The sequence below is a fragment of the Pseudopodoces humilis genome, chromosome 33, assembly GCF_049639895.1.
Source record: "Pseudopodoces humilis isolate 2021_Gansu_Grassland_sample_001 chromosome 33, ASM4963989v1, whole genome shotgun sequence".
Taxonomy (NCBI): domain Eukaryota; kingdom Metazoa; phylum Chordata; class Aves; order Passeriformes; family Paridae; genus Pseudopodoces; species Pseudopodoces humilis.
In genome coordinates, this window is record NC_142232.1 from 1,360,362 (window position 1) to 1,430,938 (window position 70,577).

Consider the following 70,577-nt stretch of genomic DNA (forward strand, 5'->3'; position numbering starts at 1 on the left):
ATGAAGGTTCACACTGTGAGAGCTCAGTCGAGGCAGCCCCAACTCCTGCCCTGCTTCAGTCCCTGTCAAGCCCACTGTGCTTTCCAGCTGCTTTGCTCCAGCTCCCCGCAGATCACCATGAATTCCACTGAACTGAAACAAATCCAAGTCCTCGTGGGTCGGGCCAAGGGCAGGGAGAGGTCACTCAGGGATCACCATCAGGGGCACAACACCCAGGCATGGGGAAATGAACTGAATTTAGGACTGAGCAAATCAGAACAGGAGAATGAGGATTAAAATCAATCTTGAGAAACTCCTCCTCCCGCTCCTGAACTTTTCTGTCCGGGCCGCTGCTCGCGGGGCACAGAGAGGGGCCCGGCCGTGTCCCTCCAAACTTCCCTGGGAATCAGCCCAGAGCTTTCAGCCTTCCTTGTGCCCATCCCCGGGGCCCCTTGTCCCTCCCAATGGCTCCCGTGGCTCTCCCAGTCCATCCCAGCCTCTCCGTCTGTTCATGTCGCTGCTCCGTGGATCTGCCGCGCCTGGGCCAATCAGAGCGCGTCTCTCTGATGACTCATCAGTTGCCGGGCTGATCCACAGAGCCGAGAGCCCCGCGCTGGACTCGGCCTCCCATTGCCGCGCACTTCATTCCCAGTCCCTCCCAGTGCCACCACAGTCCCTCCCAGTGCCACCACAGTCCCTCCAGTGCCACCACAGTCCTTCCAGATGACCCAGTGTCCCTCCCACTCCTTTTTAGGCATTCCCAGTCTATTCCGAGTTCATTCCCACTGCACTCCCAGAAGTCCACACTCCCTTCCAGTGTCCCAGTATCCACTCTCATCTCTCTCAGCGCCACCCCAGTCCCTGCCAGTCCATTCCCAGTCCCTCCCAATGCCACGCCACTCGTCTCCCATCTCTCCCAGTTCCCCTCCAGCTGATCCCAGTCTGTCCCCACCCTCTCCCAGTTCCCCCAGCGTGTCCATCTCGCTGGTGCCCTCGAGCTCCCAGCCCGGCCCCGGCCGCCTGCTCTGCTCCCTGATGGATTTCTCCCCTGCCCACATCCAGCTGAGCTGCTCCCAGGGCCAGCAGCAGCTCTCGGGCCACGTGCTGGCCACTGCCGTGCTTCCCAGCGGGGACTGGAGCCAGCAGCTCCTGGTGCTGCTGGAAACACCCCTGGCAATGCGGGCTCAGCTCCAGCTGCCAGGTGGAGCACGTCAGCCTGGAGCACCCCCTGAGCCGGCACTGGGGCACGGCCCGGCCCCCACAGCGCCGGGGGCAGCGGGGGAGGCACTGGGGGGGCCCAGAGGGGGATTGGGGTGTGCTGGGAGGAACTGGGAGGGAGATTGACATGGCATGGTTTAGACTGGGGAAGGGAATGAGGTGCTTAGGATGGCTGGGAAGGGATTTGAAGGATGTTGGGGAGGGTGGGATGGGGTTCTGGGGGTCCTGGTGGACACTGGGAGGGAGTTTGGGGGTGCTGGGTGTCACTGGGAGGGATTTGAGTGAGCCTGGAGGAGCTGGAAGGAGATTGGGCATTGGAAAGCAGGGATTGGGATGAGGTTGGTTGTGCTGGGAAGAGACTGGGAAAAGTCTTGATGAGTCCTGGTGGGGCTGGGAAGGGACTGGGAGAGGGTTTGGGGGTCCTGAGGCAGTGGGGAGAAATTGGGAGGGGGCTGTGGGATCCTGAGAGGAACAGGAGGGGCTCTGGTGGGTCCTGGGGAGGCTGGGAAGAGACTGGCAGTGATTTACCAAAATAGCAATATTGATCCAGTATCAATATCAATCTGTTAATGGACAAAAAACCTCTCCAACAGTTTAAAGTTACAAAGTGGATGTTTAATCCCAGCACTGGGCGAGTGCAGGAGTCATCCCTTAATACGCACTGCAAGTTGACAAAAGGTTCCAGTGTCTATTTATTTACAAAAGTCTTAAATTTCCAAAATACTAATACATATTAATACTAATGCATATTCATAATGCTAACACTGCCCATGCTCCACTTCAGATTAGAATTCATGGTAATGATTTTAATATGTCATTACGCCTGCATGGTGGGCTCTGTAATTTGAGGACGAGGTTGTTTTAGTGTGGAGGGTTCATCAAGGGATGAAGAAAAACTGCGCTTCCTCACTCTCACCTTTCTACCTTTACAATGGTTGACATTACAAATGACATTTGGTACAACTCCAGTTTTCTCCCTTGTGACTTTGAAATGGGTTTCCAGATGTAAGGTCTGTGATCTTCCTGAACCCGTTTATCAGTTTCTTTTTTTTATTATAAGCACAGCTGAACAAACATACAATGACAAGTAATTTTTTACCTCAGTCCGAGATTCATTATCTCAAATCCTGCTTCTCACTTAATCATTAACTCTAACTAGTTCCAGCAAGGCCTATCTCTGGCTAAGATCTCCAATTTTTCTAAGATACCTAATTTTTTAAAATTAGTGACTCCAAAGGAGGTTTCAGACGGTCCTGGATGGGCTGGGAGAGACTGGGAGGGTCCTTGGAGGGGCTTGGTGGGTCTGTGAGAAGTTTTGGGGGTCCTGACCCCTGCAGACCCCCAGGGATGCCATCAGACGCTGCCCACAGCAAGATGCTGAGGGGGATCGGAGTCTCCATGTTGGGCTTCATCTTCCTGGCACTGGGGCTCGGCTTCTGCCTGTGCAGGAAGGTGAGGGGGGGTCCTGGGAGTCGTGTCCTCCCCCCCCACAGAGTGTGTGAGCTCCCCTCGGGCCCCCAAGCCCGGTGTCACCCCCTTTTCTCTGCCCACAGAGCTCCTGAGGCAGCAGGAAAAGGTTCTCTAGGATTGAAAGTCAATGAATCCACTCTTCCCAAGGAATTCCCATTCTTGGTCTGTGTCCCAATGTTGTTCCTGCTCCGGTGTTCATCCAGGTGCCCACAGGGAGCCAGGAAGATGTGGAGCCTCCCAGCCAGGTGTCTTCCCAACACAGATCACCAGGACCACGGATCACCAGGTCTCTGCCCAACGGGGGTCACTGGGGATCATCCAACGCCGATCCTCCCATGGGGGATGGAGCTGGAGCAGCGCACGAAGCTCTTCCCGCACTCGGGGCACTCGCAGGGCTTCCCTTACTGGTGCCTCCGTTGGTGTTGGGTCAAGTGAGAGCTCTGTGAGAAGCTCTTCCCACACTGGGGACACTCGTAGGGCCTCTCCCCAGTGTGGATATGCTGGTGCTTTCTCAGGTAGGAGCTCCACCCAAAGCTCTTCCCACATTCCAAGCAGGTGTAGGGCCGTTCCCCGTATGGATCACCTGGTGATTCATGAGTTTAGACGTGCTGGTGAAGCTCCTCCCACATTTCCCACACTCATACGGCCGTTCCCCAGTGTGGATCATCTGGTGCTGGATCAGGCTAGACCTGTAGCTGAAGCCCTTCCCACATTCCAAACACTTGTACGACTTCTCCCCCAGCTCTGAGCTCCGGCTGGATCTCTGGCCGTGTTCCTGGCACTGGGGGGATCTTTCCTCCTCACAGCTCCCTGGGCTGGGTTTGCAGCCCCTCCTCGTGCGGGATCTCCGGGGCATTTACTCCTCCTCTTCCATCTGGACACAGTTTAATGAAAATTCCTGGTCACGGGGAAAAAAAGAGAGGAGAGCACCTTGGGCTGGGGGTTCCTCCTTGCCGAAGTTCACCTCAAAAAATCGTTGGGCATCTTGTGTCTGTAACAAACCAAAACAGCAAGATTCAACCCAAACATCCCAAAAACACCAAAAGAGATCAAAAACTAACAAAACTACAAGATTCAGCCAAAACCCCCTCCGGAATAGAAAGGTTCAGCCCCTGTAAGAAAGCAAAGCACCAACATTTAGCCCAATAAAGCTCAGAAACACCAAGATTCAGCTCCAAGAAAATCGTGGATCACTCTCCCCAGTCACCTGCTGCATGTTGGGAGGCAATGCACCTGTGACTGGGGGAGCTGCAGATACAGGGATGAACTTTGTGCTGCTTCCTCTTCCTGATCCTCTTCCTCCTCCTGTGTCCCTACTCGACCTCACACTCCTCTTCCTCTTTCGGCACAACCCCAGGTACATATTTTGACCGTTTTGTTCTTCAGCCCTGCTTCTCCTTCCCTTCTCCTCCTGCCCCCAGGCCCAGCACCCACTGCCGCCTCCCTCTTCCCCCCCAGTCCCACAGCATCCCACCGCAGGGGCACGGATGGAGCTGGGCCAGCTCGGCCTGGGGCAGCGCTGGGCTCTCGGCCGCTTCCGCCCGCACTCGCTCCCCACTGCAGCCGCTCCCACCACCACAGCGCGGGGGGGCCCGGCCTTGGCGCTCCCCCCTCCCACCTCCCCAAATTCCCCTCAAGGGGGGCGCCAAGGCCCGGGGGGGAGGGGCGCAGCTGGGCTCCAGCTGGGACCATTGAAGGGAGATAATGGAATGTCAGAAGGCCATCCAGGAAGAAGGGATGATGACCCCAAAATATCTCTGAAGGGTCCCTTGGGAGCATGTGGAGGTCATTTGCATATTCCCAGAGGGAATTAAGGACATGGACACCCACGGGGCAATAAGGGAAGTCCAGAAGGGATTTAGACAACAGGGGATGGATGGTGTTGGTGTGCTGGGAAGGGATTGGCTGAAGGGGAGGGTGCAGGAATGTGCTTAAGGCAAAAAGTAGCCGGAGGAATCCATGGGGTAAGAAAAACGATGATGGAAAAGAAGAGGAAGAGAAAAATACTGAGGATTGGGATGTTTTCCAGAAGGGTCTTATCCTCAGAATTTGCCAGCTGACTCAGATCCTTTGTATCCCAGTTTTCCAGGCCAGGAAAACAAGGAGGTCAGGATTTCAGGGGGTTTCTCTGAGCTGGGAGCGGCAGGAGCGGGCGCAGAGCTGCGGCACCGGGAGCACGGGCTGGGGGCCTGTGGGGAGCTGTGGGGCCGGGCCGGGGCTGTGGGGCAGCCGGGGCTCAGCGCCGGGCGCTGCCTGAGCCCAGCACCCCCCGGGCAGGGCCGGCAGTGGCCCCCGGCCCCCAGGAGGCTGCGGGACGCCCCGGCCGCTGCCCGGCCCCGTGGAGCTGCCGGCCCTGCCCGCCGGGGGGGCCGCCTTTGGACACTGCGGCAGGACAGGGACCGGCTCTGGGATACGGGCTGGGGAGGGGAGCCTCAGCACAGCAAGCACGAGGAAGGAACAGCTCAGAAATGGGGATTAGACCTGCAAGGATCCAGATGATCTTTCAAGGATTCTGTGGTGGGTCCCTGGAGAAAGGAAGGATTTTGCAGAAAGCTCAGCAGCTGCCACAGGATGAGCACCCCCAGGCACTGAGGGGGGCTGCAGCAGGGCCAGAAGAAGCCCCTGCAGCACTTGCTCACAAAGGCTCAGCAGCTGAATGCAGCAAGGGATGAGCAAAAGGCCAAGCTGAAGGCAAAGGCCATGGCACAGTTCCTACAGCCCCTGAGGGATCAAGCCCAGGGCCCAAGGGGGCCCCAGCACCCAGGGGACACCCTCGGCCACAAGCACCTGGCACAGGCATTGCCCTCCTGGCCAGGGGACAGCCCACCCAAACAGCCCCTGGCAAGGAATCAGCCTTCCAGCTGCAGGGCACAAGGACACTGCAAGCACAGACAGGAGCACCCTCAGCACGAGCAAGTCCAGCCCTTGATGGACACGGATTCTTAGCGGTGGCACAGCTCCCATTCCACCAGGGACCCACCACACTGCAGCCCTTGGGAACATTCAGGGTGGCTCTGGATCCAGAGGAGACCTTTCCTGATGGACACAGGGGCCTCTCCATCCACTCAGAATCTTACACCTAAGGGGGAAATATCGTTAAGAAATATTTTATTTATTAAGGCAATAACTGGAAAGATGGAGTGGGTGTGTTTTATTCAGCCACTATTAGCAGATGTGGGGGATGGGTTTGAAATGCATGAATTTTTATTTGCTCACAATTGTGATTGTAATTTATTGGGAAGGGATTTGATGGCTAAATTGGGAATGCAAATTAATGTTGCAAAAGGTCATACAGAGGCTGGTTCTGTTGTACTTCTGTGTCAAATGTCTGGCAGAGCCTAGGCTGAAGTGAACCCACAAGTGTGGGCAGCCCCAGGGAAACTGGCAAAATTAGATATGGAGCCTCTCCAAATTTCCCTGAAGCAACCAGGACAAGAGGTGTCGAAAAGCAATCCCCTGTTCCAAGGGAGGGAAGGAAGGGCTCACAGCCTGTCTGTGAGCCCTGCTCAAGGCACGGCTTTGGGAGCCAGGGATGTCTCCCTAGAATGCTCCTATCCTGCCAAACAAGAAATCCAATGGAATCCACAGAATGCTGCAGGACCCAAGAAGAAGAAATGAGATGATGAAACCGAGGCACCCCACAGGCTCAGATCCTTACACCATCCTGAACCAGGTGCCCTCCTCACACTGCTGCCAGTCAGAACTTGATGCAAAAGATGCTTTCTGGGGATCTGCCCACTTCCAGAGGATGCAAACACAATTCTGCCTTGGGCTGGCAACAAGAGGTAGAAGGGAAAATGCTCAAGACATGGACGGTCCTTCTGCAGGGATGCACGGAAGCACCGGCCTTATTGGGGCAAGCCTTGCAGGAAATATCAAAGGAATTGACCTCACCCCCAGGGACTGGCTTAATGCAGGATGTGGATGACTTGATCCAGTCAGGAGGACAAGGAGAAGAGGTAGAGGAAGCCTCTGTGAAATGGCTTCATTTTCAGGCAAAAAAGCAGCTTTGAGTAGCTGAAAAAAAAGGAAGAGCAAATGGTAGAGAAAATGGTTAAATATTTGGGACATTTTTTGACTGAGGGATTGTGGTGTATTGATTCAGAGAGGGTTCAGTGAATCTCAGAAATAATGTTACCCACGTTGTGAATTCATGTTGTAAATATTGGCTTTTCACAATTATTCTGATAAATATATATTATATGCTTTCACTATATTCTTTTCTCTATTAGCAAGTTATAGGCTTAGATAGGAATTCTGAATGGTAAGGATATGTTTCATCCGGAGAAGGCAAGATAACTCCAACAGGCACGACAATGGGAGGATCAAGCTGTGGAAAACAGGCTATTATCAGCAGCAGGAAATGGAGAGCAAACTGTTATCAAAAAGCCAGTACCAGGACGTTGGCGGGGGGGGGGGGGGGGGGAGATATGAAGCCCATCTGCTCTCAGAGGAAGGATGAGGGGCCCAAACTCTTATCAACAAGTGACCATCTGCAGAAAAAAAAAAAAGGGAAACCAAAAACTACAAAATAATGCTGACCAGCTAGAATAATGCTGAGCAGCAAAAATATATGCTGACCAGCAGAAAATAAAATTGTGAAGAGCATGATCCAAGAAGGCAGAACCAGGGAGGGGACATGCTTGAATCTGCATTAACCCCTCACAGCAAGGATGGGATAAAAGGGGTATTCCTGAGATACCAGGTGTGCTCTTGGCAGCGCGCCAAGGCACCCGGCCATAACTCTTTGCTTTACTTTATGTCTCTTATTGTCTTTATTAAACCTTTTTAAAATTTTACAGGAGTGAACTTCGTTTTTCACACCCAGGACTAAAATGGAGCTGGAACAATTCTTAGGATAATTAAGGAACTGCAGGAGCTGGACTAAGGATTCTTTGTTCCAGCCTGAGCATTGTATGACTTTCTAGCCACATATAGCCTCAATTTTACAGAGTGGACATAAGAAAGAGAACAAAACTCAACAAAATGAAAAAAATAAAACTACTGATGCCCCAGCCATGGCTCTTCCAGACTCAGAAATCTGAATTGGAAGGGAATATTAAACAGGCCACCCCTGAGCCTGCACTGAAGGCAACGCAGCAGCAGCCAGGGCTCCCCAGCGGGGGAAGCCCCTGGGCCTGCCCACAGATCCTCTGCTCAAATCCTCGGCCTGGGCACCCTCCTTTGCCATCTCCAGCCACTGCGGGACAATCCTTGCTCTCACTCTTGCAGCTTCAGGCCTTTCTGTGCCTGCCCTGGCCACAGCTGCTGGGGAAGGCACCGGGACAATTCCACTCTGCCTCTCAATTCCACTCACACTCTGCCCTGCCTGGGATTAGCTGCTGGCAAAATAGACCAACTTTAAAATGGCTTCAAATCTTATTTCTCTAAAGGAACTTGGTTTGCCTTTGCCTTGGGGAAAGGAATTTTAATGTTTCTTTTCCACCACCCAGCAGAGATGAAATTAACATCTCAACAGACTGGGAATAGCCCAAAATATTCCCTCCAAGATAACAACCATCAACAAAACATCCACACCCAGCAGCAAACATCAACCAACATCTACCCCAGACACTGCTCCAGGCACAGCTGGAGACACCTGGTCTGGAAAAGGCTGAGCAGGAAATCCAGGAGTGCCCACCTAATTCACATCACAGGCACAGAAATCCGGGTGCAACAGGAAACCAAATCCTAACAACTCCACACCTTGAAACCAATGAACATTAAACCAATGGATTTCTATGGGGTCAGACTGTATAAATTTAGAAAAATCTAGTCAAACTGATGTGTCATGGAATGATTTTCTCTGCACACCCAGCCCAAGTGTGCATGAAATTATTCCTGTTGCACATCCTGGCCAGAATCAAGTAACACCTTATTTCTCTAAAGATATCATTGGAGAGTTTTTGCTTTTCACCATTTCACTGAAAAGATTACACTGCTGGAATAATTTTTCATAATAATTTTACTCCTACATTGTCGGTTCTGTTTGGGCCAGTGGTGTGAGAACCAGTTTTTAGCCCTAGGAGAATAAAAAGAAAACACTTGATTGCTTTCTCATTTTTGTTTTATATTTGTACGTGACTCCTAGTGATGACAAAATGATGGTATGAGTTTTTCGACGTTCACCTTTAAGCTGCACTTTGAAAACTAGAAGAGCTTTAAAGTTGGCTCTTTAACACATAAACAGTTAATAAAATATTGTTTAAACAAAAAAAATAGCAGATTCTGTGGGGGCCACCTGTGAGTCACAGGATGTCTGCCCTGGAAGAGAAGCTTTGTTCCAGGCAGCCAGGAGAGGAGCTTTAGAAATGCAAATTAACACTGATGGCCCAAAGCCTGCACAATGGCCCAGGGGCTCCCTGCCTGCAGGAGGAACTGGGCTGATTCCCTCTGCCCCTCAGCCCAAGCTCTGCCTGCTTGCACAGATGGAATTTGCACAGATAAAGGCACAGCCCATTGTGAGGATATCTGACTCTGCAACACAAATTGGTTCAGCTGCACAGGAAAACAGAAAATGGAGAATGTTGTGAAAACTTCACTAAAACAAGTGGGGGGAATCATCCCTGTCCCCACTCCAACATGTGCTGTCACTGTCTATGTTATATAGGGTGTATCAGACCATTGGGGTTTATTTGCTACCACAAGTTCAGGGAAATCAGTTGGGAATCCAAGTATGTGATGATTTAATGAGAGAAAAGCTGACAATTGATGCAGCCCTGGCTGGAGTGAAACAGAAATTGAAAATTAGGAAACAAACATAAAGAAATGCTTGACTAAAAGGGGGGTTTGACAAAAACCATACCCTGACACTCTGATCCACAAGAACAAGAGTCAGACTGCAAGATAAGATAAGGAGCCAGAATACACAAACAAGACCCAAAGACAATGGCACCACAAGATAAAGGAGATTCTTCAGACCCTCAGCTGGAAAGAACAGATTTCAAGTTCCAAAAGGTGGCGAAAGGACTGAAAGGGTCATGGAGTTAATTGTAATATGAAGAGAGGACAAGGGCATTAAAAAAATGAATATGTATTAGGCGTATCTTGTAAACCAAGTCTGTAAAAGATAAAAAGAGAAAACCAAATCACAAAGGTGTCCATGCTTTTCAGAGGAGATATCCCACATGTACCTCAGCGCTGAATAAATTCATACTTACTCTTATAACTACTCTGTGAGTTATAGAGTTCTTTTTATTTCGCATACCAGGAGGGAGCACCCAAAAATGGGGAAAAGACGAACGACCACCAGAACAAATCCTGCAACACCATGGACCAGACCCTGGGAACCCTGATGAATTCATATCAGGTACCAGAGAATCAGTTTATCATTTCAATGTGATAATTAGATTACAGGATGTCATTGAAATAATAACCAACCAGACAGCTCCAGCTCCTGACATTCCCCCCAACCAATCCACACAGATGAGGAACACATTTCACCATGGGATGGGATCAGATTACCTTTTAGCAGAAAAAGGAGAGGTTTTGGGAAAGTTAAATGATTCAAACTGTGGATGGCAAACAGATCAGCAAGGAAAAGGTGCACAGACACATATAAAATGAAATAGCAAAGCAGCTCATGTACTTGTTCAAACGTGGAAAGGATGGGAATGGGACACAGTTTTGTGCTTCCCTCACAGACCATGGGTTAAACAAATGCTGTTTCTCCTCTCATGTGCTACAGCAACTCTCATCTTTTTACCATGCACCACACCTTGCTGAGTGCAGCTCATTCAGCAGCTGAGCAAGGGGATGCAGGTGGCAGCCAGGCCTCCTGAGCCACAAACGGCTACAAAAGGACAGAGAATGAGGGCACTGAGAGCAATCCCAAAAACAAAGAACACCCAGGAAGAAAAAACACAGGCAATGAGTGAATCTGCTTGGAGATAGAGCCAGGGAATTGTACATAAGGAAACAATGGGAGAAATTACCAGTTATAGAAAATGTTACTAATTGACAAGGACTGCTGCTCAGACCAAGTCCCGCTACATTCCTCAACTTCCAGAAGAACAAACACTTCACACAGCCAGGAATATCGGGTGTTAATACAAAAAGGACATGCAGCAGGCGGATCGGGAAGGCTGAACCTTCCAAGCACCTCCGCCAGTGTTGGGCAAAGGGACAGGGACATGCGGCCGGGAAAATCAGGACAAAAACGAGGCCGCGTCCTCCAACACCTGGAGAGAGCGCATGGCAAATGCCCCATGGCCTCTCCCTTTGGGCAGCAATAAAGTCACTCGCACACCACTCCTCTGCCTCCTTTGGCCACACAAACCTCTGGCGCCGGGAATTTTCCCGCCCAGCCCCGGGCACAGCGCAGCCACCTCCGGCCTCCCGACACGAAGCGGGACGAGCCAGCGCTGCTCCGCCACCGCCTCCTGCCGAGGCCCCAGCGGCAAGGAGACCGCGGGCAGCCGCTCCCGCAGCGCCCTCAGCCCAGGGCCAACACGGGCCGCCCACGGCACAAGCCACCCGCCACAGCCCCCTGCCGCCCCCTCCCGGGCCCGCAGCGAGCCCCGAGCCCCCGCAGAACCGAGCGCGGCTCCCACCTGCGATGGCCGGGGCCGCCTCCGAGCTCCGCCGCCGCCTCACCGGGCTCCGGCCGCTGCTGCCGCCGCTGCCGGGCCCGCACAGACGCTCCGGCAATGGCGGCTCTCCCAAGCCACGGCCGCCCTGGGGGCGCCAGCGGGGCCGGGCTTGTCCCCGCTCTGCCCAATCAGCGCGCGCCAGAACCACGACTGACGGCAGAAGCAGCCAATCGCAGCCAGCGGCGGGCTCTGCACACGGCACAGCCCCGCCCCGCGCTCTCAGGGCCCGCCCCGGGCTGCGTGAGGGGAAAGGCGGGGATGAGGAACAGCCCTGGAACGGGCCCGGCCTGAGCCGCCATTGAGCTCCCAACACAAACAAAGTTCTCCGCACCTCCCGGCCCGCCTTGCCCAGCCCTGGCTGCTCGGTGCCTCCGGCTCGGCGGGAAGCCCTGGAGCCTCATGCACGTCTAATTAGGAGCATCAGTGCATCGCTTTGATTTACCCCAAAAAGGGAAAACCGCCCCAAACCCTTGTGGATGAGTGTGGGAGGGGAGAGATTTCTTGCACAAAACTCCCAAAAATACCAAAACCAAAGCGAAGTGAGCCGGGACCCCCCAGCAGCGCCTCTCTGCCGTCCCAGCTGAAGCCCTCGCTGGCTGCTCCAGGCTGGATCGGCACACTGGGAGCACTGGGAAGGGGCCCCGGCTCGGGGCGCAGCCCCCGGGGCAGCCCCACGGCCCCCACGGCAGCTCCAAGGCTCCGCCAGCCGGGATGGAACGTGGGACGGGGAGCAGGGGAAGGGACGGGGCTACCGACACCGAGGGAACACGAGGGACACCGGGGGCACTTCACAAGCATTTAATGCAAAAGATAAAATCATAAGGGAGACAAAAGTAACAGCACCTGTAGCACCACAGCACAGGGCCACACAAGGACACGTCTCACTGCAGTGGGGTGATGCTGGCCCGAGTGCAGGCACCCAGCACAGCTGCTCTCTCACTGCCCTCCACAGCCACACAGGGAGAGAAAATTTAACCAAGGGTTCATGACTTAAGGACCCGAGACTGTTTCCTCATCAAACACAGTCATGGGCAAAACAGGAAATATGAATTGCATTTATTGCCATTAAGCTCAGAGCAGGAGAATAATAAGACCCTTAAAAGCACCTTCCTTCCACCCCTCCCTCCTTCCAGCTCTCCATCCTAACCTGGCAGTGCAGGGATACAGGGAATGGAGCCATGGTCAGTTCATCTCCCGTGGCTTTTCCTGCTGTTCAGGGACAGGAGTCATTCCCCTGCTGCACTCTGGGGTCTCTCCCACTGGAGACTTCTCCCAGAACTTCTCCAACCTGAGTCCATTCCATGGGGAGCTGCCCCCTCACAGTGCTGCAGCGTGGGTCATTCTGCCACGGGGTCAGTCCTTCCAGGACAGGCGGCTCCAGCGGGGGCCCCTCTGTCCACAGGTGTCCCCCGGGGTCACAGCCTCATCTCAGGCATTCCCCTGCTCAGGCATGGGCTTCTCCAGGGGCTGTGGGGGGATCTCTGCATTCTGGTGAATCTCCAGGGGCTGTCAATCTGCAATTCCCATTGTTGGTCTGAGTTCTGATGGATGTTCCTGCCCCAGTGTTCATCCAGGTGCCCACAGGGAGTCAGGAAGATCTGTTTGGTCAAGGTTGAGCTCTGTGAGAAGCTCTTCCCACACTGGGGACACTCATAGGGCCTCACCCCAGTGTGGATGTGCTGGTGCCTGATGAGGGTGCAGTTTTGTGAAGCCCTTCCCACAGTCAGGGCAGCGGAAGAGCCTCTCCTCTGTGTGAATCCACTGATGTTTGATGAGACCTGAGCTCCTTGGAAATCTCTTCCCACACTCAGGATGCACTGGTGTGCCCCGAGGTTGGAGCTCCAGCTCAAGACCTTTCCATACTCCCCACACGTGCAGGACTTTTCCCCTGTGTGGATCTTCTGGTGACAAATCAGATTGGACATCTCAATGAAGCTCTTCCCACGTTCCCCACACTCACTGGGGCATTCTCCTGTGTGGATGTTCTGGTGCCAGATCAGGTGGGAGCTGTGACTGAAGCTCTTCCCACATTCCAAGCATTTGTGGGGCTTCTCCCCACCATGAGCTCTCTCCCCCAGCTCTGAGCTCCGGCTGGATCTCCGGATGCCTTCCTGGCACAGGGGGGAATCTTTCTTCCTCACTGCTCCCTGGGCTGGGTTTGCAGCCCCTCCTCATGCAGGATCTCTGGGGCTTTTCCTCCTCCTCCATCCGGCCATGGCTTGGGAATGACAAATCCTGGTTTGGGGGAAACCAAAGTGGGAGTGCCTTGGAGTAGAGGCTCCTCCTGCCCAAGTCCATGTCTAGAGCTCAGCAAGAGTCTTGTGTCCATGAAAATCTCCAAAATATCAAGATTCAGCTTCAAAAATATCCCCCAGGAGTTCCCCGTCTCTTGTCTTTCCTATTTGGGCTTCCAGAGGTTTCACTTCCCTGGGATGATGGGGGTCCAAGGGCTCCAGGGCTTCCCCCTTCTCTGGGGTCCTCCTTAGCGATGATCCAGGGGCTTTTGGGGGTCCATGGGGTCCCTTCTCCCCTGATGCTCTGCTTTGAGATCCCAGGGATCCCAGGAGTCTCTCCTCTCCAGGCTCCCACCTCTCCAAGCTGCCAGGGTCCCCCAGCTCCGGGATCGCCCCTCTCTGCTCTCCCCACTCTGGGGGTCCCAGGGGTTCCTCTCCTCTGCTGTCCCGGGGTCCCCAGGACCAATGTCCTCCCCCAGCCAATACTGGGCAATGGCCATGTGGACCCCAAAGATCCCCCAAGGGGCTCAGCTTTGGGGTCTTGCAAGATCCAAACCTACACACCCAGAGAAAAAAAACCTCCCAGGGACGCCAGACAATATTTGGGGCTCAATTCCGCAATCTGCAAGTTCCAAACACACCCCAATAAAAAGGCCCTCTCAGGGTTCCCCTGGCAGATTTGGGACCAGCTCCCCCTCCCTGCTCACCTGCAGGATGAGGTGGGGGCGATGGGCCCGTGGCCGGGGGTGCTGCGGACACAGGGGACACTGGAACCTCCAACTTCTCCTTCTATTCCTGTTCCTGCTCCTCCTTTTCCTTTCTCCCTCCTCCTGCACCTCCTCCTTCCTAATCCCACCTTCTCCCCAGTTCCTGCCTTCTGTATATTTAGAGTGGAGAACCTTGCTTGTTTTTAGAACTAGAACAAAGATTCCAGATGAACAAGCCTTGCTGGTTTTATTCAGCAGTATCAGTGACTACAGGTCGTGTTTGCTTTGGTTTGGTCCTGTCCTCGTTCCTCCTCAGTGCTCAGGCTGGTCTATGGGGTGTCCTTGTTTGCTGCATTTTCAGAGTTCCTCTTGGATCCTTTGGGCAATAGGCTGTGCCCTGGGAGGATTCTTTGTGCTCCTTTGTGACACAGGAGAAGCTTCCAGGCGGTTTTTGCGTGAGCGGCTGCTGTGGTGTCACAGGAACGTTGCCACGTCCCCGTGGTGTTCCCGTTGCTGTGGGACACGGAGGCCTCAGTGTCCAGAGCGGCTCTGGGCGCCTGCTCGTTGCCAGAGGATCCTCCTGCCCGAGGCATTCTCAGCAGCCAGCCCAGCCCCTGACGGGTGTCCTTCTGTGCTTGCAGGGGTACAGTCTGCAGACGTGTGCAGCGCAGCCAAAATGATGCAGCAAGTGGTTGCTGCAGTTGGCACTCTGTTCTCTGTGGCTTATTCGGGGTATTTTTTAACCCACTTGGCACGTAAGTTGAGGTTTTCCCTCGGTGCAGCATCTGTGGCTTTGGGCTTGCCGTGTGCTTTCTGTTCTTCCCCTGGAACGGAGTTGACTCTGTAACCAAATTTTCCTGAGGACACGGTTGGTTTGGGAGAGCTCCTGCCAGCAGCTGCAGCTGAAAAAGGGGGTGTCTGCAGCCAGCGGGGCGTGCACAGCATTTGCAATGAGGCCTGGGGGGTTCTGTTCCCTCAAGCGGGGAGTCTGTGGCAGCGGAGCCTGGAACTCCCTCCGTTTGCTGCTCCAGCCAAGAGCTGACACAGCCCAGTGTTTTGTGCTGCTCTCTTGCTTGCTGTGTGAAGGGCCTGTGGCTCCTGGACGGATGCTGTGAAAGCAAAATGCTCTCTCGGGCTTGCCTTGCTCATTTCCCACCACAGGCAGTTTTTTCCTAACAACATCTGGTTCACGTTCCCTCTCCCATTGCAGGGCACCTCACGCGTGGATCCTGAGCAGCTCCTCCTTCGGTGAGTGGCAAAGGAAGCTTTGGTGTTCAGAATTGTGCAGCAAGTTGTGAGCTCGGCGTGTGGCAGCCGAGTGCCAGCCTGGGAGGCTGAAGGAAAGTTCCTGTCAGTGTCTTTGCCGCAGCAGCAGCAGCAGCAGCAGCAAAGAGATCCCTGGCAGTTTTCTCTGTTTCTGCTGAAGAGCTTTTGAAGAGCTGCAGGACTGGTTTTGCAGGCAGAAGATTGCTTGCTGGCTTTAGCCATGGTGGAATATGGAATTCCCAGTAATAAGTGGCAATGTTGACTTTAGCCCATTGTTAGTTTGAACAGCTCTGAACCCTATTTCTGCTTAGTGCAGCTGGATGTGTAGCTGAGGATAAAGAACGTGAAAACTGAGACAGAACTTCCCGTCCCTCACGCTCCCGTCTGTCCACAGGGCACCAAAGCAGCATCAGCACCTCCTCTGGCTCCCTCTGCTTGCAAAGAGGAGGCCAAAGAGGAGGAAGAGAGCAGTGAACTTCCCGCTGTTCTGGGAGACGAGGGCGAACACCCCGCGCTTTGGGAATACAACGGCGAGGCTCCCGCAGTGTGGGACAAGGACAGTGGACATCTCCCGGTGTGGGACGAGGACGGTGGACATCCTGTGGCTTGGGAAGAGGAGGGTGAACATCTTCCAGCATGGGAAGCAGACAGAGAATGTCCCATGGCTTGGGAAGATGATGATGAACCTGCAGAATTTTGGGAAGAGGACGAGGAACCTGCACTGCTTTGGGAAGAGGATGGGGAACCTCCCTCTGCTCCTGAAGAGGACACTGAAGCTCCCTGTGTTGCAGGATCCTGGGCTGAACATTCTGACAGCAGCACAGCCCTGCAGCCAGAGGGGAGAGGGGAGTGGAGCCTGATGCAGCTGAGTACGTCTGCTCTGTTCCCGTGTGCCAGAGCAGGGTGCTGTGTGTGTGTCTCAGCATCAGCTGCACCCAGGGTTGCTCTGCAGCTGAATGGCACAGGGTCATTTATTGTCCTTCCCCAGCTGAGAGCAAGGGGCTCCCGGCCCCAGGGAGTGGGGCTGCATTCTGGCTCTCATCTGAGAGGGAGCATCTTCCACGTGGTTTCTTTCAGGGAACACCGTGAGCGTGGGGGAGCCTGCCGAGAAATACCTGGAACTGGAGCAGATTGGCCAAGGGTAAGTGCAAGGCAGTTACTTCTGCACAAGCAGGGCCCAGGTATTTTGCTGGTGCAGGATCCAGTGGGAAGTCAGGAGAGCCCCAAACCCCTTCAGACACTGGGGTACGATGCTGCTGTCTCTCAGTGCTGATCAGAATTGATAACTGTGGTCAGAAGGCACCGTCAAAGGCCCCTGAGGCTGGCAGTGTCCTGTCTGCAGCAAGGAGCGGGACCTGGAAGATCTTCTGTCCCTGGAATTGGATTGCCTAAAAGAGCAACTCACCATGTGGTGACTGTGACTGTCAGAAAACAGTTCTCAAGGAGATTTCTTTCAAATATTTTGTTTCAAAAATTATCCATCAGTCAGGATTATCAACATAATGGTTTAGAAACAGAAACCAGAGATGAACTAATAAGAGCTCTTTTCAGCACAGGTAGCAGACCCCATACATTCAGTAACAGACACAGAGCTGCTGCACTCGAGGGGAAAATGCATCACCTGCCTGCTGGCAGGGCCCTTGGGGATCCTGCAGGTCTCAGGCAGGAAATATATAAAGGATGAAATACATTCTTTTCCAGTTCTTTAGACACCCACCCCCACCTCAGGTTTTGAACTGAAGGAATTCAGTGTGGACATTTGGGATTTCCTCCAGCCCTTTTCCTTCGTGTTGGGCCTCAGTTTTCTCTTGCACACCTTGCATGGCAGAAGGCTGGTGGCCGCTGTGCTGTTGTTTGAAGGGTGGATGCACTCGGGTGTTTTGTGAACGCTGCAGGCAGCAGAGATCTCCTGTCTGGGCTGGCTTTCACTGCCAGGGCCTAAAGCTCTGCTTCTTTCTTCTCTGCTGTTTTGTCTCCAGGGCTTTTGGAACCATTTCCAAAGGACTCGACAGGGCCACTGGAGGAGAGGTCAGTGTCAACACGCCCAGCACGTCTGGCAGCTCTCGAGGGCTTTCCCCTCTGCTGGGAGCTGTGGCTGGAGCTGTGGGGCCCAGCAGAGCTTTCCTGCACAGGCTGCTCCTCTGAAGGCAGAGCAGTGTCAGCCTGCAGAGCACAGCTGGGACAGACTTGGTCCTTCTCAGGTGCCCAAAGGAAGGCAAGGAGGGCAGCGGTGTCTGTCAGAGCAGGACACACTGGCTTGGTCTTCATGTCTAAAAGTGTGAATGCATCAGCTGGTGGAGACTGAGGCCCAATTTACCTTCATCCCAGCCTCGGACAGGAACACTATTTAGCAGTTTTATCATCCTGAGTTTCATCTTCAAAGGATACCTCAAGGCCTAATTAAGGAGAGATCCTGCTTGGGCTCAGTTTGGGGTTTTAGTCCTACTGCAGCTGTCCCCACAGAGACAGGGAGAGAAATGAGAAGATGGATGCGCAGAGCAAAGTTCTCTCCGAAACCCTGCAGCCGTGTTTGGGTCTGGTGTCAGTGACAGCTGTGACAGGGATTATCTGAGCAATGGATGTGCACGTTTGCTTTGTTGTGCTATCCCAAACAGAGCAGGGACATTTGAAATCATGGCCAAATGCCATAGAATTGCTAAAGGGTTCCCGGCTGTTTTGCTCTGTGTGCACAGAAACAGAATTACCTCCTGCTTGCAAAATCTGCTGGAATAATAATCCTAAGAGTGCTGAGGCCATTTGAGAAGACTGTAGGTGCAGAGAATCTTGTTAGAGCTTTGAGGCTGACAGCTGAGGCACCATTTCTGCAGAGCTTACAGAGCCAAATGTCTCTGGCCATGAGTCCTGTAACAGCCCCCAGCGAGCAGAGCAATGGGCTGTGGGAATGGCACTTGCTGAGCTCTGGTGTCCCATCCCAAGGCAGTTTGGCACAGCCCGGCTCGGTCGTTCCAAAAAGACTCGCTCCGTGTTTGCTGTGGCCTCCTGCCACAGACTCCTCCAGTGAAAGGTCTGCAATGTCCCTTCAGGTGGCCATCAAGAAAATGAGTCTCAGAGGACAGAACAGGGAACGAGCTGTGAATGAGGTCGTGGTCCTGAAGGACAAGAAGAACCCCAACATTGTCAACTCTTTGGACAGGTGAGTGCTTCAGGTCTTCTCCCGTGCACGGGCCCTGCGTTCATCTTTCCTGGTGTGATAAATATAACATTGGATAAAAATTCGTGAAAGAGAATAAAGAATTATATGTTATATTTGTAATACTGTAAAGATGCAAAATGTTAAATAATCCAGAGATACCTTCCCGAGTCGGGCAGTAATGACCGGCAGCAACGCTTATCAACACAAAATAAAAAGCAGGACACAAGCAATCAAACCAGACAATGAGAGTGGCTCCATCAAGATATCCATCTGCTCCCGCACCCAAACTGGCCACTCCATTCCCGGAAATGCAATCAGAGGACACTCAGAGCCTCTGGCATGTGAAAGGACTCTGTTCCACCGACCATTGACTCAGCTCAACGACCAGGGAAGTCTATTCAAACTCTTTTGTTGGACGGTGCTTCCTCCGGATTTTTTATTAACCCTATTTTGCCATTGCATTTATAACACAGGCATCCCTGGTCTGTAGCCTGTTCTGAAAATGCCTGACCCTGCCATATCTTCCCAGAACAACAGCCTGGCACTTCACTCCTTCCATGTGCTTTTGTTGCTTTGCTTTGGCTTTTTCTTCAAGTTGACCCCATTTGCTGTGTTTTACAGCAAGTGCTGATAAACCCTGGTAGAAATTATTTTCCTTGGCTGCTTCTACCCAGCCCTTTCCCATTGCTGCAGATGCCAGGAAGACCAGGTTCTTGTTTCCAGAAATGCCTCATTTGCCCATTTTACAATGGCCTTGCCTATTTCTGAAGGGACTTTGTGCAAGGTTTTCCAAGCATTTGACTGCTTTTGCCCCAAGTGCTGCACGGCCTCCTCCCCTGGATAACTCTGGAAGTTGTGTTGCCTTGTTCCAGAGGGAATGGTGGAACTGATGAGTTCAGATGCTGAAGCAGCTGGGGGCAAGTGTTGTGGTTCCACATTGAGCTGGGCTGTTGCTAAAGTGCATTTTTCACCTGCTTGCCATCTAAGGCCCCTCCTTTCTCCCGGGTGCCTCCTTCTCCTTTAGACTGTGCAGATTCCAAGGCCTGTGCAGCCTGGCAGGAATGTCTCTCCATCTGATTCTGTCCTCATTGTCAAGTGACCTGGGAACAAAACTCCACTCCGGGCTTTTCCCTGGGGGAATTGAGCAATGCACATTCATCTCTGTGCCATTGTTTTCCTCTTCCAGCTTCCTTGTTGATGGAGATCTCTGGCTGGTGATGGAATACATGGATGGAGGAACTTTGCAGGACGTTGTCAGACAGACACGCATGGCTGAAGGAGAGATGGCAGCTGTCAGTCAGGAGGTGAGGGATCCTGCTTGTGCTTCCCATGGCTGGGACACCATGGTCCTTCCAAAGAGGCTGTGAGAACAGAGTGGCTCCACGCTCCGGCCTTTGTTTCTGTGTTGTTTTTATGAGCTGGAGAGGAAAGAGCCTCTGAAGTGAACGGCCTGCAAATATCACTGCATTTCTACTCTGTTCTTGTCTCCTTTCCTGCTGTTGTGGTACTCTCTGTCTTTTCTGGATTTGATTTGCTGTTCTCAGCATTGCCTTGAACCTTTTGCCTGGAGCCTGTCTGCACTGCACTCCTGGGCTGTCAGAGCAAAGTTGCTGCTGGCAGAATTCTAAACTGTCCTTTCTTGTGTGATATATTCCGGCCACTGATTTTTTCCCTCGTGTTTCTTGTTGTCTCTCAGTGTCTGCAGGGCCTGGATTTCCTCCATTCCAACTGGGTGATCCACCGAGATCTGAAGAGCTCCAACATCCTTCTGGGAATGGACGGCTCTGTCAAGCTGGGTGGGTGTTCCTGGCCAGGCACGGCGCTCCCGGGGTGCGGCTGTGGGGCTGCTTCCCAGTGAGGGCCAGAGCCCCACAAGTGCTGCTGGTGGCACTGCCCGGCCCCTGCTGCCAGCTGAGAGCGGCTGCCCTGTGCAGAGAGCTCAGGAGAGGAGCAGGGTGTCAGGAGTGCCTTTGCTCTGGGTATGGCCTTCCCAGAGGGGCAGGAGTTGCAATCTAAAGCTTCAAAGGAAATCAGTAAAAGCCAAGCATGAAAGCTGAGGGCTTCTTTAAGGGTCCAGTTCCATCTTTCCTTGCCTACAGCCCTGAGGACTTTTCCAGCTGGATTCAGCACTGCATTCTCAGACTGAGAGTGGGGAATCTTTGTGCTTGGTTTCCTCATTGCAGCTGCCTTTGACAGTGCTTGTTTCTGTCCTCAGCTGATTTTGGCCTCTGCGCTCAGCTCAGCCCTGAGCAGGACCAGTGCAGCTCCATGGTGGGCACTGCTCACTGGATGGCCCCAGAAGTTGTGACCAGTTCTCCTTACGGCCCCAAGGTGGACATCTGGTCCTTTGGCATTGTGACCATCGAGATGGTGGAAGGAGAACCTCCTTACTTCCAGCAAACGGGGGCCATGGTAAGAGGCAAATTCTCCAGGCTTTGCAGAGGCCTGTGAGCACAGGGTGACCCTGCACTGGGAGGAGCAGCTGGAGGTTTCTGCACATCGCGAAGGGAATTCCCACAGCACCTGAGCCTGAACACAGACAAATATTCTGCAGTTTCCAGCAACAATTTGCTTTGGGATTTAAATTGTTGCAGCTCTTGTGAGGATGACTCAAATACATGAAGCAAGTGCATCAGCTCTAATGTTGTCTTGTAGAAAACCCCAAACCAACCCCAACACCCACACCCAAACCCAACAAGTTTTCTGAAGGAGTTTCTGAAAGAGGTTTTGTGAGATGAACTCCCCCCTGGCTCTTCTCACTGGGAAACTTGTCTACAACATGAAGATGATTGTTTAACATCCCCACAGTCTAACATATTTCTTTCCTAGTCCAAGCTACTTTCTCTGTGTCACCAAGCCTGAGCTTTCAGCCACACAAACCTGCTGTTCCTTGCCTGGCAGCTTCTGGCATGGGGCATCAGGAATGCATTTACTTGAGTGTCAGTGGCACTGCAGAGATGCATTTGATGTAAGAATCTCTTGAAATAACACAGGCAGACCACACTCACTCTTGAAAATGGCCTGTAAAGCTGGTGTCCGTATTTGGAGAAGCAAAATGGGCTATTTCTGATGGAGGTTCCTACTGACAAAGTCAGCCAGTGCAATCGGCTCTGAAGGCAAGATCATTTGGATGTTGCAATGGCTGTGGCTGCACCAGGGTTTGGGTTTTTTGGCTGGCCCAGAAGAATGAGCTGTGAGCAGCAGCATCTCTGCCAGGGAGGAAAGTGCCCGGGGAGCTGGGGCAGAGAAAGCAGGCTGGATGTGAGCACTTGTGGGTGTGGAGGAAGCTGTCAGAGCGCTGTGTTTGCTTTTCCTGCAGGCCCGCGCTCTGATCCGGCAGAACGGGACCCCGCAGCTGCAGGAGCCCAGGCGCCTGTCGGCTCTGCTGCGGGACTTCCTCGAGTGCAGCCTGGAGCCGGACGAGGAGCGGCGCTTCTCTGCCCAGGAGCTGCTGCAGGTGAATGCCAAGCGGCTGCGGGGGAAACGGCAGAGCCAGGGAGGGCTTTTCTTGTGGGGCCCCCCTCCCATCATCTCCAGTCCCGCTGCTTTTCACACGCAAAGCAAGCAGAATCCTCGCCTGCTTTGGCTTGGCAGGCTCCTGTCGAGCTCATCTGGACCTGGTGCCTCCCCACGAGCGGGGACATCTTCAAGCACATCAGGTGGCTCAGAGCCCTGCCTGACCTGAGCCTGGATGTTTCCAGGGAGGAGGCACCTCCCGCATCTCTGGGCTCCCTCTGTCAGTGTTTCCCCACTCTCCTGCTACAGCAATTCTTCTTTAGATCTAATCTGAGCCTGCTTCCCTCTCTTGACTTTCAAACCATTCCCCTTTGTCCTGTTGCAACAGAGCCTGTGAGGAACTTGAGTCTGGAAAGTAACAGTTCATTTCTTTCTTTTTTATCCCTTGGGCAGCACCCATTTTTGTCATCAGCCAAGCCTCTCTCCAGCCTGACCCCTCTGATCACTGCAGCAAAGCAACTGAGGGAGCAGCGGAGGAGATGAAACACTTCAGGACAGCCTTTTGTTACAGTAGTTAGGACAAGTAGTTAGTAATGTTAGTTAGCACTGTGAGTTAGTTAGGGTAGTTAGGACAGCCTGTTTGTTCTGGCAGTTATTTGAATAAAATCTCTGTTAAACCTCCAGTCCCTTGAGGTGTCCTGTCCTTCTCCCGCTGTGACTCAGCTGCCCGGAGCACTGCGAGGGGAGAGCGGGCCCAGCCTCGCCCAGAGCTGAGCCCCAGCAGAGCCTGGCAGAGCCCAGAGCAGCCTCGGCATCTGCAGAGTCAGCCTGGAAGGAGGCGCTTGGAGCCTTCTGGGCTGCAGCCGGCTCTTGCTTACAAACTGTGTGCGCTGGAAAATGCCTCTGGTTCTGCGGGAGGGCAGAAGGGGCCCGGGGAAGGCCCAAGTGCTCCATGCAAGGGAAAAACCTGCCCTGTGTTTGTGATAAATAACTATGTTGTTGTTGCCCTTTGCTATTATGTGCTGGCTTTTGCAAATTATTATAATCACAACGATTTTGATATAGCACAGTTTGTAATCACTTTTAGCTGCTTTTGATATAGTAGTGTTATAAATGACTTCCAAATTTCCAAACAATCAAATTTAATTAATTGATAACATAGTTTAATAAATTGGATACAAAATAATAAAAGACTACAATTTAGTAAAAGAATACAATTTAGTATAAAGAGATACATTTATTGGATATAATCAGATATATATTTATATATATTTATATATATGTGAATATAATTGGCCAGTGGTTACAAATGGTTAAGGCATAAGCAAAACCGACTGGGGTGTAGGGGGGGTCTTCTCACCTCACCTCACATAGGAAACAAAGCACTTCAAGCTAAACTTATAGACTGTATGCTTATACATATTCATTAATGTTTCCAGTAAGTTTTCTCCTATTTCTGATTTTGCTGACTTTATGTCACTTTTCTTCACGGCACATGCATCATTTGTTGTCAGGGGGTCTTCAGTCTTCTTTTGGGGGTCTTTTGGCAAAGGCTTCTCCTCTTCCTCATTGTCCTTTGGACAATCTTACAGGTTTGCATATGCGTACTAAGCATTGTGTTATGTTAGTCTACTAATTAGCCTTATATTTACTAATCTTTAGGCCCAATGCCTAGATTCATTATAATTTTGGTCCACCTCAAGGCTGTTTTGGTCCTGAGACACCATTTATCTTCTAAACTACATCCTGTATCTTAATTTTGACATGTAACATCTGTAAAGGGGTACATCTGCTTTGTAACACTGATTCTTGATGGTCTCTAACAATAAATTTAATAACAGTTACAATTTAGTTAGCACGAATCAATTCCATTTATTACACTGGAAATGGGAACCTCTGCACTTCCATTTCTGGGTGAATCCGCCTTCCTGGGCACAGAGACCCCCCTGACTGTTCATTTCAGGGCACTGTGATCCCTGAACCTCCATTTTCAAGCACCAGAACCGCTTGAACCCCAGAACATGGGAAGGGACCCCCCTGAACTCCCATTCCGCTGCAGCAGGACCCCCGTGCACCCCTGTATCCAGGACTGGAACCCTCCCAAACCCTCCATCCTCACACCCTGGGACCCCCCTGCAGCCGAGCCAGGGACCGGCCTGGCCCGGCAGGCCCCGCTGTACAAGGCTCAGCGAGCCCTCCCAGGGCTCTCCCACTGCAGAGGTAAATCAGGGAGAAGTGCCAGCTGACCAGCCCTGCTGGGGAGACGTGTATCCAAAATGAGAATGGATCCCCCAAAACCACAGCTCTTCCTTTTAAACAGAAAAGGGGGAGATGTTGTGGTGTGGTTTTCTTTAATTCAAAGTTTGAAGTTGTTGCAGTCAGCAACCTCAGGATCTCGTCCAGAGAAGCCGCAGGATTCTGGGGACCAGCATAGAACACCAGCCAGGACGGGCTGCCGGTTCATGAAACCATTTATTCATCGTAAATGGAACCATTTATGTATGGGAACCAACTCAGGTCCAGAAGAGAGAGCCCCGAACAGAGCCCGAGCAGGGGTTTTTGAGGGACAGAACTCTCAAGGGTTTCCACCTTTGAGGGTGGAGTTCAGGGTCAGGGACCAGTAGAAGCACACCAAGGGAGAAACCCCCAGGGACTCAAACCCAATCAGAACTCCTGGGCCGCCCTTCACAAGGGGTTTGGGGTGGGACCCAAATGTAACCCTTTGTCACCCCTGAGGCCGCTGACACATGAAGTTGCTTGTATAAGTGGTTTGTTCTGTTACCCCCCCTGCTTTGTTGGTTTAACCCAAAGTTATCTCCTCCCCTGCCCTGCCCATCATTGTATCCCAACCCCTTTTTCCAGCACCTTCCCTATCAATCTTGTCCACCCTGCCCCTTGTTCCCAAATGTTCCCTGTCAATCCTGCCTTATGCCAACCCCTGCTTGGACGTCCCCTTTGGAAATCCCCTAATCCACAGCACCCCATTGATCCATGTGTCCTATTCCCCTCCCCAGGATATCCCTCACTGGTTGAAGTTTTGTATCCACCCCTGGACCCTCCCCATATATAAATTGCTGTACGCTTGTATTCTGTGTCTTTTGCTCCTGGTGCTGCTGGAAACCGCCCCCGGCAATGCGGGCTCAGCTCCAGCTGCCAGGTGGAGCACGTCAGCCTGGAGCACCCCCTGAGCCGGCACTGGGGCACGGCCCGGCCCCCACAGCGCCGGGGGCAGCGGGGGAGGCACTGGGGGGGCTGGGAGGGGGATTGGGGTGTGCTGGGAGGAACTGGGAGGGAGTTTCAAATAAACTGGTTTAAACTGGGGAAGGGATTGATGTGTTTAGGATGGCTGGGAACAGGTTTGAAGGATTTTGGGGAGGGAGGGATGGGGTTCTGGGGCTGCTGGTGGACACTGGGAGGGATTTGAGTGAGCCTGGAAGAGCTGAAAAGAGATTGGAGATTGGAAAGCAGGGATTGGGATGAGGTTGGTTGTACTGGGAAGAGACTGGGAAGAGTCTTGATGAGTCCTGGTGGGGCTGGGAAGGGACTGGGAGAGGGTTTGGGGGTCCTGGGGCAGTGGGGGGAAATTGGGAGGGGGCTGTGGGATCCTGAGAGGAACAGGAGGGGCTCTGGTGGGTCCTGGGGAGGCTGGGAAGAGACTGCGAGTGGTTTAACAAAATAGCGATATTGATCCAGTATCAATATCAATCTGTTAATGGACAAAAAACCTCTCCAACAGTTTAAAGTTACAAAGTGGATGTTTAATCCCAGCACTGGGCGAGTGCAGGAGTCACCCCTTAATACGCACTGCAAGTTGACAAAAGGTTCCAGTGTCTATTTATTTACAAAAGTCTTGAATATCCAAAATACTAATACATATTAATACTAATATATATGCATAATGCTAAACACTTCCCATTCCCCACTTTGGATTAAAATGCACAGTAATGAGTTTAAAATGTCATTATGCCTGCGTGGTTAGCTCCCTAATTTGAGGAGGGGGTCGTTTTGGCGAGGAGGGGTCATCAAGAAATGAAGTAAAACCGCTCTTCCTCACTCTCACCTTTCTACCTTTACAATGGTTGACTTTACAAATGACATTTGGTACAACTCCAGTTTCCTCCCTTGTGACTTAAATGGGTTTCCAGAAGTCTGTGATCTTACTGAACCCATTTATCAGTTTCTCTTTTCTCATTATAAGCACAGCTAAACAAACATACAATGAAAAGGAATTTTTTACCTCAGTCCGAGATTCATTATCTCAAATCCTGCTTCTCACTTAATCATTAACTCTAACTAGTTCCAGCAAGGCCTATCTCTAGCTAAGATCTCTAATTTTTCTAGAATTAATAATTTTTTAAAATTAGTAACTCCAAAAGAGGTTACAGAGGGACCGGGGTGGGCTGGGGGAGACTGGGAGGGTCCTTGGATGGGCTTGGGGTGTCTGTGAAAGGTTTTGGGGTTCTGACCTCTGCAGACCTTCCATGGATGCCGTCAAAGGCTGCCCACAGCAAGATGCTGACATGGATTGGAGTCTCCATGTTGGGCTTTGTCTTCCTGGTCCTGGGGCTCGACTTCTACCTGAGCAAAAAGGTGACGGGGGGTTCTGGGGGTTGTGTCCTCCCTCCCACCGGAGCATGTGTGTTCCCCTCAGAGACCCCCACTCTGGTGTCACCCGCTTTTCTCTGCCCACACAGCTCCTGAGGCGATGGCAAAAGGTTCTCTAGAATTAAAATTCAACAAATCCAATCTCCTCAAGGAATTCCCATTGTTGGTCTGTGTCCCAGTGGATGTTCCTGCCTCAGTGTTCACCCAGGTGCCCACAGGGAGCCAGGAAGATGTGGAGCCTCCCAGCCAGGTGTCTTCCCAACACCGATCACCAGGGCTCTGCCCAACGGGGGTCACTGGGGATCATCCAACGCCAATCATCCCATGGGGGATGGAGCTGGAGCAGCGCACGAAGCTCTTCCCGCACTCGGGGCACTTGCAGGCCTTCCCTTACTGGTGCCTCCGTTGGTGTTGGGTCAAGTTAGAGCTCCTGGAGAAGCTCTTCCCACACTGGGGACACTCGTAGGGCCTCTCCCCAGTGTGGATGCGCCGGTGGAGAGTGAGGTGGGAGTTGCGGTTGAAGCCCTTCCCGCAGTCGGGGCAGCGGAAGGGCCTCTCATCTGTGTGAATCCGCTCATGTAGGAGGACATGGGAGCTGGTCCGAAACCTCTTCCCACACTGGGGACACTCGTAGGGCCTCTCCCCAGTGTGGATGAGCTGGTGTGCCCTCAGATTGGTGCTCCACCCAAAGCTCTTCCCACATTCCAAGCAAGTGTAGGGCTGTTCGCCACTGTGGATCCTCTGGTGTGCCCTCAGGTTGGAGCGGTCTCTGAAGCTCTTCCCACATTCCCCACACTCGTAGGGCTTTTCCCCAGTGTGAATCACTTGGTGCCGCATGAGGCTGGAGATGTCTCTGAAACTCTTCCCACATTTCCCACACTCATAGGGCTTTTCCCCAGTGTGGATCCTCTGGTGCTGGATCAGGTGGGAGCTCTTTTTGAAGCCCTTCCCACATTCCAAGCACTTGTGGGACTTCTTCCCACCATGAGCTCTCTCCCCCAGCTCTGAGCTCCGGCTGTATCTCTGGCCGCCTTCCTGGCATAGGGGGGATCTTTCCTCCTCACAGCTCCCTGGGCTGGGTTTGCAGCCTCTCCTCGTGTGGTATCTCCGGGGCTTTTCCTCCTCCTCCATCTGGCCTCGGTTTGGGAATGAAAAATCCTGGTTTGGGGAAAAAACAAGAGAAGAGTGCCTTGGGGTGGGGATTCCTCCTTGCCGAAGTTCACCTCAGGAAGTCATTGGGCATCTTGTGTCTGTAAGAGCCTCCAGGACACCAAGATTCAGCACAAACATCAAGATGTTACTATGGGGTTAAATGTTTCTGAAAATGTTTCTTAAAATCATGTAGAGGCAGGCCACAACAATGCTTGGTATTAGGAATGGTCTAGCAAGCTGAAATGTTTACGGTAACAGGAACTGGTACTTGGGTTCTCCAAGATACCCACCCACAGATAAGATTTGTACATGTTCATACAAGGATGAGCTAACTCTCATGAAGCAATATCGATAAAGTTAATGAAGATTTATTAATGAAGCAATATTGATAAGGTTGTTACAGTGATTACTGCTACAGCTGAAATTGTATAACCATGTGCACTTTGGACAAAGACGATGGAGCTAGATTTGGGTTGCAGATACCCCTAGTACCCACACACTTCAATAAAGCACCTGCATATAATCAGTCTGTGATTGTTGTAGTTGATAGCCTGAAATGTATCTTTTCCCATCTTTTAGTTGTGATTCCCCCCCAGCTTCTCTTTCTCCTGTTTACCTGGCGTCAAGTTACCATGGTTACTGAAGTTTCTCTCCTCAGCCCCACGGCGAGAGGCCGGATAGAGTAAAGAGAGGACCCCGCTGGCATTTCCAGCTGCTTGAAGTTTCTTTAGCCCAGGAAAGCACGGGGTTAGGAGAAGAGAACTCTTCTTTCCTACACGGAAGTTTGTAACTTTTTCCTGTCCCAGAATGCCTCTGAGCTATGGAAGCTGAGAGGGCATGCTTACCTTGCCTTCCCTTTCTTTCCCCCCTGTGTTGCCAGGAAACCAAGCCCCCCCTCTCTCCCCCTCTGCCCCTCTGTATAGAATACTCCCACACCTTTGTGGGCATTTGAAGAAGTTGGTGTCTGTTATTTTTATCTTGGCATGTGTAACCTTGATTTGTAGAAAGTTTGCAAGATGTACTAACTGAGAAAAATAATTGGTTCCCTCTCTGATGTTCCCTCCCTCCGAGAAACCCTGTTAAAAGAGACCCCCCCAAACCCCAAATCCTTTGTCTCTCATCCTTTGGATTCCCCTTCACAGAAATAAACTGTGGAATGCAAACCAGAGAGAGAGTCCCCCCCTGATTTCTTTACTCGCTCTATAGACTTGGATTCTTGAAGAAAATCAGTGAACCCCACAAACATATGCTGGCTCGAAACTCGAGTGAAGAGAAACCTCATCACTGAGCTAGCCGGGCCACACTCGAGAAGATCGAGTCAGATGACGCCCAGAACGTGAGGCTGGCCTGTCCCTCAACAAAGGGGACAGAAGAACCACGGAAGGTGAGATTCTGACCACTGCTGGGACGACATCTACCCCAGAAGCGTCTCTTCGCTGTTCTAAGTGGAAGACGTGTTGGGGAGAAAAGCAAGAACCCCTGTGCACCGAGGGGCTGCTTTTGAGAGCGAGACAACGGCACGAGCATTCAGAAGACTGAATTCCCCAAAGGGGGGAAGTGGTGAAGAGGGAGTGGGTGAGAGAAGAGTCCCATCCCAGGTGAAACTTCTGGATGCAGAGCAGTTTGGAGCCGTTGGTGAAATAGCTGCGACGGACAGGTGAGATCACAGAGATGGGTGCAAGACTGTCTGTAGCACAAAGGGGGATTTTTAATCAAGTGATTGGCATTTTGCAAATTGGAGAGAAACCGTTTTCTAAGAAAAAAGTGAAAAAATTAGTGAATTGGGTTTTTTTAAATTTTCCTCAAGTGTCTCCTGCAGATGTAACTTCTGTTTCCTTTTGGAACAGAGTGGGGACAAAATTGACTGAATCTGTGAATGCTGGAGATAGTTCAGCAGAGAAAGTAATCCATTTGTTTATTTTGATTAGACTAACCCTTATTGAAAAAGAAGAAAAAAGGTTATCCAATCCTAACCCTGATAACCCTGTTTCTTTACCTCAACCCTGTTACCCTAAGCTGGGGGAGTCCTCTCAGCACCCCTGTTCCAGGAGCTCTGGCCAAGCTGTTGGAAACCTTTCCCTAAAACCCATCCCAGCTCCCTCTCCTACCCCCCTTTACCCTCAATATCCCTCTCCTTTTGTTCCTGGTGGTCTTTTGGGTACACAAAATGGAGGAGACCACATGGTGAGCCTCCCCCCAAGTGTTACACAAAGGGCCCAGGAACTTCAAAATGGTGGCGAGCACATGGTCAACCCCCAGGTTGCTTCTTCTTCCCACAATCCCTTTGTTGCCCCTCCCCCCCTCAACCCTTTCCTCCCTCAAGACCTCCCCCCTCCTGGTCCTCCAGACCCTCCCTCCTCTGCCTCCGCCCCACCCCTCAGGTGTGTCTCCCTCCCAAGGCACCCCGCCCCTGACCCCTCCTTCCCCCCCTGCAACCCCGCCTGCCCTCTCTCTGCTGCTGGCTCCCAGGTCACTCCCTCCAGCTCACACAGTGTGGAGAAGGGAGGGGGTGAAGGGACAAACCAGGAACAGAGGCCTGCCTTCTTTGCAGCACCTGTAACTTATGGGAGGGGAGGAACATTACCAGAATGGAATGAAATGTCATTTCGATTGAAAATGGAATTATGCAAAGCAGCAAAAGAGTTTGGAAAGGAAAGCCAATTTTTTAAAAGTCTTTTAAAGGCAACCCTCTCCTCCAACCAATTGGTCCCCCATGATTTGAAGGATTTGTTTTCCTGCCTTCTATCCCCAGGAGAATATTTGCTCTGGGAAGGGGCTTGGAAAAGATTGTTGAAAACCCTTTTGGGAGAATTACTGAGCAGTGATTTTGAAGCTTTAGATGAAACGGGTAAAATAATTACCATGAATCATTTATGTGGTGAAGGTGATTGGAGCGAACCTATTGACCAAGCCCAAAATTTGCCAAAAGGAGTTAGAGAGAAAATAAAGAAAGCTGCAGAGAAAGCATTTTTCAATATTCCTCTTTCTGAATCTGTTGTTCCCTATGCTCAAGTTAAACAATGTTCTGATGAAAGATTTGTAGATTTTGTGAATAGATTAAAGGTACAGATTGAAAGACAAGTGCAGAATACCACCCTGCACTCTGACTTGCTGTTGGAAATGGCTCGAGTGAATGCGAATGAAGTCTGCAAAGCACTGATTCGGGTGCTGCCAAAGGATCCACCACCGACCTTGACAACTTTGATCGAGATGTGTACGGATGTAATCAGCACTTCAGTGCCAAGGACTGAGGATTCCCAAAGAACCCCAGGAAGGATTGCAGCCACAACTGTACCTACTCTGCCATCACCAGCCAAGTCGAAGGGAGCGTTCACCTGTCATCAGTGTGGACAGCCAGGACATTTTGCAAAGTTTTGCCAAGTGCCATATCCTAACAAGCAAGGGCAAAGAAACTTGGAAAAGGGAGGGGGTCCTCAGAACCAAAAAAACTAGATACGCAGCGCGAGTCTATTCCGCGCAGAGACACAAGTAGAATAGAAGTCGCAGGGGGAGGGAAAATTGAATGTGATAACACTCTTAAATGTGACGTTTCTCACAGGTCTGACTTCTGCCACCGAAATAACACCAATGGTTGTGAGGTTTGGAAGCCAAAATTACCTCTCAAATTGTTTACTGTGAAAGATCAATTTTTTAGGTCTCGCCACTGGACGGTTGTTTCCGTTGACCCGCTGAGGGAAAAACTGACCCCCGACTTGAATTGTAAGTTTCTTGTTATTGGGGACACAAAAAACACACCCCCAGAGATTGAAATTTCTCCTGTCACTCTTTCAGCTGACTTGGATGCACTCATCCTTTTGGCACGGTGCATCAACCCACCATTCTACCTGGCACAAGGGCAGGTAATTGCTCGAGCTATTCCCATTCCATCAGGGATCCCAGTAGATGATGTAGCACCTCAGATCTACTGGGCTCAAGCAGTGGGAGAAAACAAACCCATCATCTCATGCCATTTGAAAAAAGGTAGTGAAGGCATGGGAATGACAGGCATGATAGACACAGGAGCAGATGTGACTGTCATCCCTGAAAGGAGATGGCCACCACAATGGGAACTGCAACCGATGGTTAGCCACATCCAAGGTATAGGGGGAGCCCAACTGGCCAAGATATCAAAGGAACCCATTCAGATTAGAGGACCTGATGGGCAAATAGCATCTATTCGCCCCATTGTCACTGATTTCCAGGTTCCCCTGTGGGGAAGAGATGTCATGTCCCAATGGGGAGTCCGCATTGAAATTCCGAAAACACCTCGGGATTTTTGATTGCGGCCACTGAGAAGCGCCAGACCCAAAAACTAGAATGGACCACAGATTCCCCAATTTGGATACCCCAGTGGCCGCTGAGTAAAGAGAAATTAAAGGCGCTAAACGAGTTAGTAGATGAGCAATTGGCCCAAGACAATATTGAACCTACTTTTAGCCCTTGGAACTCCCCTGTGTTTGTCATTAAAAAGCCAGGGAAAGACAAGTGGAGATTAGTTCATGATCTGAGAGAAATTAACAAAGTCATTGTAGACATGGGACCTCTTCAACCAGGGATGCCGTCTCCTGCCATGCTTCCTCAAGATTGGGAATTGGCTGTGATTGACATCAAAGATTGCTTTTTCAAAATTCCTCTAGACCCTATCGATGCCCCCAGGTTTGCTTTTTCTGTGCCTTCCCTCAACAGAGAAGCCCCAATGAGAAGGTTTCATTGGAAATCCCTCCCCCAAGGGATGAAAAATTCACCTGTGATTTGCCAATGGTATGTTGCTGCCTTGTTATCCCCTGTGCGAGCTGAGGTGGGGGAAGCCATTATCCTGCATTATATGGATGATGTGCTAGTGTGTGCCCCCCAGGAAAAATTGCTACAGTCCACACTGGACCGGGTGACCGAAGTTTTAACAACTGCAGGACTCACCCTTCAGGAAGAAAAAGTACAAAAGATGCCTCCTTGGAAATACCTAGGTCTGGAAATCACTGCAAAAACAATTGTTCCTCAAAAATTAGCTTTTAACAGCAATCCCAAAACCTTAGCCGACTTGCACTCTCTGTGTGGAACACTGAATTGGGTTAGGCCTTGGCTAGGCATTGCCACTGATGACCTAGCCCCTCTTTTCAATTTATTGAAAGGGGGAGATGAGCTGAGTGCTCCAAGGACTCTGACTCCAGAAGCCAGGGATGCTTTAGAGAAGGTAAACAGCATGATGGAGAAGAGACAGGCACATAGATGCCATCCAGAGCTGCCTTTCAAATTTATTGTAATGGGGAAATTGCCACACCTTCAGGGGTTGATTTTTCAGTGGGACAAGGACCAGAAAGACCATTTGATAATCATTGAGTGGGTCTTTCTCAGTCACCATCGGTCCAAAAATATTACAAGGCCACAGGAATTGATGGCCCAGCTGGTTGGAAAGGCCAGGCTGAGAATGAGAGAACTTGCTGGCTGTGATTTTTCATGTATACATTTGCCCCTAAGCCTCTCTGAGGAAGAAACCTCCTCAGTGAAGATGACCAGGGAAATGTTTGAGCACCTCTTGAGGAATCAAGAGCCCCTGCAAATTGCTCTGGAGAATTTTACTGGGCAGATTTCAGTTCATGCCCCTGCACACAAATTGTTTAATTCAAAATTTAATTTGGTACCAAAAGATAAGAGGAGTCAGAAGCCCCTTGAAGCTTTGACTGTTTTTACTGATGCTTCTGGAGCATCCCAAAGGTCAGTAATGACCTGGAAGGATCCTCAGACGCAGCAGTGGGAAACAGATGTTGATTATGTAGAAGGATCCCCTCAAATTGCTGAGTTAGCAGCAGTAGTTAGAGCACTTGAGAGGTTTTCAGAACCATTCAATTTGGTCACTGATTCAGCTTATGTAGCAGGAGTAGTTTCCAGAGCAGAAAATGCAGTCCTCAAGGAGATCTCAAACAGAACTTTGTTTGAATTGCTCTCAAAATTAATTTATGCAGTTTCCCATCGAGAACATCCCTATTTTGTTATGCATACCCGGTCGCACATGGAATTACCTGGTTTCATAGCAGAAGGGAATGACAGAGCTGATTCCCTGGCTGCTGCCCCTGTTGGACTGGCCAGACTCCCTGACCTGTTTCAACAGGCAAAATTAAGCCATGAAATGTTTCATCAGAATGTGCTAGGTTTGATTCGACAGTTTAATCTGAAACGAGATCAAGCCAAAGCCATTGTGGCCACATGTCCCCACTGTCAGCGCACAGCTCTGCCATCCCTGGGTGCTGGAGTCAATCCAAGGGGACTGAAAAGCTGTGAAGTATGGCAAACTGATGTAACACACATCCCTGAATTTGGACAGGTAAAATACGTACATGTATCTACTGATACCTTCTCAGGAGCAATTTTTGCCTCAGCCCATGCAGGAGAAAAAGGTGTGCATGCCACAAAGCACCTGTTGCAAGCTTTTTCTGTACTAGGAATCCCTGAAGAAATTAAAACAGATAATGGACCAGCATGTATTTCCAAAGTGTTTAAGGAATTTTTGCAGGAATGGGGAGTGAAACACAAGACAGGAATCCCCCACTCTCCAACAGGTCAAGCAATAGTAGAGAGAGCACACCAGTCACTCAAAAGAGTTTTGAAAAATCAATGGAAAAACAAAGTAAAGTTAACACCACAAGAAAGATTATGCAAAGCCCTGTTCACTCTCAATTTTTTAAACTGTTCTATGGAAGATCAAAACCCCCCAGTGGTTAAGTATTTCTCCCCTCATGGCAAATACAAGCTCAAGGAACATCCACCAGTGCTGATGAGAGACCCTGAAAGTGGAAAAATTGAAGGTCCTTACAAATTAGTGACATGGGGAAGAGGATACGCTTGTGTATCAACACCCCTGGGTTTGCGGTGGGTCCCACAGAGGTGGGTAAAACCGTACATTGAAAAACATCCCACAAGACCCCCCGATATTTCATTAGCATAAGTTCAAAGAACAAACAGGTATTTGGGTGGAGAAGGAAATCCAGATTCTCCATTCTACCCTGACTTTCCGCTGTTGAATCTGTTTATTGATGAATTTAGCTAATGGTTTTTGTTCCTTGTTTACCTGTATTTTAAGAAGAAACCATCCTCAGTATAACAGTTTTGTAGACATTTTCTCAGGATGGGGATTTTCGGGATGGCTGTCTTCTGTTTTCTGGACTGTTTTAGGGTTTTTTGCAATTGTTGTTGTTGTTTTGATTATGTTTTCTGTTTTGCAACGTTGGTGTGTTACCACCACCACCAAGTTAATTTCTCCTGCACCTCAGATAAATGCTGTGGAATTCCCAAATCCCAATACACCCCAAACCCCTTCCCCTTGGTTTGAAGAAGTAAAACCAAGTTCCCTTCCTTCTTTTGGAAAAAATTAGGGGGAGATGTTGTAGTTGATAGCCTGAAATGTATCTTTTCCCATCTTTTAGTTGTGATTCCCCCCCAGCTTCTCTTTCTCCTGTTTACCTGGCGTCAAGTTACCATGGTTACGGAAGTTTCTCTCCTCAGCCCCACGGCAAGAGGCCGGATAGAGTAAAGAGAGGACCCCGCTGGCATTTCCAGCTGCTTGAAGTTTCTTTAGCCCAGGAAAGCACGGGGTTAGGAGAAGAGAACTCTTCTTTCCTACACGGAAGTTTGTAACTTTTTCCTGTCCCAGAATGCCTCTAAACTATGGAAGCTGAGAGGGCATGCTTACCTTGCCTTCCCTTTCTTTCCCCCCTGTGTTGCCAGGAAACCAAGCCCCCCCTCTCTCCCCTCTGCCCCTCTGTATAGAATACTCCCACACCTTTGTGGGCATTTGAAGAAGTTGGTGTCTGTTATTTTTATCTTGGCATGTGTAACCTTGATTTGTAGAAAGTTTGCAAGATGTACTAACTGAGAAAAATAATTGGTTCCCTCTCTGATGTTCCCTCCCTCCGAGAAACCCTGTTAAAAGAGACCCCCCCAAACCCCAAATCCTTTGTCTCTCATCCTTTGGATTCCCCTTCACAGAAATAAACTGTGGAATGCAAACCAGAGAGAGAGTCCCCCCCTGATTTCTTTACTCGTTCTATAGACTTGGATTCTTGAAGAAAATCAGTGAACCCCACAAACATATGCTGGCTCGAAACTCGAGTGAAGAGAAACCTCATCACTGAGCTAGCCGGGCCACACTCGAGAAGATCGAGTCATGTGATTATGTGTGTTCCTGAACTCTAACATTTTGGTGACCCAGATGGGACCCTGTGAGTGCTGCTGAGCGAGCTCACGACCCGATCATGCTCCAGCCAGCACCGAGGGATTCTCGGGGAGCCCATCCGGCCGCGACTGTCTCCGCCGCTCACAACGTCCCTCTGAGAGAGGTAAGGTGCTTTTCCCTCTGCTCTGGTGCCTGCCGATAAGACGCAGCGAAAGCTTCTCACGGTTGGGCTGGAGGAATTCCTGGTATTGCCCAGGCGCCGTCTGTCAGACAAGTGCGAAAGCGTTGCAGGTTGGGCAGCAGTGATGTGTGGTATATTGTAACTGTAACATGGAGAAGCTTAAAGGGATTTGAGGTGGCAATGCCCCTGTACCACGTACTTCTCCTTTGGGGTGCTTATCAGCACATTGGAAACAGGGAAACTTTGGGCAAGATTTACGTAAAGTTGATTGATTATTGTAATACATGGTGGCCAGGATATGACCTGGACAGTGGGGACAAGTGGCCGAGAAATGGATCTTTGCAGTATAACACCATTTTACAGTTGATGTTGTTCTGTAAGCCAGAGGGAAAGTGGGATGAAGTTCCGTACGTTGATTTGTTTTTCTATTTGCGACACAAGCCAGAATGGCAGGCTGAGTGTGGATTGATGGCAGTTAAGGCACGTGTGAGTGATAAATGTGAGGTTTGTGTAAAAGGAAAAAGTTGTTTAGAGCACCTGGCATTAAAAGAAAGTTTGTGTCAGGGGAAAGAGATGGATGTTGATTTACAAGTGGTTTCAGCAGAACCAAAAGAACACGATTTTGTTTTGTCTGCCTCCACTTCACCCAATCCTATTTCACCTAACCCTATCTCGCCTAATCCCACTTCACCTTTCCCTCTTTATCCTCCTCTACCGCCTTCACCTGATCCTTCTTCTCCAGGAGATGATCCAAATCTAACTGTGATACAAGGAAATGTGAAAAATGCTGGGGAGGAAGATAGCAGTAGCGGGGTGATGATAATAAATCAGCGACACCGGTATCCCATCGGACTCGGTCACAGCTTGCTCCGGTTCTGGGTAGAACGGGAAAAGATTTGGGCAGACAAAGGCGGACTGTGATTGCCCCCTTGAGACAAGGAGACTAGATTTGTGATATGGAAACAAAGTTTTAACACATGAATTTTTAGGTACGCCTGAGTGTCCAATTCCACTTTGAGGACGAGATTTATTAGGAAAACTTGATGCAGTGATAACTTTTGAAAACGGGGAGCTTTTAATGAAAATACCTGAATCAAAGACAGGACAAATCTTAATGATAAAAGAAAAACCAGTCCCTGCCATCCCTCGGAAAGTAGAGGATGTAGTAATTCCCTCTGTATGGGAAACAGACATACCTTGAAAATCTAAGTTGGCACAAGCAGTACATGTAGAATGAAAAGAAGGAGCAAAAGCTGTACAGGTTAAACAGTACCCCATAAAGCCAGAAGCACGGCAAGGAATAGTAAAGATTATTGATAAATTTTTTAAGTACCAAATTTTAGAAGAATGTGAATCAGAATTTAAGACACCAATATTTCCAGTGAAGAAAACAAATGGTGTGTACAGACTAGTACAGGATTTGAGAGCAATAAATGGAATAACTAAAGATATTTACCCAGTGGTAGCTAATCCTTACACATTGTTGACATCTTTAAAAGAGAAATAGAAATGGTTTACTATAATTGATTTAAAAGATGCCTTTTTCTGCATACCCCTTGACAAAGAAAGTAGGAAACAGTTTGCCTTTGAATGGGAAAATCCAGACGATGGAAGGAAAACCCAGCTCACCTGGACACGACTCCCACAAGGATACAAGAACAGTCCAACCCTATTTGGAAGCCAGCTGGCAAAGGAGCTGGAGATTTGGACTGAGAATGGGCAAGTACCAAGAGAACAATACCTGCTGTTACAGTATGTTGATGATATACTGACAGCTACAGAAGAGAAAACAACCTGCATAAAGGTAACAATTGAAATTTTAAATCAGCTGGGAATGGGAGGATATAAAGTGTCTAAAGGAAAGGCACAAATTGCCCAACAGACTGTGATTTACCTGGGATGTGAAATCTCACAAGAGCAACGTAAGCTGGGTACTAATCGTATTCAAGCTATTTGTGCCATTCCAGAACTCCAGAACCTGCATGAGCTGCGAGTATTCTTTGGGATGACAGAGTGGTACCACCTATGGGTCATGGACTATGGACTAATTGCAAAACCCCTGTATGAAGCCCAGAAGACACAACCGCTTACCTGGGGCAAACCACAGAAGGAGACCTTCCTCAAACTGAAGGAGGCATTGACAACAGCTCCGGCGTTAGGATTGCCTGATCTATCCAAAGATTTTCAGCTGTTTGTGCATGAAAGATCACACCCAGCACTGGGAGTGCTGACCCAACATTTGGGAAGCTGGAAAAGGCTGGTAGGCTGCTTTTCCAAACAACTTGACAATGTGAGTGCCGGATGGCCTTCATGCCTGCGGGCAGTTGCAGCCACTGTGATGCTGATACAAGAAGCCAGGAAACTCACAATGGGTAGAGACATAGATGTCTATGTGCCACACATGGTGACCACTGTTTTAGAACAAAAGGGGGGCCATTGGCTATCTCCAAGCAGGATGATGAAATTCCAGGTAATCCTGACTGGGCAGGATGATGTCACACTAAAGACAACTAACCTTTTGAATCCAGCTTTCTTCCTTACCAGCAAACACATCTGCCCAATGAGAAAAATTGGTTGCTTTAACCAGGGCATTAGAGCTGAGTGAAGGGAAGAAAGTCAATATCTGGACTGATTCAAAACATGCTTTTGGAGTGGTGCATGTACATTGGGCACTGGGGAAAGAAAGAGGACTGCTGTCTCCTCAAGGCACACACATTAAACATCAAGATGCAGTCCTGCAATAAATAAAAGCAGTACAAAAGCCTGAGCAAGTAGCAATCATGCACTGCAAAGCTCACCAATCAGGAAACTCCAAAATTCATGAGGGAAATCGGAAAGCAGACTGGACAGCCCGACAAGCTGCTCGAGAAGTGCAAACTGCAATGGCATTGATACCTTTAAAAACTAATGTATCTCAATTCAATTTACCCCCAGAACCAAAATATTCAATAGAGGATGAGAAATTGGGACGCTCACTGAATGCACAGAAGAATTCAGAAGGGTGGTATATGACTACACAGGGACAAGTAGTGGTACCCCCCTTCATAATGAGCGAAGTTCTACAAATTAAACATAACAAATGTCATTGGAGTGCAGAGGCACTGGTGAAATTGTTAAAACAAAATTTAATTTCAGTATGGATGTTAACAATGGCAAAATCAGTAATGTCAAAATGTGAAATTTGCTTAAAGAACAATCCAGTGGCTAGATGACAGGCACAATTAGGTAAAATTTGGGCAGGAGTAGAACCAGGAGATTATTGGCAAGTAGATTTTGTAGAATTACCAAGAACTCGAGGATACAAATATCTATTGGTAGGGGTTGACACATTTTCAGGATGGCCAGAAGCTCTTCCCTGTCCCACAAATCAAGCAAAGGAGACAGTCAAGTGGTTACTGCAAGAAATCATTCCAAGATTTGGGGTGCCTCTAGGAATATCATCAGATAGGGGCCCACATTTCACAGCCACACTAGTGAGGGAGGTGAGTAGGTTGCTGGGAATAGCTTGGCATCTCCATACACCATGGAGACCCCAATCCAGTGGACAGGTAGAGAGGATGAATCAGACACTGAAGAGGCAAATCAGCAAAATATGCCAAGAGGCTAAATTCCAGTAGCCACAAGCTTTACCAATAGCACTGCTGAGGATTCGGATAAAGCCTAGGAGCGGGATGTCAGTCAGTCCTTATGAGATATTGTATGGGAAACCATATGAATCCCCTGAGCCTAATCCAAATGTACATGTTACAGGGAAGCAAGAGGTGTATAATTATGTTCTGTCTCCTGGAAAAGCTCGAGCTCAACTTTGGAGCACCCTTGTGTGGAACAGGCCGCTGACTCTTGAGAATCCAGTTCATGACATCCCCCTGGGAGATGAAGTGTACGTTAAAAGCTGGAACGAAGAACCATTAAAAGAAAGGTGGAATGGACCCTGTCAGGTACTTTTAACTACCTTGACAGCAGTCAAAGGAGCTGGACTGGATCCCTGCATACATTACACCAGAGTGAAGAAGGTTTCCCCTGCACTGTGGACTGCACAAACTGTAGGGCCAACAAAGCTGCAGATAAAGCGGGTTTGATTGTTTCAAATGTCTAGGTTGCTAGTGACTGTAATGGTGATTATGGCCTTTAGTGCCATCAGTTGGAATCAATGTTACCTTGGGACGTGAAATGCAAAAGGATCAGCTGACAACTCTTCACTTTAGAATGAAGAGGGATGTGGGGGTGCAGCCAGAACCACAAGTGATAAAAGTCTCTAATACTATTCAGGCAGAAAATGGGATGATTGGATTAACTAAAGATTTTGCCAACATGCAAAACAGCTGCAAAATAACTGCCTGTCTGCCAATACCAAAGGCAGCAGGAGACCCAATAAATTGGGGAATTATAACATCAAAATTACCTGAAATACAAAAGAATAAAAATGAAAACGTGAGCTGTGTATTGCAAATAGATTACGAGTACCTAAATAAGACAGTGTTTGAAAATGCTGTGAATTCATCTATATGGGATTGTCATGAAAATGGAAGAAAGTATGAACCAAAACTAGGCTGGTATGGGGGATTAGGGAATTATGGATGGTGTTATGAAAAGATAGCAAAGGTCATTAAAGAAAAGATTCCAGTATCAAAGTGGAAGTGTGAAGGACAGGAAGGAAAAGATCGGGCTGGAGCTTGGGACAGTGCATGGTCAGTGAGTGTGCTTCAGAAATTCCAATCTATGGCAGATAGCCCTTGGTGCATTAAGTGGGAAGGCTCTGAAAGTGAAACAGATCCAGGGGTATGGAACACTGCAACCAGCAGTAGAATGGAGGCAGACAAAGTGAATTGGTGGGTATGGAACAAAACTTAGGACTGTACTTCTGATGATGAAGAAATAAAACAAATGCCACCACATGTGGTAGCTCTGCAAATTGGATGTGCCTGCAGAGGAATCAAACATAAACAAGGTGAAATAAATGACAAGATAGGACAAGTGATCCAAAAGGTAATATGTAGCACAAGTACAATTCAGAGTCCAGGCCAATTTGGATTGGCAGCAAGCGATGACACCTGGACAACACATTTGCCTGTAGGTGAAAAAGTAAAAGAGATTATTTTAGACCTCCCCACCTTATGCCCAATTTGGAAAAGGTCCCCATTCAAGGGAGAACATGAACTTCTGCAAATAAGGACAAGATGAGAATTTCAGGAAAACAAAACTGAAGATGAAGAAAGATGGCAGGAACCCTCCAGTAGTGTAAAATTTAAGTGGGCTCTGGAATCCTTGTTTGGTCCAATATCAAATTATAACAATAGAAAGATGTTGTACAAACTTACAGATCAGGTAGAAAGATTGGCAAGAGTTACCAAAGAGGAATTTGAAGAACAAAATGTACAATTACAGGGCACAACTAAAATGACCCTGCAAAACAGATTGGCTTTAGATATGTTATTGTTGAAAGAACACGGAGTATGCGGGTACCTAAAAGGACAAATTCATCACCGCTGCATCCACATCCCAAATGGAACTGCAGATGTAGAACACGACATTAATCCATTAAAACAAATAGAAAATGAAGCACAGAAAGAGAGAGAAGATCTGACTACAAGTTGGGTAGATAAAATATTTGAAGGGTTAGGATGGAATGTGAGCTCCTGGATCAAATCTATTCTTGAGAGTCTGATAATCCTACTAATTGTGTTCTTAGCAATCTGGTTAATCTGTGCAGTTCTGAAAGGAGAGATAAAGAAAAGAGTATCCTGGAACCAGAAGACAATAAAGGCACTGACACGGGACAGAGATCCACATCTGCATTTGTCATCTCCAAGTCCTCCAGAGTGTAACAACGCTTACGACAACTGTGGATTCGAAGATGAACATCAAGTATAAACACAGAAAAAGGACTGTATATAGTGAAAGCATTATACTTATTATAGTAAAGTGAAATATTTTCAACGGGGGGAAAATATGTTACTATGGGGTTAAATGTTTCTGCAAATGCTTCTTAAAATCATGTAGAGGCAGGCCACAACAATGCTTGGTATTAGGGATGGTCTAGCAAGCTGAAATGTTTACGGTAACGGGAACTGGCACTCGGGGTCTACAAGATACCCACCCAGAGATAAGATTCGGACATGTTCGTGCAAGGATGAGCTAACTCTCATGAAGCAATACAGAAAAAGTTAATGAAGCAATATTAATGAAGCAATATTGATAAGGTTGTTACAGTGATTACTGCTACAGCTGAAATTGTAGAAATATGCACACTTTGGACAAAGACAACGGAGCTAGATTTGGGTTGCTGATACCCCGAGTTCCCGCACACTTCAATAAAGCACCTGCATATAATCAGTCTGTGATTATGTGTGTTCCTGAACGCTAACAAAGACAGATCAAAAACTTCCAAAACACCAAAAATATGATATCCCCCCAAAATAGAAAGGTTCAGCTCCCACAATGAAAAAAAAAACCACCAACATTCAGCCCAATAAAGCTCAGAAACTCCAAGATTCAGCCCCATGAGGATCGTGGATCTCCCTGCCCGGGCACTCGCTGCATGGGGGGGTAAGGGGGGCAATGAGGCCGGGCCGGAGCAGGGGGTGCCTGAGAGAGGCCCCGAGCCCGGGGGAAGCCCCTGCAGAGCCATGGAAGTGGCTCCTGGCCGGACTCGGGGATCCCCCTGGCGATCCCCGCTGGAGCAGCCTGCTCCTGAGGGACTCTGTCCCCTGGGAGGGACCCCAGGCTGCAGCAGGACAAGGATTCCTGGCCCTCAGGGGGAGGCAGTGACATGACCTGACTGTGACCCCCATCCCTGTGCCTCTGGGCGGGGAGGGGGACGGACAGGGGCAGAAAGTTAAGCCCGGGAAGGAGGGACAGCTGGGGGGAAGATGGATTCCCGTAGGAATCACTTTGTTACTCGTTTTCTTGCTCTTACATATTCGATAATAAATTCAATTTAATTTCCCCAAGTCAGGTGTGCTGTGCCCGAGACCAATGATTAAACTGTCCCCACCCTCATCCAGACCCCCGAGCCTTTCCTTGTGTGTTCCGCTACCCGCCCGGGCCAGGAAGGAGAGTCACAGAGTTTTGGCCTCGCTCCGGCATGCCCTGCTCCATCCCGGACTCACCCCCAGCTCCCAGCGCCCTCAGCTCCCGGGCACCCCGAGCTCCCGGCGCTTCAGCGCAGCGGCGCTTCCTTGGCCTCCTGCCCGGGCCGGGCCCAGCGCCGGGGCCGCTCCTCAGCCGAGGGGTCCCAGAAATGGCGGAGCTCAGCCCAAGGCAGGCGAGGCCGTGCCGTGTGCAGAGCCCGCCGCTGGCTGCGATTGGCTGCTTCTGCCGTCACTCGTGGTTCTGGCGCGCGCTGATTGGGCAGAGCGGGGACAAGCCCGGCCCCGCTGGCGCCCCCAGGGCGGCCGTGGGGCAGGAGAGCCGCCATTGCCGGAGCGTCTGTGCGGGCCCGGCAGCGGCGGCAGCAGCGGCCGGAGCCCGGTGAGGCGGCGGCGGAGCTCGGAGGCGGCCCCGGCCATCGCAGGTGGGAGCCGCGCTCGGTTCTGCGGGGGCTCGGGGCTCGCTGCGGGCCCGGGAGGGGGCGGCAGGGGGCTGTGGCGGGTGGCTTGTGCCGTGGCCGGCCCGTGTTGGCCCTGGGCTGAGGGCGCTGCGGGAGCGGCTGCCCGCGGTCTCCTTGCCGCTGGGGCCTCGGCAGGAGGCGGTGGCGGAGCAGCGCTGGCTCGTCCCGCTTCGTGTCGGGAGGCCGGAGGTGGCTGCGCTGTGCCCGGGGCTGGGCGGGAAAATTCCCGGCGCCAGAGGTTTGTGTGGCCAAAGGAGGCAGAGGAGTGGTGTGCGAGTGACTTTATTGCTGCCCAAAGGGAGAGGCCATGGGGCATTTGCCATGCGCTCTCTCCAGGTGTTGGAGGACGCGGCCTCGTTTTTGTCCTGATTTTCCCGGCCGCATGTCCCTGTCCCTTTGCCCAACACTGGCGGAGGTGCTTGGAAGGTTCAGCCTTCCCGATCCGCCTGCTGCTTGTCTTCGTTAATATGCACCTTTTGTATAGCATCCAATATTCTGTGAAGTGTTTGTTCTTCTGGAAGTTGAGGAATGTAGCGGGACTTGGTCTGAGCAGCAGTCCTTGACAATTAGTAACATTTTCTATAACTGGTGATTTCTCCCACTGCTTCCTTATATACAAGTCCCTGGCCCTGTCTCCAAGCAGATTCACTCATTGCCTCTGTTTTTTCTTCCTGGTTCTTTGTTTTTGGGATTGCTCTCAGTGCCCTCATTCTCTGTCCTTTTGTAGCCGTTTGTGGCTCAGGAGGCCTGGCTGCCACCTCCATCCCCTTGCTCAGCTGCTGAATGAGCTGCACTCAGCAAGGTGTGGTGCATGGTAAAAAGATGAGAGTTGCTGTAGCACATGAGAGGAGAAACAGCATTTGTTTAACCCATGGTCTGTGAGGGAACTACAAAACTGTGTCCCATTCCCATCCTTTCCATGTTTGAACAAGTACATTGAGCTGCTTTGCTATTTCCTTTGTTATCTGTTTTACTACTTTTCCATTGCCACCTATCTGCCAAGAGTAGTTTGAATTACTTAACTTTTCCACAAACTCTGCCTCGATTTTCTGCTAAAAGGTAATCTGATCCCATCCCATGGTGAAATGTTGTGTTCCTCATCTGAGTGGATTGGTTGGGGGGAAGGTCAGGGGCTGGAGCTGTCTGGTTGGTTATTATTTCAATGACATCGTGTCATCTAATTATCACATTGAAATGAGAAATGGTTTCTCAGTCTTAAAAACGAGATTCACTTAATAAACTATAAAAAGAATTTAATATAAATAAAAGACAATTAGGAGACAAAAGAAATAAAGCAAAGGGTTAAAACGGCCGGGTGCCCTGGCGCCTTGCCAGGAACACACCTGGTATCTCAGGGATACTCTTTTTATCCCCTCCTTGCTGTGAGGGGCTAATGCATATTCAAGCATGTCCCCTCCCTGGTTCTGCCTTCTTGGATCTGCCTTCTGTGCTCTTGCACAGTCTCATTTTCTGCTGGTCAACATATATTTTTTGCAGGTCATCATTATTCTTGCTGGTCATCATTATTCTGGAGTTTGGTTTCCTTTCTTTTTGCAAATGGTCAGGGCAGATAACAGTCCAGGGCCCTCATCCTTCCCCTGAGCACAGCTGGGTTTCATATCTTCCGCTGATAACAGTTTGGCCTCTATTGTTCTCTTGATAACAGCTTGGGCCCCAGTGTCCTTGCCCTCTGGGGTTTCCTTGCCTTGTACCTAGGAAATTCTTTTAAGCTTAAGACTTGTTAGCAACAAAAAAAAGTACATACATAGCGAAAAAGTATTTAACATATGATATTCATCTGCGAAAGCCAATATCACAATACAAATTTATAACATCAGGTACCTGATATGAAATCATCAGGGTTCCCAGGGTCTGATCCATGGTGTTGCAGGACTTGTTCTGGTGGTCGTTCGTCTTGTTATAAATGCAAAGGCAAATTTGGGTTAAATAAAAAACAATTTATTATAAAACAATTTTTATAATAAAAATAAACAATGAGGAAAAACCACAATAAAATAAACAGCGCAGCGCTGGGTGGACAGGGGTCTATACCCAAAGGTATAGGTGTTCCCAAATCCACAAAGGAGGGTAGACTGTCTGGGGTTTTTATAGGGATTTTGTGTCCTGAGGCCAAATTCCAGGCAGGCACCATTCACCAAGGGTCCTTGATTGTTGGATGAATTGATTTCCTGGCGTTGGAGAATAGAGTCAAATAGACGTCCGGACCGAGTCTCCTCATATGTAAAGAAGTTCTGGGTGTTCCTTGATTTCATTTTGGTTCAGGCCATCTGGATGGGATGGTTGGATCCGGGTTGGAGCTGATGGATATCTCGGCTGGACTTTTTCCCTTTGTCTGCCTGATTGCTTCCCCAACGGTGGCCTGCGAGGTGGGGTGTTCAGGTCCGGTGATGAGTATCTCGTCGGAGCCTTTCCCTGTCAGCCTGATGGCCCATGTCCTGTTCATTCTTTTCCGTTGATGGGCGCCGGCTAGGGTCGTTATCTCTTGAGTGGGAATTCGCGACTAGATCTGGGAAGGACTTGTGGGCCACACTGTACTTTATATTTTATATTATTATTGCTACAAATATATTTATTTAGATTTCTACGAATTTTTATAAGTTCATTTATCACAGTCTTTTCCCCATTTTTGGGTGCTCCCTCCTGATACGCGGAATAAAAAGAACTCTATAACTCGCAGAGTAGTTATAAGAGTAGGTATTAATTTATTCAGCGCTGAGATGCATGGGGGATATCTCCTCCGAAAAGCATGGACACCTTTTTGATTTGGTTTTCTCTTTTTATCTTTTACAGACTAGGTTTACAAGATACACATATTCATTTTTTTAACTCTCCTTGTCCTCACTTCATATTACAATTAACTCCATGCCCCTTTCATTCCTCTGGACTCATTTTGGAACTTTAAATCCGTTCTTTCCGGCTTAGGGTCTGAAGAATCTCCTTTATCTTGTGGTGCCTTTGTCTTTGGGTCTTGTTTGTGTATTCTGGCTCCTTATCTTATCTTGCAGTCAGACTCTTTTCTTGTTCTTGTGGATCAGAGTGTCAGGGTATGGTTTTTTCAAACCCCCCTTTTAGCCAAACATTTCTTTGTGTTTATTTCCTAAGTTTTAATTTCTGTTTCACTCCAGCCAGGGCTGCATCAATTGTCAGCTTTTCTCTCATTAAATCATCACATACTTGGATTCCCAACTGATTTCCCTGAACTTGTGGTAGCAAATAAACCCCAGTGCTCTGATACACCCTATATAACATAGACAGTGACAGCACATGTTGGAGTGGGGACAGGGATGATTCCCCCACACTTGTTTTAGTGCAGTTTTCACAACATTCTTCATTTTCTGTTTTCCTTTGCAGCTTAACCAATTTGTGTTGCAGAGTCAGATATCCTCACAATGGGCTGTGCCTTTATCTGTGCAAATTCCATCTGTGCAAGCAGGCAGAGCTTGGGCTGAGGGGCAGAGGGAATCAGCCCAATTCCTCCTGCAGGCAGGAAGCCCCTGGGCCATTGTGCAGGCTTTGGGCCATCAGTGTTAATTTGCATTTCTAAAGCTCCTCTCCTGGCTGCCTGGAACAAAGCTTCTCTTCCTGGGCAGCTGTGGGTGATTCAAGTGTTCTCCCTCCCACTTACCTGCTAGTGCTTTTGGTCCTTTTCTTTTTGTGACAAAAAAATTCTCTATTAATGGTCTACGAGTTAAAGGGTCACCTTTAAAGCTCTTCTAGTTTTTCAAAATGCAGCTTAAAGGTGAACATAAGATAACTCATACCATCATTTTGCCACCACTACAAGCCAGACACAAACAGAAAAGAAAAATTACAAAGCAATCAAGTATTTTCTTTTTCTTCTCCTAAAATTAAAAAGTGATTATTACAACATTGTCCCAAACAGAAGCGACAATATAGAATTAAAATTATTAGGAAAAATTATTCTAAAGGTGTAATCCTTTCACTGAAACTGTGAAAAGCAAAAACTCTTCAACAATGTCTTTACAGAAATAAGGTATTACTTGATTCTGGCCAGAATGTGCAACAGGAATAATTTCATGCACACTTGGGCTGGGTGTGCAGAGAAAATCATTCCATTGCACATGAGTTTGACTAGATTTTTCTAAATTTATACAGTCTGACCCCATAGAAATCCCTTGGTTTAATGTTCATTGGTTTGAAGGTGTGGAGTTGTTAGGATTTGGTTTCCTGTTGCACCCGGATTTCTGTGCCTGTGATGTGAATTAGGTGGGCACTCCTGGATTTCCTGCTCAGCCTTTTCCAGACCAGGTGTCTCCAGCTGTGCCTGGGGCAGTGTCTGGGGGAGATGTTGGTTGATGTTTGCTGCTGGGTGTTGATGTTTTGTTGATGGTCGTTATCTGGGAATCTTCTGGGCTATTCCCAGTGTGTTGAGATGTTAAGCTCATCTCTGCTGAGTGGTGGAAAAGAAACATTAAAATTCCTTTCCCAAGGCAAAGGCAAACCAAGTCCATTTAGAGAAATAAGATTTGAAGCCATTTTAAAGTTGGTATATTTTGCCAGCAGCTAATCCCAGGCAGGGCAGAGTGTGAGTGGAATTGAGAGGCAGAGTGGAATTGTCCCGGTGCCTTCCCCAGCAGCTGTGGCGAGGGCAGGCACAGAAAGGCCTGAAGCTGCAAGAGTGAGAGCAAGGATTGTCCCGCAGTGGCTGGAGATGGCAAAGGAGGGTGCCCAGGCCGAGGATTTGAGCAGAGGATCTGTGGGCAGGCCCAGGGGCTTCCCCCGCTGGGGAGCCCTGGCTGCTGCTGCGTTGCCTTCAGTGCAGGCTCAGGGGTGGCCTGTTTAATATTCCCTTCCAATTCAGATTTCTGAGTCTGGAAGAGCCATGGCTGGGGTATCAATCATTTTAATTTTTTTATTTTGTTAAGTTTTGTTCTCTTTCTTATGTCCACTCCATAACATTGAGGCTATATGTGGCTAAAGAAGTCATACAATGTTGTGGCTAGAAGAGAGAATCCTCAATCCAGCTCGTGCAATTCCTTAATTATCCTAAGAATTGTTCCAGCTTATTTTTAGTCCTGGGTAACATTATTTCTGAGATTCCCTGAACCCTCTCTGAATCAATACACCACAAATCCTCAGTCAAAAATTGTTTCAAATATTTAAACATTTTCTCTACCATTTGCTCTTCCTTTTTTTTTTAGATACTCAGAGCTGTTTTTTTGCCTGAAAGTGAAGCCATTTCACAGAGGCTTCCTCTACCTCTTCTTGTTTTTCTGACTGGATCAAGTCATCCACGTCCTGCATTAAGCCAGTCCCTGGGGGTGAGGTCAATTCCTTTGATATTTCCTGCAAGGCTTGCCCCAATCAGGCCGGTGCTTCCGTGCATCCCTGCAGAAGGACCGTCCATGTCTTGAGCATTTTCCCTTCCACCTCTTGTTGCCAGCCCAAGGCAGAATTCTGTTTGCATCCTCTGGAAGTGGGCATCCCCAGAAAGCATCTTTTGCATCAAGTCCTGAATGGCAGCAGTGTGAGGAGGGCACCTGGTTCAGGATGGTGTGAGGATCTGAGCCTGTGGGGTGCCTCGAGTTCATCATCTCATTTCTTCTTCTTGGGTCCTGCAGCATTCTGTGGATTCCATTGGATTTCTTGTTTGGCAGGATAGGAGCATTCTAGGGAGCCATCCCTGGCTCCCAAAGCCGTGCCTTGAGCAGGACTCACAGACAGGCTGTGAGCCCTTCCTTCCCTCCCTTGGAACAGGAGATTGCTTTTGGACACCTCTTGTCCTGGTTGCTTCAGGGAAATTTGGAGAGGCTCCATATCTAATTTTGCCAATTTCCCTGGGGCTGCCCACACTTGTGGGTTCACTTGAGCCTAGGCTCTGCCAGACATTTGACACAGAGGTACAACAGAACCAGCCTCTGTATCACCTTTTGCAACATTAATTTGCATTCCCCATTTAGCCATCAAATCCCTTCCCAGTAAATTACAATCACAATTGTGAGCAATTAAAAGTTCCTGCATTTCAAACCCATCCCCCACATCTGCTAATAGTGGCTGAATAAAACACACCCACTCATCTTTCCCACTTAGTGCCTTAATAATTAAAATATTCCTTAAGAATTTTTTCCCCCTTTAGGTGTAAGATTCTGAGTGGATGGAGAGGCCCCTGTGTCCATCAGGAAAGGTTTCCTCTGGATCCAGAGCCACCCTGAATGTTCCCAAGGGCTGCAGTGTGGTGGGTCCCTGGTGGAATGGGAGCTGTGCCACCGCTAAGAATCCGTGTCCATCAAGGGCTGGACTTGCTCGTGCTGAGGGTGCTCCTGTCTGTGCTTGCAGTGTCCTTGTGCCCTGCAGCTGGAAGGCTGATTCCTTGCCAGGGGCTGTTTGGGTGGGCTGTCCCCTGGCCAGGAGGGCAATGCCTGTGCCAGGTGCTTGTGGCCGAGGGTGTCCCCTGGGTGCTGGGGCCCCCTTGGGCCCTGGGCTTGATCCCTCAGGGGCTGTAGGAACTGTGCCATGGCCTTTGCCTTCAGCTTGGCCTTTTGCTCATCCCTTGCTGCATTCAGCTGCTGAGCCTTTGTGAGCAAGTGCTGCAGGGGCTTCTTTCTGGCCCTGCTGCAGCCCCCCTCAGTGCCTGGGGGTGCTCATCCTGTGGCAGCTGCTGAGCTTTCTGCAAAATCCTTCCTTTCTCCAGGGACCCACCAGGAAATGCTTAAAAGATCCTCTGGATCCTTGCAGGTCTAATCCCCATTTCTGAGCTGTTCCTTCCTCGTGCTCGCTGTGCTGAGGCTCCCCTCCCCAGCCCGTATCCCAGAGCCGGTCCCTGTCCTGCCGCAGTGTCCAAAGGCGGCCCCCCCGGCGGGCAGGGCCGGCAGCTCCACGGGGCCGGGCAGCGGCCGGGGCGTCCCGCAGCCTCCTGGGGGCCGGGGGCCACTGCCGGCCCTGCCCGGGGGGTGCTGGGCTCAGGCAGCGCCCGGCGCTGAGCCCCGGCTGCCCCACAGCCCCGGCCCGGCCCCACAGCTCCCCACAGGCCCCCAGCCCGTGCTCCCGGTGCCGCAGCTCTGCGCCCGCTCCTGCCGCTCCCAGCTCAGAGAAACCCCCTGAAATCCTGACCTCCTTCTTTTCCTGTCCTGGAAAACTGGGATACAAATCATCTGATGATAAGACCCTTCTGAAAAACATCCCAATCCTCAGTGTTTTTCTCTTCCTCTTCTTTTCCATCATCCTTTTTCTTACCCCATAGATTGCTCTTGCTGCTTCTTGCCTTAAGCACATTCCTGCACCCTCCCCTTCAGCCAATCCCTTCCCAGCACACCAACACCATCCATCCCCTGTTGTCTAAATCCCTTTTGGACTTCCCTTCTTGCCCCCCTGGGTGTCCATGTCCTTAATTCCCTCTGGGAGAATGTGCAAACGACCTCCACATGCTCCCAAGGGACCCTTGAGAGAGGTTTTGGGATCCTCATCCCTCTTGCTGGGACCCCATTGTGGCTTTCCCTTTTGTCCCCTCCCTGGGTGCCCTGCCATGTTTACTCCCCGAAGATGCCACTGGAGTCACTGCTGAGATTTTCAGTCCTCTCTCCCTGCCGACTCTTGAGAGCCCCCCTGATCCGTCACTCGTCTGTCTCCTGCTCACTCTCGGGTACCCAATCAATCCCCGGTGCCGCCGCCAGCCGAGGGAGCCGATCCCCCAAACTGGGTGAGGCACCTTCAGCTGCACTCACTGCCCGCCGGCCCGGACGGTGGAAGGAATTGCGGAGGAGCCCCAAGGTGTGTGGAAAAATTGACATCCCCAGAGGTTTCTGTCCACAAGGAAGACAGAGGAGACCTGTAACAGTAATTTCATTCATAAAAAAGGGTGAGGCCATGGGACATTTCTAATGAGATTTCTCCAGTTGTTGGCAGACACAGCCTCCTTTTCATCCTAATTTTCTTGGTCACATCTCCCTCTCCCTTTCCTCATTGGCTGAAGTCCTGGAGAGGTACAGACTTCCTAATGCACCTCCTACATACCCCCTTAATATGCACCCCACTTTTGTATAGCTAACGATATCGATGGCTGTGTTAAATCTTTGTTGTTCTTCTGGAAGTTGAATTTAGCAGGACCTTGGCTGAGCAGCAGTCTGTGTCATCAATTAATAACATTTTGTGCAGCTGATGGCTCCTCCTGTCACTTCCTTATGTCCACGTCCCTGGCCCTATGTGCAATGAGGTTGACGGGATCAGTTTGTAAAGAGCCTTTGTTGTTCTTCCTTTGCTGGGGTTCCCCCGTTTTGGGGCCATCCCCCCTGGAGCAGGGTGTCCCCCCTTGGTGCAGGCGCAGGGCTCAGGCAGGGCTGAGCCAATCAGAGCGCGCGGCGCTGATGACTCATCAGTGTCCAGGCAGAGCCGCAGCTGCCAGCGTTGCCCAGCTGGAGCCCAGCTGCGCCCCTCCCCCCCGGGCCTTGGCGCCCCCCTTGAGGGGAATTTGGGGAGGTGGGAGGGGGGAGCGCCAAGGCCGGGCCCCCCCGCGCTGTGGTGGCGGGAGCGGCTGCAGTGGGGAGCGAGTGCGGGCGGAAGCGGCCGAGAGCCCAGCGCTGCCCCAGGCCGAGCTGGCCCAGCTCCATCCGTGCCCCTGCGGTGGGATGCTGTGGGACTGGGGGGGAAGAGGGAGGCGGCAGTGGGTGCTGGGCCTGGGGGCAGGAGGAGAAGGGAAGGAGAAGCAGGGCTGAAGAACAAAACGGTCAAAATATGTACCTGGGGTTGTGCAGAAGGAGGAGGAGGAGGAGTGTGAGGTAGAGTAGGTGCTCAGGAGGAGGAGGAGTAGGCAGAGGAAGCAGCACCAAGTTCATCCCTGAATCTTCAGCTCCCCAGGAACGTTGCCTCCCTACATGCAGCGGGTGACTGGGGAGGGGGATCCACGATTTTCTTGGAGCTGAATCTTGGTGTTTCTGAGCTTTATTGGGCTAAATGTTGGTGCTTTGATTTCTTGTGAGGGCTGAACCTTTCTATTCTGCAGGGGGTTTTGGCTGAATCTTGTTGTTTGATTAGTTTTTGATCAGTGTTTTCTTGTTTGGGCTGAATGTTGGTGTTTTAGAGATTCTTGCCGACACAAGATGCCCAATGACTTTCTGAGATGAACTTGGGCAAGGAGGAACCCCCAGTCCAAGGTGGTCTCCTGTTGTTTATTTCCCCCCAAACAGGATTTTACATGACCAAACCGTGTCCAGATGGAGCAGGAAGAGGAAAAGCCCTGGAGATGCCGCACAAGGAGGGGCTGCAAACCCAGTCCAGGGAACTGCAAGGAGGAAAGATGCCCCCAGTGCCAGGAACACGGCCAGAGATCCAGCCGGAGCTCAGAGCTGGGGGAGAAGCCCCACAAGTGCTTGGAATGTGGGAAGAGCTTCAGCCGGGGCTCCGACCTTTGGAAACACCAGAGGATTCACACTGGTGAAAAGCCCTAAGAGTGTGGGAAATGTGGGAAGAGCTTCAGAAATATCACTGAACTGATGACACACCAGGTGATCCACACAGGGGAACGGCCCTACACCTGCTTGGAATGTGGGAAGAGCTTTGGGTGCAGCTCCAATCTGAGGAAACACCAGCGCATCCACACTGGGGAGAGGCCCTACGAGTGTCCCCAGTGTGGGAAGAGGTTTCGGAACACCTCCCATGTCCTCCTGCATGAGCGGATTCACACAGACGAGAGGCCCTTCCGCTGCCCCGACTGTGGAAAGGGCTTCAACTGCAACTCCACCCTTGTCAGTCACCAGCGCATCCACACTGGGGAGAGGCCCTACGAGTGTCCCCAGTGTGGGAAGAGCTTCTCACAGAGCTCTCACTTGACCCAACACCAACGGAGGCACCAGTAAGGGAAGCCCTGCGAGTGCCCCGAGTGCGGGAAGAGCTTCGTGCGCTGCTCCAGCTCCATCCCCCATGGGAGGATCGGCGTTGGATGATCCCCAGTGACCCCCGTTGGGCAGAGCCCTGGTGATCCGTGGTCCTGGTGATCGGTGTTGGGAAGACACCTGGCTGGGAGGCTCCACATCTTCCTGGCTCCCTGTGGGCACCTGGATGAACACCGGGGCGGGAACATTCATTGGGACACCGACCAACAATGGGAATTCCTTGTGGGGGGCAGATTTGTTGACTTTCAATCCCAGAAAATCTTTTGCATTCAATCCTATCTTCTGGTGGCATCAAGGAATACTGGATGGTCTTGGAAGTCTTTTCCAACCTCACTGATTGAAAAGCTTTGATTTCCTATTGCCCAACGGTGTCTTCCTCAGCCAAATGTTGATGAAGTGGGGCAAAGATCAAGGTTTTGGAGACAGTGGGGTGGAAACCCCTCCAAAAAGCTTCTTCCTTCTCACTCAGTCACAGGGATGCTCAGCCAGCACAAAGAAATCCTTTTGTTTTGGCCTTGATTTTCTTTTCTTTCCTTTAAAATATCTAATTTTGGGGTAAAAATAAAGACATTGAAATAAGACATGGGTGAGAACATTGAGGGACTGTCATGGGGTGACTTTACCTTTAAGATAGCTTTGAGAGCTAAGGAAGTTGAAGCTGCTGGTGGCTGATGAGAGTCTTTTCTCCCGACCAATTATCAGTCATTTCTAAGAATTGACAGCAGTTTTGATCATTGAAAAGTGAGATCATCTTGTGAACACCCCCTTAAGATGTAAAGCCAGAGCTGTCTTTTTTTCTTTGTTTTCCTGGCTGTGAAAGCTTTAGCTGGCTTCCCGTCCCCTGCCCAGCCCATGCGGCCCGGCCAGGGGCCGGGCTGGGCCTGCCGCGGCTCCCGGCTGGGAGATGGGGCCTGCGGGGCTTGCCCCGGGCTCTGGACAGGCCAGGCTGGTCCCTGGCTCGGCTGCAGTTTTTTCTGCTGTGACTGAATTCACCAGAGACTGTCGAGTATGGAAAGAAAAAGCTCTTGAGCTGCGGCGGGCTGAGACAGTGACCACACTCTCCAGAGCAGCCCTGAAGAATCTTCCATCGCAGACAGCTCCAGCCGCTGCTCCGGCAGAGATCACAGAACCATCTACAAAGCCTGGGCAAGATTTTAAGCTTTTAATTACCCAGATGACACTTGCAGATTAATTCTTTTTTCCAGAGAGAGAAAGAGTAATCAACATGTAAAGAGACTTTAGAAACTATCAGAGACAGTAAAGAAAAGACTTAAACTCCAGAAGAGGTAGAGAAATAAGGAGATGCTTTAATAAGCTGAAATATTTTTCTGTTAAAGCTATGGAGATGGACAATAGTGTTCTGAAAAAACTCCTTTAATTCATGACAGAGTATATTGGGAGGAATGGAGTGTTCCAGGTTTGGATTTTGAGCAAAAAGTAGAGTAATTGTGATACAGTGAGGTGCTGGAACAGAGGGGGAGAAGTAATAGTTGAAGATTTGAGGCCCTGAGAGGCCATGAGAAAATTTCTGTTTCCAGAGAAGCTCACAGAGACAGATGAAGAGACCTTTTGCCTTTGAATAACTCATCCTTAAAAATGACATCCCTAGACTCATGACCCATAACACACCTCAGAGTGATGGGAAATGGGAGGAGAAAATCTGATGGCAGATTTTTCAGGGCAGCTGGCATCAGAAAAATAGAAAGCTATAACAGAAATAGTTTTCTTGTGAAAAACTCCATAGATAGCAGAAGAAGATTTCTGTTTCTCTTCAAAGACTGATGAAAAGACTCTAGCAGGAATTGGGACTGTTTTAAACACCAAAGTTTTTTGTCTCTATGTTGTCATATAAACAAGGAAATGGCTGGGTAGTGGGGGAGAAAAGGGGTTGTCTGTAGGTTTATTGTGGTGTTCTTATTCTTGTAGTTTTGTTAATAAACTTTATTTATTTCTTTTAAGTTTTAAGCCTGTTTTGCTCTTGTTCTAATCCATATCACAGCAAGAAATAAGTAAGTTTTCTAGTAATTTTTTTAGTTACTGCTTTAAAACCACGACAGTGTCTTCTCAATATCCCTCAAAATTCCACAAAACCCCCATGAAATTCCAGAAACATGACACAAAATTCCAGAAAACTCCCACAAAATTCCCTAACACTTCTCAAAACCCTACCAAATATCAAAAACATCCCACAAAATCTGTTCCAATTTCCAAAAAATTCCAGCAAAATCCCTCAAAATTCTTCGTCTCCTCAAAATCCCACAATATTCTAGAAAATTCCAAAACATTCAAAAAAATCCCTACAAAATTCCCTAAATCTTCTCAAAACTTTACCAAGTTCCAGAAACATCCCACAAGATCTCCTCAATATCCCGCAAAATTCCAGATGAATCCCACAAAATTCAAAAAAATCCCACAAAATTCCAGAAACATCCCACAGAATTCCAGAAAACAATCCACAAAATTCCCTAAATCTTCTCATAACCCTACCAAATTCCAGAAACATCCCACAAAATCTCCAGAAATTTCCACACAATCTAAGAAAAATCCCACAAAATTCTTCAACTCCACTCAAAATCTCACAAAATTCTACAGAAATTCCACAAAATTCTTAAAAATGTCACCAAATTCCAGAAACATCCCAAAAAATCTCCTCCAATTTCCACAACATTCCAAAATAATCCCTCAAAATTTCAGAAACATCCACAAAAATCTCCTCAATATCCCACAAAATTCCTGAAAAATCCTACAAAATTCCCTAAATCTTCTCAAAACCCTACCAAATTCCAGAAACATCCCACAAAATCTCCTCCAATTTCCACAAAATTCCAGAAATATCCCCCAAAATTCTTCAAGTCTCATCAATATCCCACAAAATTCCAGAAAAATCCCACGTCATTCCAAAAAAAATCCCACAGAATTCCATCAATCTTCTCAAAACCCTACCGAATTCCAGAAACATCCCACAAAATCTTTACGAATTTCCACAAAATCTAAGCAAAATGCCTCAAAATTCTTCATGTCTCCTCAATATCCCTCAAAATTCCACAAAAAACCCACAACATTCCAGAAACATCCCACAAAATTTAAGGAAAAATCCCACAAAATTGCAGAAAAATCCAATTCCCTAAATTCCCTAAAACTTCTCAAAACCCTACCAAATTCCAGAAACATCCCACAAAATCTCCACAAAGTTCCACAAAATTATAGAAAAATCCCACAAAATTGAAGGGAAATTCCACATTTCAAAAAAATCCCGCAAAATTCCCTAAATATTTGCACTTTACCAAATTCTAGAAACATCAAACAAAATCTCCAATTTCCACAAAATTCCAGAAAAATCCCACAAATTTCTTCGTCTCCTCACAATCCCACAAAATTCCACAAACCCACACAACATTCAAAAAAAATCCCAAAAATTCTAGAAACATCCCACAAAATCCTTCAATTCTCCTTAAAATCCCACAAAATCCCTGAAAATTCACACAAAATGGCAGAAAACTCCCACAAAATTCCCTTAAAACTTCTCAAAACCCTACCAAATTCCAGAAATATCCCACAAAATCTCCACAAATTTTCACAAAATCTAAGAAAAATCCCTCAAAATTCTTCACATCTCCTCAAAATCCCAGAAAATTCCAGATTTTAAAAAAATCCCACAAAATTCCCGAAAAATCCCACAAAAATCCCTAAATCTTCTCAAAACGTTACTGAGTTCCAGAAACATCCCACAAAATCTCCTCAATATCCCTCAAAATTCCAGAAAAATCCACAAAATTCCAGAAAAAAATCCCACAAAATTCCCTACATCTTCTCAAAAATCACACAAAATTCCAGAAAAATGCCTCAAAATTCTTCAAGTCTTTTCAAAATCCTACAGAATTTCAGAAAAATCCCACAAAATTATTTAAATTTTTTCAAAGTCACAGAAAATACCAGAAACATCCCACAAAATTGCAGAAAAATACCAAAAACCTCTTCAAGTCTTCTCAAAATCCTACAAAATTCTAGAAAAACCCTCAAAATTCCAGAAAATTTCCCACAAAATTCCCTAAATCTCCTCAATACCCCACAAAATTTTACAAAAAATCCCACTAAATTCCACAAATATCCCACAAAATTCCAGTAAAATCTGATGAAATTGTTAGCATTCAGGAACACACATAATCATGAATGATTATATGCAGGTGCTTTATTAAGACATCTGGGTGTCAGGGGTACACATACTCAAATCTGACCCAACATTTGAAAAAAAAATACCACTAAATTCTCTAAATCTTCTCAAAACTCTACCAAGCTCTGGAAACATCCCACAAAATCTCCTCCAATTTCCACAAAATGCCAGAAATATCCCTCAAAATTCTTCAACTCTCCTCAATATACCACAAAATTCCAGAAAAATCCCACAAAATTGCAGTAAAATCCCACAAAATTGCAGAAAAATCCCAGAAAAAATACTTAAATCTTCTCACTTTACCAAATTCCAGAAATGTCCCACAAAATCTCCACAAATTTCCATAAAATCTAAGAAAAAGCCCTCAAAATTCTTCAAATCTTCCCAAAATCCTTCAAAATTCCACAAAAACCTCAAAAATTATAGAATCATCCCACAAAATCTCCTCAAAATCCCAGAATAATTAAAAAAAAATCCCACAAAATTCCAAAAAAAATCACACAGAATTCCATCAATCTTCTCAAAACCTCACCAAATTCCGGAAACATCCCACAAAATCTCCACAAATTTCCACAAAATCTAAGAAAAATGCCTCAAAATTCTTCATGTCTCCTCAATATCCCTCAAAATTCCATAAAACCCCCACAAAATTCAAGAAAAAATCCCACAAAATGGCAGAAAATCCCACAAAATTCCCTACAACTTCTCAAAACCCTACCAAATTCCAAAAATATCCCACAAAATCTCCTCCGATTTCCACAAAATTCCAGAAAAAGCCCACTAAATTCTTCAAGTCTCCTCAAAATCCCACAAAATTCTGCAAAAACCCCACAACATTCCAAAAAAATCCCAAAAGTTCCAGAAACATCCCACAAAATACCACAAATTTCCACAAAATCTAAGAAAAAACCCTCAAAATTCTTCATGTCTCATCAATATCCTTCAAAATTCCACAAAACCCCCATGAAATTCCAGAAACATCCCACAAAATTTAAGGAATGATCCCACAAAATGGCAGAAAAAGCCCTCAAAATTCTTCAGGTCTCCTCAAAATCCTACAAAATTTCACAACATTCCAAAATAATTCCTCAGAAGTATTTAAATTTTATCAAAATCCCACAAAAGCTCAGAAAAATCCCATTAAATTCTAGAAAAATCCCACAAAAATCCCTAAAACTTCTCAAAACCATACCAAATTCCAGAAACATCCAAAAAAATCTGCTCCAATTTCCACAAAATTCCAGAAAAATCCCTCAAAATTCTTCATGCCTCCTAAAAATCCCAGAAAATTCCAGATTTAAAAAAATCCCACAAAATTCCCGAAAAATCCCTCAAAAGTATTTAAATTTCCTTAAAATCCCACAAAAGCCGAGAAAAACCCCACAAAAGCCGAGAAAAATCCCACAAAAATCCCTAAATCTTCTCAAAACGTTACCAAGTTCCAGAAACATACCACAAAATCTCCTCAATATTCCACAAAACTCCAGAAAAATCCACAAAATTACAGAAAAACTCACACAAAATTCCCTAAATCTTCTCAAAACCCTACCAAATTCCAGAAATATCCCACAAAATCTGCACGATGTTCCACAAAATTCCAGAAAAATACCAAAAAACTCTTCAAGTCTTCTCAAAATTCTGCAAAATTCCAGAAAAATCCACAAAATTCCAGAAAAAATCCCACATAATTCCAGTAAAATCTGATGAAATTGTTAGCGTTCAGGAACACACATAATCACGAATTATTATATGCAGGTGCTTTATTGAAGAGCTCTGGGTGTTAGGGGTACACATACCCAAATCTGACCTGACTTGGTTTTGAGTTGAACATGTTTTTATACTCTATCCTTATATAACTTACATATTAATTATTAAACTGACATTGTTCTATTGTATACATTGATGTCACCCAAGCATGGATTTCTCATGATCCCCCTCAGCCCCCTAACATTGTTCCTCATGTTCTTTAAACAATAATTATATCTAACCACATCTAACAATTGTGTCATTTATCATCTACTGATTACACAGGTGCAGTTTCACCTGCTCTTTAGCAAGCACAAGGCCTAACATTTCCCAGAGACTACTTTTCCCAGGCTTGCCAAACCTAACTTTCTTTCTAAGTCCCCAAATTTTCTAAGATTTCAAAACCTTTTACTACCATTCCCCCCTTTGAAAGCATTTTCACTTCACTATAAGTGCAAATGTTTTCACTTCATACAGTCCTTTGTTTCTGAGTTTATACTTGATGTTCTTCGAATCCTTGATTGATGTAAGCATTGTCCTGGATGTTGTCACGAACTGGAGAACCAGAAGATGGTGGGTGTGGATCTCACATCAGTGCCTTTATTATTTTCTGGTTTCAGGACGTTTTCTTCTGTATTTCTCCCTTGAAGATGCTGTCAACTAACCAAATTGCTAAGAATACAATTAGTAAGATGATCACATTCTCAATGATAGATTTAATCCATGAATTCACATTCCACCCTAACCCTTTGAAGATTTTGCCTAACCAACTTGTAGACAAGTCCTTTTGCTCTTCTTGTACTTCATGCTCCATTTGTTGCAGCTGATTGATGTCATATTCTACATCTTCAGTCACATCTGGGGTGTGGATGCAGCAATGATCAATCCGTCCCTTTAAAAAAACTCACACACTCCATGCTCTTTCAGGAGTAGTAAATTGTCATTGTACGTTTAGTTCTTTAAATCTTTCCTGGGTGACTCTTGCTAGTCTATCTACCTGACCTGTAAGTTTGTACAACATTTCTCTCTTCTGATAGTTTGCTATAGGACCAAGCAAAGACTCCAGGGCCCACCCAAATTTCACTCTAGTAGAGGGCTCTTGCTAAGTGTCATCTTGATTCTATTCCTATCCTAATCTTCCCTAGCTATGCCTGTGTCTAGCCACTGAGTTGATTTTGCCATTGTTAGCATCCGTACCGAGATTAATTTTTGCTTTAGCAATTTTACCAGTGCCTCTGCACCCCAATGACATTTGTTATGTTTAATTTGTAGAACTTCTCTCATTATCAAGGGGGTTAACACTATTTGTCTTTGTGCAGTTACATATCACTCTTCTGAATCCTTTTGTGCATTTAGCAAATGTCCCAATTTCTCATCTTCTATTGAATATTTTGGCTTTGGAGGCAAATTGAATTGACATACATTAAATTTTAAAGGTATCAATGCCATTGCAGTTGGAACTTCTCGAGCAATCTGTCGAGATGTCCAGTCTGCTTTTCGATTTTCCTCACAAATTTTGGAGTTTCTTGATTGGTGTGCTTTACACAGTATAATTGCTACTTCTTCAGGTTTTGTACTGCTTTTATCAATTCCAAAATTGCATCTTGATGTTTAATGTGTGTGCCTTGAGAAGACAGTAGTCTTCTTTCTTTCTACAGTGCTCTGTGTACATGGACTACTCCAAAAGCATACTTTGAGCCAGTCCATATATTAACCCTTTTCCCTTTACTCAATTTTAGTGTTCTGGTTAAAGCAACCAGTTCTGCCCTCCGGGCAGATGTATTTGGTGATAATGCTTTTGCCTCCACTACTGTATTGACTGTTGTTACCACATATCCAGCGTATCTGGACCCGTTCTCCACAAAGCTGCTTCCATCTGTGAATAGTTCCTGCTCTGGTTGCTCCAGTGGGATGTCTTTCAGGTCTTCTCTTGCTGAATAGGTGTACTCTATTACTTCTACACAGTTGTGCTCTAATGGGCCTTCTTCAGTTGTGGTACCTGGGAACAAAGCTGGATTCAAAAGGTTAGCTGTCTTTAGTGTGACATCATCCTGCTCAGTCAGGATTACCTGGAATTTCATCATCCTGCTTGGAGATAGCCAATGGCCCCCCTTTTGTTCTAAAACAGTGGTCACCATGTGTGGCACATAGACATCTGTGTGTCTACCCATCGTGAGTTTCCTGGCTTCTTGGATCAGCATCACGGTGGCTGCAGCTGCCCGCAGGCATGAAGGCCATCCGGCACTCACGTTGTCAAGTTGTTTGGAAAAGCAGCCTACCAGCCTTTTCCAGCTTCCCAAAGGTTGGGTCAGCATTCCCAGTGCTGAGTGTGATCTTTCATGCACAAACAGGTGAAAATCCTTGGATGAATCAGGCAGTCTTAACACCAGAGCAGTTTTCAATGCCTCCTTCAGTCTGAGGAAGGTCTCCTTCTGTGGTTTGCCCCAGGTAAGCGGTTGTGTCTTCTGGGCTTCATACAGGGGTTTTGCAATTAGTCCATAGTCCATGATCCACAGGCAGCACCGCTCTGTCATCCTGAGGAAAACTCATAGCTCATGCAGGTTCTGGAGTTCTGGAATGGCACAAATAGCTTGAATACGATTAGTACCCAGCTTACATTGCCCTTGTGAGATTTCACATCCCAGGTAAATCACAGTCTGTTGGGCAATTTGTGCTTTTTCTTTAGACACTTTATATCCTCCCATTCCCAGCTGATTTAAAATTTCAATTGTTACCTTTATGCAGGTTGTTTTCTCTTCTGTAGCTGTCAGTATATCATCAACATACTGTAACAGCAGGTATTGTTCTCTTGGTACTTGCCCATTCTCAGTCCAAATCTCCAGCTCCTTCGCCAGCTGGCTTCCAAATAGGGTTGGACTGTTCTTGTATCCTTGTGGGAGTCATGTCCAGGTGAGCTGGGTTTTCCTTCCATTTTCTGGATTTTCCCACTCAAAAGCAAACAGTTTCCTACTTTCTTTGTCAAGGGGTATGCAGAAAAAGGCATCTTTTAAATCAATTATAGTAAACCATTTCTGTTTCTCTTTTACAGATGTCAATAATGTGCAAGGATTAGCTACCACAGGGTAAATATCTTTAGTTATTCCATTTATTGCTCTCAAATCCTGTACTAGTCTGTATTGGTCAACACAGAAATTTGGGCTCGAGTGTTAACTTCAGAAGGTGCACGTTTAGGACCCACTATTGTTATAATCAGTACGTCTCCAGTTTTGTTATTTCTAGTGAGCATTTTAAATACAACCAACCTCTGCCTCTCTGCTCACCCCTGAGAGGCAGAGTTACCAGTTTCCCTGATTCTAAAGCTGTTTGGGCTCCACTCCCAGAAGCTGAGAAGGAGACTGCTTTGGCTCACAGCCCAGAGCCTGTGGAGGTGTGCTGGGTTATACAATGGGGCATTGGATACAATGAACTTGGGACAGTGCCAGTTAGAAACTGCTTTACTCAACTTTTAAGTGATAAGCCATCCTTTATGTTTCTGGGGACCCCTTTCTTTATCTCTAGTGACCACCAATACTAGCAGTTAGAGATTTGTTTTCTCTTTTCTGGGTTTTCCTTAAGAGAGCCAATGTATCTAACACCCTTTGCTTTCTCTGGTTTTTCTTCTGGGATTTTTACAGGTCCATAATTGCTACTGTAATTAATCAGCTGTTTTGCAACTTTTCTCCATGTCCAAATTTTATGGTTCCTAGCAGGAGAACGCAATTGTGAACCTGTCGGCTGAGAGGGGGTGGTGAAGGGAGTAAACCCAGGACCAGTGGAACCAGGTTGAGCAGTCGGGTTCCCAAGAAATCTGTCTAGTCTATCCACAGGGGTTATAGCTGCTGTGGTTTTGGAGGAAAATTGCTGTAGGTTTAAGTGATTCTGGAAGGCCTTGAATGAAAGGGGTCATAATTTCAGTTTTCACAGGTAACAACATTGGTGATTCATAGCCAGCAATTAATTTTCTTTTGTGTATCATTTGCAAGCAGGCAGCTTTGTGAATGTTTTCAGTAGTTGGCTTGGGGTACTCACTATAGCTATAGGGTCCCCCCTTTCCAAGGGGTTAAGCCCCTCTGCCCAATAAGCTGTGTGCTGAGTTAGGGACCATGGGTTACCGTGTGTCTCCTGCTGTTAAGAAGACTTCATGTCCCCAGTGCCCACTGGATTCCCGTTCTCTCAACCAAATTTGATCACCTCCAGTGAGAGACACAGGGAATACGTATTCTGTCTCTGACTCATGAGGGAGACACCCGTACTCCTTTTTTTTTTTCTTTTTTTTTTTTCTTTTTTTTTTTCCTTTTTTCTATTTTTAGTGGTTATGTGCCGATCAAGACTTTTATCATTGATATAATTATATTCTGTTTTAATTAGAGGTTTCAAACTAGGACAGCAGTGTTCCCCACAATTTTATCCAAGTTAGCTCTTTTTGAGGGTAAATTTGATTAATGAGAGGGGTTTCCCTCTCTTGTTTCTTTTAGCAAGTCAGCATTTTTTGAATTTTATTATGGAGGGCTGCTCGCAACAGATTGATCTTACTTCTTTCTTCATCCAATTGTTTTTGCAAAGTTTTAACTAGGTTTTGGAGGGAGTCTATTGTAGTTCTTTCCTCCCTTCTTTATTTACAGCGAGTTTCTATAGCTGCTGTAAGACAAGCTCCCAAAACTGAGCAGAGTACAGTTTTATTTTTGCCCAGTATAAATTTTGTTTCATGTTGTAAAGAACATACTCTGTCAATCACATTTTCCAAATTAAACCAATTATTAAGCACCAACTTTTCCCTCCTGGAGAAGGTCTGACATTGTGTTTTGCTAAAAGAGCATAACATGCATAAAATGCAGCTTTAACTCCTGCACTGCTGTTTTCAGTCATTTTACAAAGGGAAAAACCACTACAGGGAGGTATAAACTTAAATTATACACACACACACAACTTTTTGCTTCCCTGTATGGGTAAAAAGAACAAATCTGCTTGGGAGGCACTCCTTCAGTTTAAAATTCTGGTTGTCTCTTTGCTACACCAAGCAGTCAAAATTCATACACTCAACAACAACAGAAACGGTCCCGCCCTTTTGCACTAAGAGATCTTTTGTGAAATTCTGCAGACAGAGCCCTCAAGTGAGTGTGGGGTGCTTTTCACCTCGGCGTGTGCAGTTTGCGGGAAATTCGACTCGCCGCCCCTTGCTTTCCAGACACCGCTCACTCTTTTGGGAGTGTCGGGCTAGGTGCAGCTGGAGCGAAACATCCTTCCCCTAATACAGACTGCACCACAAACCTGCAGCTCCTTCTGTCTGTCAGAAATCCTGTCCGTGACTCCAGTTTAAATGTCACGATTCAATAGCGTGAGTGGGACTCGTGAGAGGTTTGTTTGATCTCAGAGTGCAAAAAGGACACAAAGGGATTTCAGTTTAAATCACAACAACAATAATGTACCTTTATTTTAGTGCCAACAACAAGGGTTATATGATAGAGGAGAGAGAGAGAGAGAGAGAGAGAAAACAAAGAGAGAGAGAAAACAAAGAGAGAGAGAAGAGGGGGTTATAGCTACCAATGGACGTGACAGGGTCGCTGGGGTCTTTTTCTGTGGGAGATCTCACCGAAATTAACTTAGTCTTATGTAATTCTTCCCCAAAGTGACCTTATTTCCAATGTGCTAATAAGCACCCCAAAGGAGAAGTACCCGGTATGGGAGCATAGCAGCCCAAAACCCTGCTCCATGTCACAACTACAGTACACCAAATGCCGAACCTGCGATGCTTTCGCAGTCGTCTGACAGACGGCGCCTGGGCAATACCGACAGGAATTCCTTTAGCCCAACCACACACGGCTTTCGCTGTGTCTAACTGGCAGGCACCCAAACCAAAGTAAAGCACCTTACCTTTCTCTCCTGGGGACGTTGTGAGCAGTGGAGATGGTTGTGGCCGGATGGGCTCCCCCAGAATCCCTTGGTGCCGGTTGGAGAGTGATCGGGTCGTGAGCGAGATCAGCAGCACTCACAACGTTCCATCTGGGGTGCCAAAATGTTAGCGTTCAGGAACACACATAGTCACGGAATGATTATATGAAGGTGCTTTATTGAAGAGCTCTGGGTGTCAGGGGTACACATACCCAAATCTGACCCATCTTGGTTTTGAGCTGAACATGTTTTATACTCTATCGTTATATAACTTACGTATTAATTATTGAACTTCCATTGTTCTATTGCATGCATTGTTTTTACCCAGGCATGGATTTCTCATGATCCCCCCAGCCCCCAAACATTGTTCCTTATGTTCTTTAAACAATAATTATATCTAATCACATCTAACAATTCTATCATGATCATCTACTGATTACACAGGTGCAGTTTGACCTGATCTTTAGCGAGCACAAGGTCTAACATTTCCCAGGGCCTACTTTTCCCAGGGCTTTCCAAACCTAACTTTCTTTCTAAGTCCCCAAATTTTCTAAGATTTCAAAACCTTTTACTATCAAAACCATTCCCGTTTGTCCTGTTGCAACAGAGCCTGTGAGGAACTTGACTCTGGAAAGTAACAGTTCATTTCTTTCTTTTTTATCCCTTGGGCAGCACCCATTTTTGTCATCAGCCAAGCCTCTCTCCAGCCTGACCCCTCTGATCACTGCAGCAAAGCAACTGAGGGAGCAGTGGAGGAGATGAAACACTTCAGGACAGCCTTTTGTTACAGTAGTTAGGAGAAGTAGTTAGTAATGTTAGTTAGCACTGTGAGTTAGTTAGGGTAGTTAGGACAGCCTGTTTGTTCTGGCAGTTATTTGAATAAAATCTCTGTTAAACCTCCAGTCCCTTGAGGTGTCCTGTCCTTCTCCCGCTGTGACTCAGCTGCCCGGAGCACTGCGAGGGGAGAGCGGGCCCAGCCTCGCCCAGAGCTGAGCCCCAGCAGAGCCTGGCAGAGCCCAGAGCAGCCTCGGCATCTGCAGAGTCAGCCTGGAAGGAGGCGCTTGGAGCCTTCTGGGCTGCAGCCGGCTCTTGCTTACAAACTGTGTGCGCTGGAAAATGCCTCTGGTTCTGCGGGAGGGCAGAAGGGGCCCGGGGAAGGCCCAAGTGCTCCATGCAAGGGAAAAACCTGCCCTGTGTTTGTGATAAATAACTATGTTGGTGTTGCCCTTCGCTATTATGTGCTGGCTTTTGCCAATTATTATAATCACAACGATTTTGATATAGCACAGTTTGTAATCACTTTTACCTGCTTTTGATATAGTAGTGTTATAAATGACTTTCAAATTTCCAAACAATCAAATTTAATTAATTGATAATATAGTTTAATAAATTGGATATAAAATAATAAAAGAATACAATCTATTTAAAGAATACAGTTTAGTAAAAAAGAGATACAATTTAGTAGATATATTCAGATACATATTTTTATATATATATATATGTGAATATAATTGGCCTGTGGTTACAAATGGTTAAGGCATAAGCAAAACTGACTGGGGTGTAGGGGGGGTCTTCTCACCTCACCTCACGTACGAAACAAAGCACTTCAAGCTAAACTTATATACTGTATGCTTATACTATATTCATTAATGTTTCCCATAAGTTTCCTCCTTTTTCTGATTTTACTGACCATTTATTTTCTAAATTACATCCTGTACCTTAATTTTGACATGTAACATCTGCTTTGTAACACTAATTCTTGATCGTTTCTAATAATAACTTTAATAACGGTTGCAATTTAGTTAGCACAAATCAATTCCATTTATTACACTGGGAATGGGGAACCCTGCACTTCCATTTCTTCGTGAACCCCCCTTCCTGGGCACAAAGACCCTCCATGAATGTTCATTTTGGGGCACTGGGAACCCTGGTACCCCCTTCTCCAACCCCAAAAACCCCTGCACCCCCTTATCTGGAACCTGGAATCCCATGAACCCCCATTCTCAGGAATGGAAACCTCCCAGAACCCCCATTTCTGGGCACCAGGACCCCCCTGAACCTCCATTTTCAGGCACCGGGACCCCTTGAACCCCAGAACATGGGAAGGGACCCCCCTGAACTCCCATTCCGCTGCACCAGGACCCCCGTGCACCCCTGTATCCAGGACTGGAACCCTCCCAAACCCTCCATCCTCACACCCTGGGACCCCCCTGCAGCCGAGCCAGGCTGTTACCCCCCTGCTTTGTTGGTTTAACCCAAAGTTATCTCCTCCCCTGCCCTGCCCATCATTGTATCCCAACCCCTTTTTCCAGCACCTTCCCTATCAATCTTGTCCACCCTGCCCCTTGTTCCCAAATGTTCCCTGTCAATCCTGCCTTATGCCAACCCCGGCTTGGACGTCCCCTTTGGAAATCCCCTAATCCACAGCACCCCATTGGTCCATGTGTCCTATTCCCCTCCCCAGTGATATCCCTCACTGGTTGAAGTTTTGTATCCACCCCTGAACCCTCCCCATATAGAAATTGCTGTACACTTGTATTCTGTGTCTTTTGTCCCTGGACCCTTGGGAGATTAAAGCTTTCACTGCAATCCAATACAAAAACCCAAAAAAACACCACCTTACCCCCATTCTTGCCTCCACACTGTGTCTGACAGCTGTTAAGTGCTGTAGAGCATTGCTCTAAGCCACACCTCGGGTCATCATGCTCCTGAGGTGTGTTCCAATCCCAGTGTGGAGCTGAGGAAGAGCTGACCGGCCTTGGCACCATTTCACACCCAGCTGATCCCAGTGTGTCCCCAATCTCTCCCAGCGCCCATCCCTGTGTGTCCATCTCGCTGCTGCCCTTGAGCTGGAGCCAGCAGCTCCTGGTGCTGCTGGAAACCGCCCCCGGCAATGCGGGCTCAGCTCCAGCTGCCAGGTGGAGCACGTCAGCCTGGAGCACCCCCTGAGCCGGCACTGGGGCACGGCCTGGCCCCCACAGCGCCGGGGGCAGCGGGGGAGGCACTGGGGGGGCCCAGAGGGGGCTTGGGGTGTGCTGGGAGGAACTGGGAGGGAGATTGAGATAGACTGGTTTAAACTGGGGAAGGGATTGAGGTGCTTAGGATGGCTGGGAAGGGGTTTGAAGGATGTTGGGGAGGGTGGGATGGGGTTCTGGGGGTCCTGGTGGACACTGGGAGGGAGTTTGGGGGTGCTGGGTGTCACTGGGAGGGATTTGAGTGAGCCTGGAGGAGCTGGAAGGAGATTGGGCATTGGAAAGCAGGGATTGGGATGAGGTTGGTTGTGCTGGGAAGAGACTGGGAGGAGTCTTGATGAGTCCTGCTGGTGCTGGGAAGGGACTGGGAGAGGGTTTGGGGGTCCTGGAGCAGTGGGGAGAAGTTGGGAGGGGGCTGTGGGATCCTGAGAGGAACAGGAGGGGCTCTGGTGGGTCCTGGGGAGGCTGGGAAGAGACTGGCAGTGATTTACCAAAATAGCAATATTGATCCAGTATCAATATCAATCTGTTAATGGACAAAAAACCTCTCCAACAGTTTAAAGTTACAAAGTGGATGTTTAATCACAGCACTGGGCGAGTGCGGGAGTCATCCCCTTAATACGCACTGCAAGTTGACAAAAGATTCCAGTGTCTATTTATTTACAAAAGTCTTGAATATCCAAAATACTAATACATATTAATACTAATACATATGCATAATGCTAACATTTCCCATTTCGCACTTTGGATTAAAATTCACGGTAATGAGTTTAAAAAGTCACTATGCCTGCGTGGTTGGCTCCCTAATTTGAGGAAGAGGTCGTTTTGGCAAGGAGGAGTCATCAAGAGATGAAGGAAAACTGCTCTTCCTCACTCTCACCTTTCTACCTTTACAATGGTTGACATTACAAATGACATTTGGTACAACTCCAATTTCCTCCCTCGTGACTTTGAAATGGGTTTCCAAATGTAAGGTCTGTGATCTTCCTGAACCCCTTTATCAGTTTCTCTTTTCTCATTATAAGCACATTCAAACAAACATACAACGACAAATAATTTTTTACCTCAGTCCGAGATTCATTATCTCAAATCCTTCTTCTGCCTTCATCATTAACTCTAACTAGTTCCAGCTAGGCCTATCTCTAACTAAGATTTCCAGTTTTTATAAAATACTTAATTTTTTAAAATTAGTGACTCCAAAGAAGGTTTCAGAGGGTCCTGGATGGGCTGGGAGAGACTGGGAGGTGCCTTGGAGGGGCTTGGGGTGTCTGTGAGAGGTTTTGGGGGTCCTGACCGCTGCAGACCCCCAGGGATGCTGTCAAATGCTGCCCACAGCAAGATGCTGACGGGGATTGGAGTCTCCGTATTGGGCTTCACCTTCCTGGCGCTGGAGCTCAGCTTCTTCCTGCGCAGGAGGTGAGGGGGGGTGCAGGGGGTCGTGTCATCCGCCCCCACAGAGCGTGTGTGCTCCCGTCAGGCCCCCAATCCTGATGTCACCCCCTTTTCTCTGCCCACACAGCTCCTGAGGCAAAAGGTTCTTGAGGATATAAAGTCAAAAATTCCTATTGTCATTCTGTATCCTGTTGGATTTTCATTCCCCTGCTTTCATCCAGGTGTCCACAGGGAGCCAGGAAGATGTGGAGCCTCCCAGCCAGGTGTCTTCCCAACACGGATCACCAGGACCACGGATCACCAGGGCTCTGCCCAACGGGGGTCACTGGGGATCATCCAACGCCGATCCTCCCATGGGGGATGGAGCTGGAGCAGCGCACGAAGCTCTTCCCGCACTCGGGGCACTCGCAGGGCTTCCCTTACTGGTGCCTCCGTTGGTGTTGGGTCAAGTGAGAGCTCCTGGAGAAGCTCTTCCCACACTGGGGACACTCGTAGGGCCTCTCCCCAGTGTGGATGCGCCGGTGCCTGACAAGGGTGGAATTTTGCTGGAAGCTCTTCCCGCAGTCGGGGCAGCGGAAGGGCCTCTCGTCTGTGTGAATCCGCTCATGTCTGATGAGAGTGGAGCTGCGCTGAAACCTCTTCCCACACTCGGGACACTCATAGGGCCTCTCCCCAGTGTGGATGAGCTGGTGTTTTCTCAGGTCAGATCTCCTCCCAAAGCTCTTCCCACATTCCAAGCAGGTGTAGGGCCGTTCCCCTGTGTGGATCACCTGGTGACGGATGAGATGGTCCTTCTGGCTGAAGCTCTTCCC

The 70,577-nt window shown here is 48.4% G+C and overlaps 2 protein-coding genes and 1 pseudogene across 3 annotated transcripts in view; 1 reads left to right on the forward strand and 2 right to left on the reverse strand.

The window, feature by feature from the left end:
- Positions 1-11,315: 11,315 nt before the first annotated feature.
- On the forward strand, positions 11,316-22,627 carry LOC148182335 (serine/threonine-protein kinase PAK 3-like). Its single transcript, XM_088068936.1, has 11 exons — positions 11,316-11,498; positions 13,423-13,507; positions 15,855-16,373; positions 16,543-16,606; positions 17,445-17,493; positions 18,510-18,619; positions 19,806-19,923; positions 20,316-20,415; positions 20,835-21,031; positions 21,939-22,076; positions 22,529-22,627. The coding sequence occupies exons 1-11, from the start codon at positions 11,316-11,318 to the stop codon at positions 22,616-22,618; spliced, it is 1,653 nt and encodes a 550-aa protein (XP_087925062.1). The 3' UTR covers positions 22,619-22,627.
- A 3,252-nt stretch (positions 22,628-25,879) lies between these two features.
- LOC106629086 (uncharacterized) lies at positions 25,880-43,419 on the reverse strand. Its single transcript, XM_088068952.1, has 2 exons — positions 43,290-43,419; positions 25,880-27,838 (listed from the first exon to the last, which is right to left on the reverse strand). Exon 2 carries the CDS (start codon positions 27,809-27,811, stop codon positions 27,071-27,073), a length of 741 nt encoding a protein of 246 aa, XP_087925078.1. The 5' UTR covers positions 27,812-27,838; positions 43,290-43,419; the 3' UTR covers positions 25,880-27,070.
- A 26,542-nt stretch (positions 43,420-69,961) lies between these two features.
- Positions 69,962-70,577, reverse strand: part of LOC148182336 (uncharacterized) — a 1,402-nt pseudogene continuing 786 nt past the window's right edge. The window contains exon 2 of the transcript XR_015774788.1: positions 69,962-70,577. This exon is cut by the window's right edge and continues 445 nt beyond it. The product of XR_015774788.1 is annotated as an uncharacterized LOC148182336 (transcript).

Excerpts from the sequence above, each read along its gene's own strand:
- LOC148182335 (XM_088068936.1), top strand. The coding sequence starts at position 11,316 with ATGGCGGCTCTCCCAAGCCACGGCCGCCCTGGGGGCGCCAGCGGGGCC. Across the intron at positions 19,924-20,315 it reads TGGCAGCTGTCAGTCAGGAG|TGTCTGCAGGGCCTGGATTT; the intron begins GTGAGGGATCCT and ends GTTGTCTCTCAG. Across the intron at positions 21,032-21,938 it reads TCCAGCAAACGGGGGCCATG|GCCCGCGCTCTGATCCGGCA; the intron begins GTAAGAGGCAAA and ends CTTTTCCTGCAG.
- LOC106629086 (XM_088068952.1), bottom strand. The coding sequence starts at position 27,811 with ATGGAGGAGGAGGAAAAGCCCCGGAGATACCACACGAGGAGAGGCTGC.